The following is a 72,089-nucleotide window of genomic DNA, read 5'->3' as shown; positions in this document are numbered from 1 at the left end:
AACATTTAAACCCTGTATATTATTGAGATTCATAATGCACAAGCTTTCATATACTACCATGATAGTAAATGTAAAGACAAACTCTACATTTATATAATGACTATTAATTAACTAAAAACTCAAAATAAAAAATAACATAAAGCGTATTATATGGTGTCCTGCCTAGCTGCTTGTCTCTGCTAACTGCAGCATATGCTGTGAATGCAGACCTGTCATACTACATCATGCTGACTGACATCCCAAGCACTGTTACCTGCAGTAGGAATGGCGTGGTCTATCATCATGACATAGTGGTATGACTGAAGGAGGTGGACCTATGCTTAATCTGGCCGGCTTCTTCATACAGGCATTCCTGAAACTTTAGCAAAGCCAGCCAACCATTAAGATATGAAGGAATATAATGCTGATGGGGATATAAGTGGCTAGAAGACATGCTCTTTTTGTACATGTACAAAACATATAACATAAATTGTGTGTAGGTGTTGTTAGCCTTTAATGACTTATTAAGTATACACTATATTTTATTTGTAGATGAGTATTTTCTATAACAATTGCAATTACCCTATTTGCTGTTTGTCTTCAAATATTTTATTCACATCTTCATACACCAGGACTTGATACTGTACATAGACAAATACTGCCTAAATGGCATGTCTGCAATAAACCAAATGTTGCACATTTATTCTCAACACTTACATGTGCTGGTCTGGTGAAAGCAATTTCTTTATTTTCAATTATATATTGTGAAATGTTCCCTTGATTTTTAGGTGTCCATAAAACACCAAAAAATTTGAAAAGAAAATAACAGAGACAGGACAGTAATTCTAGAGGCTTGCGTTTATCTAGGTGCAGAGACCGTGTCTAAGCCTTAGCTGCCTGCAGTACTTTTGCTCCATCTACTGGTCACATTAATACATATATTCTGGAAAAACGAGTATTCTGCAGCTGTGAGTGCAGTATCTTTCTAGGTGATGTTGATGTACATAAGGCATACTGCTGATGAAACGATATATATACGTTTTGTGAATACAAGTCTACATAATATAAGCTCAGTCGCCTCTGTATAATAAAGTGTGGACCTAGTTCCTATTATAGTTTAACTCATAAAAGAGCATTTATTTTGTTTATTTTTGTACATCAGCTCCACATATCCCATTTAAAAAATAATGATGCATTTATTGCTCAGTATTATTGTAGTTACTTGCTCATGCTTATAAGGTGAATAATTACCATTCCTCTCTTGTCACTGGTTCTGTATGATAAATATAGTCTACATTCACTTCATCCCTGAAAGGTTTACAACAAGAGATGAATGCTTCTATCAATGTTTAGCTTTGGAGATTTCCTAGGGCATAGACAATCGGTGTGACTACACACTGCAATCTTATCCAATGTGTGATAACACTAGCAAGGGATGGACGTTCAGAGCAGTGCTAGCCAGGCTTTACTTTTTAGTGTGATGGTTACTTACATTAAAGCATTACTTTTATGGGACACAGCAGCTTATTTTACTTTTGTTGTAGAAGGCAAATCTTCTAAGTTACATATGATGCTTATAGGGGTTTGAAGGTTTTAAAATGGTTAGGCAACTTCCCCTCTACCATTGTAAGTCACCATGATTTTTATTCATTCTTTAAAGTAAAACATTGAATTTTACTTGCAATGCAGTAGATGATTCCATATTTCAGCTTACTGTTAATGTTTGTATGTATGTTCCCTGGCCCCTCTGTGCGTACACAGTTATCTGTGGACTTGGCAAAAAAAAAAAAGGACTTGAATGAACTGACGCCTCTGATTTGTCTGACATGAGACAAAGTTAGCATTTTCCAGTTGTATTTCTGCAGAGAGGCACATTTCTCCATATCTAGGCACACTTCTACCAGTGTATTAAATAATTTAAATCGCACAACGTGACACGTGATAAAGACAGTCCAAGAGACCATGCTGTGATAGAGAAGTGTGCATGTGCCTTCTGAAGTTTCCCCTCTTGTAGAAAGCACCACATTCACAATGATACCGGTCCTGGGTGATCTCCTTAGATGTAAACATGCAAAGAAATGAGCAGGAAGCAGTAGACAACTGCAATCCAATGCAAACAGATTTTTATTGCTCGTCAGCTTTAATAAAAAAATCTGTTTACATTGGATCAGAGTTGCCTTGCTCTTTGCTGCTTATTTCGTCTTTTGGATATAATTTTCATTTACGGTTAGTAGAATGGAAAAATTACAAATTACACACCTGTGTTGTTTTCAAAACATTTCCAGGCATTGAGTCTGCCGTTAGCTGCGTTCATATCTCATATGGAGCCAGGGGCCAAAGACTAATGAAATAACAAATAAGAAGGGGATCTCTCTGTACGTTTGTACTGAACCACATGATTTTTGATTAGAGATGTTTACTGACCCCCACATTCTGGTTTTGGATCTTGATTAACTTCGTCTTTTGGTTTTGGCAAAACCGACCTTTGTTATGGTTTTGGATCCCGACTTGTTTGTTTTTTTTTGTGCTTGCTAAAATCACGATTTTTTTTTTTCCTCTCTCTAAAATCACATATTTTTGCTGTTTTTCCCCCCTACATTATTATTAACCTCAATAACACTAATTTCAAGTCATTTTCAGTCAATTTTGACCACCTCAGAGGTCACAATATTATTTTCATACACTTTCAAACAAAGACTGCAGCGACCTGGCTGGATGCTAAGTGACAGACCAATGACTCAAACACACGGCAGTTCCTAGCACATCTAGGAAACATTGCCACACAGCAGTGTCGGTAAAGATAAGTGGTACAATTAGTAATGGAGCTCTCCTAAATATCACTGGAGACTTTGAAGAACACTGTTACCCCTCCTCTTTCTTTTCTACCTATGACGCTGCCCAGCTGCACTAGAGACCGCCAAGAACTGTGCTACCCCTTATTTGTCCCTCTGTGAAATGGCGCTGGTTCGCCGTGGAGGGCGGTACCTATAGAATCTAAAGTTCCCGAGATCCGACGATGTAGCATTGATGTCTTGCCTCATTTTAAATTCCGAGGGTGCACGAAAGTACCGAGCCAGCTCAGCTCGGTACTAGGATCTGGTTCAAGTGTATTCGGTTCTCGGAGAACCGAGCCTGAACGTCTCTACTTTTGATAGCATCCCTGAATATCTCTGCACCTTTGGATGAAAACTGATCACCTATGCGCGTATTCTCAATTCCTAATAAAATGGGGTGACAATACTCTGGAGAATAAGCCCCTTAATTGGTCATTACAATGAATTATTACAACTGAGAAATTATGTACATTTGCTGAGTAAGACATGGGCTCTCTCATGCCTGAGAGTTACTTCTAGGGCCGGTACTACCACTAGGTGAACCTAGGTAGGCGGCACATAAAATATTGGATGAGTGACAAAAAGCCATAGTGCCCTTATTGTCATTGGGGAGCCCCTGCACTGGTCGCTACAGTCAGCAGCTTCTTATCTGTAAAGCTACCGGCTGCTGCTGCCCCTCCATATTTCTAATGGGCTCGGGGTGTGTTGCTGGTCTATGATGTGATAGCCCAATGCCACAATCCCAAGTATATACTGTTCCACCCCCACTCCACAATAGGTAAAAAAAAGGAATGGGGCAATGGCTATCGTTTGGGAATTCCATTCAAATATTCTGCTATTTTTTACATGGCATTTGGACTACATCTCTGTTTATAAATGTCATTCTGTGATCGCTTATAGGTAATGGGCCTAATTCATCAAGGCACACATACTGAGCGCAACCTGCGTTTGGTTTTAAATGCACGTATTTCAGCTTTGCATATGCCTGAATTCATCAAGGCACGCGTCTGAAGATATGTGCGCTGTTGAATTCGGATGTAGGTCTGCTGTGCTCTATTACACAAGACAATGCATGATATGTCCATTACCTATGGGGATTATACATTTGCCAAAGAACACACAGAAAAGAAAAATATTGAATGAATGGCACCTGTTAATAATAGAGGCATTAATTACCAAACCGTTATTAAAAAAAATAAGTTGTTTTTTTTAATTTTTCTCATGAAATCTGTTTATTAGCATGTCTACTAAACATAAAATACATTTTACAGCTGCTTCTGATTGCAAACACATGTTATCTGTATGCACACGAGCCTGTCATCACTACAGATCAGACTAGGCCTGTAGCTGGAGCAAGATACACGGCAGAAAAGCAAGTAGCTTTGAGACGCTCAAAGGTTGATTTGGATCTGGATGAATGTGCTTGAATTTGGCATGATCTTACTGTAAGTTTAATACTGTAAAACGCCCTTTCCCCGCCCCATTCACTCCCTGAAATCCTAGGCTGAAGACGGAGCCTGCTCAGAGTGATTTTGCATATGATATGCTCAAAATCGTCAGATACGTGCCTTGATGAATCAGGCCCCTTGTATCCACATTAGCTGAGAAAGCAATATGCAACTCCAACACTTCCAAAATATAAATCTATGGGAAAATATGATTTACTTAGAGGTCCAATTTGCACAACTGCCCAAAAGGTCCACTTACACCAAATGGAGCAAATGATTTTATTTGTTATTGAAACAGAAATAGTTGTTTAAGAAGATAATTTGTGAATATAAAAAATCTATTTGACATAATGTATCTGTTGCTAATAATATGGATATTAAAGGTTATCAAGGACAGTGACGGAACTACTATTGGTGCAGCAGGTGGGGTGCACTGGAATCCATGGGGATAATGGGGAGCGCTGCACACGGAACTAGCGAGCTGTAGGCCCCGGTTCCCTCTTCCCTGCTTTCCTGCATCGGGGCCCACAGCTCGCTAGTTTCGCCTCTGATCAAGGAGTTCTGTGGGACCATATAAATGCATGATTTATTATGTATACTTAGTTTTATATTTAATTATGTACATTCTTTTTTGATTGGAACAAAGTAAAGATTGATACAGCTATGCTATGAGAAATGTATGTTTATCTGTGATAATTTGATGCTCTGATGTTCTCTGGCTGTTTTGAGCTCAGTACAGAATTAGGAGAAATAGGTCCAATTTTGTAGTTCTTCCCCCAAGTGTTCACGGTATAACTGGAAGGTGCCTGTGGTGAAGAAAACTTTATTTGAAATGGATAAATAAGACGCATGTTTTGTTGTATGAAGAACTGTGAACAATCTGACCTACCCATGTGTAGGTGGGCTTATTCATGTAGCAAAAGTAACTCAAGTGCATTGGCTCAGTGATTTGGCTTAGCAACAAAGGACAAGGTATGACATCAGTTTGAACATATTATAATGCCACTGTGTGTTTGTAAATTCTGAATTTATGACAGAAAGAGGGCATAAAATTCATATACATTTGGCAGATACTAGTTATCTGTGTTTCTAGTCAGAAGATGTTTTTGCTTTCAATAGTGCATACAAGACATTTCACCACTAATTGTTAAGTTACAGACCAATATCAGGCTGTTTACATATGGTGCATCACAAATTGAGCTGTGGCTGACAACTGTCTTTACTGGACCTAAGACTGTGGGCACACAGTTGAATACACAATTGTTTTGAGTTAGATAAAGAGTGCAGCACTAGATTATATGAGGTCTACCTTCATCTTCAATTACTTTGATGAGCATTCTGAATAATAAAAGAGGAATGCTCTCTTGCCTTAATTGCTAGTTTTCTCTGGAGAATTTGCATTGTCACAAGTATATGAAGCAAGTAGAGGTGTCAAATCGTTGTCTTACTTTTCTGTTGTGTCAAAGTGTAGGCATAATTTAATTTGTTCTCTTCTGTAACCAAGTTAATCTTTTCAACTTTGCTTAGTAGGAGATCACATCTGGTGGATACAGTCGTTCCACCTGCAGACATTCTTTAAAAGCATTCAATTCACACAAGAGGCAAAAAAAGGAAGAAGAAAAAAAAGAAAATACAAAATGGCAGGAAAACCTGCAATAGAGCATACAACTGTTTTTCATACAAGGTGGCGTGTATCATATTATGACAACTTTTCAAAATTTTATCTTACAGCATTGAGGAATACTTGTATATAGTGACATTTTCCTTCCTTTTTTAATTACAATCTTTTGGAATGGAAATGCTTGTTGACCTGCAGGCAGGTACCTACAATTTCAAATCTGGGTCCAAAAGTATTTTTATGTAGGCATGGGTGTATATTCTGGGCTCCACAATGTAAATGGTTGGACTGTGGCTCAGTGGTTAGCACTTCTGCCTCACAGCGCTGGGGTCATGAGTTCAATTCCCGACCATGGCCTTATCTGTATGGAGTTTGTATGTTCTCCCTGTGTTTGCGTAGGTTTCCTCCGGGTGCTCCGGTTTCCTCCCACAATCCAAAAACATACTGGTAGGTTAATTAGCAGCTATCAAACTTGACCCTGGTCTCTCTCTCTCTCTCTGTGTATGTATGTTAGGGAATTTAGATATTAAGCTCCAATGGGGCAGGGACTGATGTGAATGAGTTCTCTGTAAAGCGCTGCGGAATCAGTGGCGTAATATAAATAAATGGTTATGATGATGATGTTCATAGGAGTGAGTGCAGGTTCGCAAGTACTGAATGCCCAAATTTGTGAGATGTATTAGAGAACTTTTTCATTGCATTTGATACAGTTCCCTAGTAATCAAGAGTTTTAGAAATAAGTAGGCCTTAAAGCAACATTTTTAAGACGCTTCACACTCCCTTAAGCTCCATGAAAAAGTCCCAACTACCGACCCTCAAAGAGCTGCATTGTACTAAAACCATACTAAACGCTGTAATAATACCTATGACAGAGTTGATTGAACTATATATTTACTCTTCAGTAGCAGCCAATTGAATATAACAATAATCAGCCAGTTTGACCATTTAAGGCACACATTTTCCTGGGCCAAGAACCACTCTCAAGAACCACTCTACTGCTAGACTCCAGTTGCACAGGTTGCAATGACTATAGCTACAACCCTTGTTCTGTTTTCAAAATAATATTTTAATGTTGTAACATGATCCTGAGTGAGGCTTTCCCTCTGTAAAGTGTCTGGTGTCACTACCTGCTCTGCTAAATCTGCTAAATAAAGTGTCTTACTAAGGTGAGACAGGTGGAAAGCTAATATTTCCCTTAACTAGTCACCTTATGGGTGGGAGTAGTAGTAGAATAACTATTTCCTTCTCTTATGACCCTGACAGTGGCACCCACTTACATAGCCGTTCTCTCTGCTAGATGTCACTGAGTTATAGAAGAGAAGAATAAAAACAGTTGCAACTTCTTCTGACCACTGCATAGCTTTACCAGAGTATTAAGTTAATATCTGGTAGTAGAGCACTGGCATAGTCAGACATTTGCATACAGTGTATTAGATGCAATGTAAATTGGGTACTTTAGTAAAGTATATGATAACTATTCATTTGTTTTAAATTATGTGATATAATTTTGAAAGTATTTATTATATGCATTTATTTATATGCTCTATAACAGTGGTACATTTACTTAAGTATATTTAAGTGCTTAACTTTAGCTAAATATGTCCACCGTGCTCTCTGTCATACTCTGCAGGAGGTTGCAATGTTCGAAGAGTGGTTCTTCTCTATATGAGTCAGCAGAGTCTGAGTGACAGGCATGCAGACTTGCAGACAGAAACACTGAGTGGAATGGTGTATTTAAACATAGGCGTAGTGCCAGTGGTGTTGACAGCAGCTTAAATGAGTGCAGTATCAGCCCCACTAGGGCACTGTACTAAAAATGTAGGTGGTGACGTCCATTGTCTATAATGGAGTTGAGAACATAATACTTAATTTTTTAGAAGAGCTGCAGTGTAATATTAAGATATTACTGAGCCATTTAGTTGTGAGGTGTGATGGTCCCTTAAAGGACAAAAATGGCCAAAGTCTGAGATGTAACTAGTACAAAGTTAAATACATAATAGGGAAGAGTGAAGTGAAATCTCATTAAATTTAAGTCCATAGTCCATAATCAGTGAATTTTATGTTAAGAGAAAAATCAGTCCTATTATATAGAAAACACATGTATTCATCTCAATACGAGTAAATGATCTATTTTTGGAGAAGAAAGAACTGTGTCTCATGGGTAGATAATTGGCTCTCATTGTCAAACAGTAAATCACCGCTATCAGGCAGAATATGTATCTGAGATACTGTATGCACATCCATATTAGTTATAACATTACAAGTATCACCGTTAACAGTATTATTAATAGTATCACATAAACAATTGTGGAGACAGAGTTATCTGTTATGTTATGAAATTTGCATTAATAACATCACAGGTAACAAATGGTAGCATTATCTGATGAATCACAGCCATCAACTCTGTTCCTTATTGAGGTCATGGAAGTGACAGTCATCTGAATAAGTGTCACTGTATCTGTACTGGCAATTTTTGTTCTGTGTGTTTAGAGTCTGCAATGTTTCTGGCTTTTACGTCTACCTGCCTCCTCCTGAACATCCAGATATAGAGATAATACGTTATCTCTCAATCTTGATAATGCCACAAAATGTTGCATATGGTGTTTTTTGAATATAATTTTTGTTATATGACCATTGATGATGTTAGAGCTAGTCAATTTATTCATGACATGTATATCATCCTCATAGTATATGTATAAATCCCCACAGAATCAGCAGCACCATAAAATCAACAAAATATAAACACATGAAAATACAGATGAATAAGGGACAATAGCAGAGAAACAATAGCAACAGTAAAAATTTGGGAAAATAAATATGCTTTCTTAGATTATTTAAAACAGTGAATGGTACTTTAATAACAATAGTCATAACCAGCCCATGGGACTGCTAAGGGGCCCAGTAAGATTTAGGCCCCTAAGGCTAATAGCATGGGTTCTATAGATGTGCTAGGTGTATTAGTCTATGGTACTCTGCACATTTATGCTGTGCTTTCCAGCACAAAGCATGCAGCATAAGTGCTAGATTCCTGACACACAAGAATCCTGGTCTGATATCTGTAGTGTTCAAAATCACCTACGTGACCCTGCGGCACTGCAGTGCCCTTACATCGGAGCACTGTTGGACTGGGACACAAGGGTCCACCGGGAGAATGCAATGGTACAGGTCCATGATATAGCACGCTGCCGTTGAAGGTCCATAGCCAGATGCCAGGTGTGTGACCAGCCACTAGAGGGGGGAGAGGGAAACCTGAATAACTGCCCCAGTCACCTGATGGATTCTTTTTTCTTTCTGAAGATGAACACAAATATATAAACAATGCTGCAATCTCACAAATGGCCATAAAGACTTAACAACCCATAAAGCTTAACAAGAGGTTCAACAACACAGATTAAAAATCAAAGATTAAAAAACAGAAATGTGTCTAAGATGTAGAGGCATCTAAACCCATCACCAATACCAAATCCATGCCCTAAGTGGAAAAAAAATCTCAATACACGGAATAGAGTCACCATTAAAGTCGTATTCTTATAAATTGGATAATAGTAGTAGTGATAGATGAATCAATTGTACTTCAAAGCCAAGTGTATTACTAATGCATATCTCTATACCATATATTTTTATAAAACCACAAATCAATTTCTAAAGTAAATCATATAAGTCCTAATTCATTAAGTGTATCAAACTCCCTGATGGGTAAGCTGGGACTGAAATATCCTTAAAACTAGTGATGGATGAAAAGATTAAAATAATAGTCCAAAATCACAAATCAATGTCCAAGCATAGTTTCTGTTAGTAACTTCCCCGGAACATGCCTTTGGTTTGTGCTGCATACCAATATGTGTTGATTTCCAGAGGTGCCCCAGCATACTGTAACACTCAGTCCTTTCTCTGTATCTCTTATAACCTGTTAGTGTTTCATGTGGAATGTACAGATGTCTGGTTTGACCAAAACTCCTTACTTGTTTCGTTATATGGAGACTTCTTCATGGGGATATTGTTACCACTCCTCTGCTTCCTTATAAGGGGGCCTGGAGAGAAACAGAAGGTGATTGAAGGGAAGGTAAAATAAAGGTTAATGAGAGGCATCTTTGCTCAAATCTCCCATTCAAGGAGGGGAAGAGGATCGAAAAGAGGGATGGGCCCTCTGGCAGTGGGGTCCGCAGTGTATATTCCTGGTACCCCGGTGGGCCAATCTGACCCTGCATTGCAGTAACACACAGTAATAGGCAATAAATCACAAGGCTGGCACAATTGTTAAACTACACAAAGCTAAAATGAGTTAGTAAATAAACGCATACATGATAAAATAAAGTGATATATTCTAGGATGCTCTAAATCATCAAACATTGTTCAGTGCTGGTATTCGAGTCTCACTTCTGGAGTTACAAGCAATTTGTATTATTGCTTTAATTAGTTTGAATAAATTATAAAATTGATTTTTCCCCACTCATCAACAATTCATATGATGACTGATATCAGTACTGAAAATCACTCTATTTATTTGGGAAGTTGTTGGGATGTCAACAGTGAACATGTTGACATGAAGAACGTTGACACCATAATGATGACAGTCACAATGTTGACACAGTTAAAAGGTCAATATTCAGAATGTCAACATGTCATTAGCTCGATAGAGATAAAATGTTGACAGGTTGTAAAGTAGGCAGTATCAATGTCGACATAAAGGGTTAGATTGAAAGCGGCAATACTGCCGGCAGTACTGTAAGAAAAAAAAAAAAAGAACGTGTGTGTGTGTGTATGTATATATATATATATATATATATATATATATATATATATATATGTTCCTTTTTCCCCCCTTTAATTAGTGTATGTATGTATGTATACATTAAAAAAGCCCCCTTTAACAGCTTAACCAACTCTAGTGCTTTGCCATATGGGTCAGCTGGATTCCCTAGGGAGAACTGGTTTGCAAAAAACAAAATGCAGCCCCCTCTGGGGAAACCCTAGGGCTCTTACCACAACCCTGGGTGGTGGATGCAGGGTAATAAAGTGGTAAAAAAGACATTTTGGTCCCTGGTGCATTTCCAGGCTGCCATTGTCTGGGCATGCTGGCGCTTGTAGTATTAAAAGCACCAGCATACCCATGGCTGCCAGGGCATGCTGGCACTTGGGGGACCACGATCATGGGTTGCTCTCAGGGTTGTGCTTGGCTCCAGTTATCTGCCCTTCTGGGTCAGTACAAATTTAGGTCAGCCTACTTGCTGTCACACAGTGCATGGCTATGGCTGAGACAGAGATAGAGGGAGCTCTGATTACATTTTATTATAAATTAACATTATAAATACAATTTGAATGGCTGGGGGGTATCCTCTTCCTGAATTCCAGCCACCAGCCACAGCCATGCATTGCGCACTCATACAGTTAATGGGTATGATGTTATACCCAGTAGACTGCATCTAGCAGCTGATTGACAAATGACACTGGCCAGGGTGTTGGGAGGTCCCTACACCCTGATTAGTGAATGTCTGAAACTATTCACCAAACAGAATGCTTAACACTCACTGGGGACTGGGGACTGGGGTCTGGGCAATTTCATTATGCTCTGAAAAGCTTAGCTTTTCGGAGCTTGACCCCAATGACTAATGCCATTTAATGATGACATTAGCCATTGAATCCCGGGGAGAGAATTGCAGGAGCAGCATTGCAGCTTTCCCCTGCACTGTTTTCTGCAAATGACATCTACGCAGTAAAGACTCTGGGTCAGAATCTGGAGTCATCAGTAGTAAAAGCCGTCTGCGGCACAGCCTCTTATCAGATGCGCTGTCCTGAAATGATTTTATTAGTAAATTGCCCAAAGCGTCATCTGCCATTGTTGCGATGACAGATGATACTTTACGGTAAATATTAAATAGACCGCATTGTGTACTGCACAAAGCATACAGTTTTAATGACATTAATGTGTTTCAGTATATTCTTAAACACAAAGTAGAAGAAAATAACATACAGATGGACATGGCGTGGTTGAGCACCTGTCACATTGTGCACCTTACTATTAATAGATTGCAATGCCTGGCTTGATGCCACAAGATTCAATGCTACTCCTTTGGTGGACATAGTATTACGTGTAATGTGCTAGTTATGTGTACATCTGTATTCAAATATGTTTAATTGTTTCTTGGCATTGTAAGAGTAATATGTTTAACAGCTATTACACCACACAGAAATGTCCGTGGAAAAAAAGATTACATTTTTGCTCAGAGAATTAGCAGGATTATTCCACATTTGTAGTGTATGTAATGTTACATGTATATGGGAAATTTTGCATAAAATGTGATTACAATGAGCTGCAGTAAGAGAATGTTCCTAATATCATTGCAGCCACTAAGCTTGTTTACAAATGGGCCTCTCAACCGCACAACACTTGATTGAAGAGCATCCCAATATTTGTAACGGGATTGTGTCAGAGAACATGAGCTGTGAATATGAAAATAGATGTTAAGCTACTTTGAGGGATTTGTGTATTCTGTACTCAACAATAAACATTTTTAAATTCAGTACTCTGAAGCTCCCTGGGGTTTGTAGTGAAAATGATCAGAAAGAACAGAAGACATAAAAAAGGTATGAAAGATTACCTTTCCATTTGCCCCTATGGGCAAGAAAGTAAAGAAACAAATTATAGGAAAAGCTGACAATCAAGACAGCAGCACTTTATGTATTCGGAGATGTACAGAAAACATTTGGCCAGTAGCCTGTGAATTCTAAATTTCAAACTGATTATTCTTCAGTGCCTTTGGCCAGGGATGTGAAGAATCCTTTTGTTGTGTGTGTGTGTCTGCATCTGTGAAAATCTGGCCAAGGGGATTTTAGAGAAACATCAGCAAAAGTTCATAGAACACAGGAAAATACTTGGGGGTCAATTGGCACATTACCAGCACAGACTTAATGTGCATCTTAATCTTTTCAAGGTGTTTAACTTCCTGAGCTGCTTTAGTGATAATTAATATTTTCTTTCTCTTTTCTGATAATGTGCTGAGAAAAAGAGAAAAAGCTGCAACTAACGTCTGCAATGGAGAAACACTGAACAAATAGTTTTCATTTGGTGTCTTTAGCTTTGAAAAGTTTCTAAAACACATCATTAGAGTTACTTGACTTTTCCAGTTAAACAAATGTGCATAACCAGATTACTGTATGCTTCTATTTTATTTCTTCAGCTGCTGTCTCCCTTATATTGCAATACGTCTTTAAAATATGTGCAGAATCATTTTGACTATTATATAAAGAGCACTGGTCCCAGGCCTTCCAGTAACAAGAAGGGACTCTAGGTTCTGTATTCACTAGCTTTGTAGACAGGAGATCTGCAGTTATCCTGCACATAATGTCACATAACGTGCTCCAGCCTTGCTCAGTAGGAGCATCACTTGCTGCAGGCACCTTATACATCTTAAAGGACCAACAGAGCAGTTCTGTGAGGGACTGTATGATGATGGAATTAATAACAGGACAATGGCTTCGTTTGAATCTTTTGACATCCTTTACTTGACATTTTATTTTGCATGATAAATTCTTGATCATTACATATACTCCTACAGTCTGCTTGTCTGTTCATGAAGGCAGCTGCGGTACTTAGATAGGTCATCATACATCAATCAATCCATCTTTTATGCTGCAACAATTTATGTTTTTAATTTTTGGAATAGCAAGTACATGACTTCTCCTGCCACATCTAGCAGGTACCTGTCTTTCAAATATTTATCTGGTTTTCGCATCACCATTTTAGAATCCATGCAGAGCTTATATAATTTTGCTGTAGGACTGACCTTCTAAGAAATGTCTAAAAAAAAATATCATCAGATTCAAACTATTGAGACCTGTCGCAGTGAATCCAAGATTCCAAGCCTTAGTGGTATATTTACTAAACTGCGGGTTTGAAAAAGTGGAGATGTTGCCTATAGCAACCAATCAGATTCTAGTTATTATTTATTTAGTACATTCTGCAAAATGACAGCTAGAATCTGATTGGTTGCTATAGGCAACATCTCCACTTTTTCAAACCCGCAGTTTAGTAAATATAACCATTAGAGTTCTGGAAACTTCCTGTGATCTACACTTAGACCAGGGGTGTCCAACTTTTTAGCTTCCCTGGGCCACATTGGAAGACGACGAGTTGGTTTGGGCCGCATATAAAATACACTAACACTAACGATAGCTGATCATCGAAAAAACCATAGAAAACATAGTTAACATATTAAACTTACTTGGAAATTAAGTTAGTAAGTGTTAAGAAACCTGTTGCAGAATCATGATTAAAGCAGTAGTCCCATTACCAGCTACAATTCAACTTACCTGCATCTGCCCCTTAGTGGGGTTCCAGGAATTAAATGCCAAAAACTTTTTTTTCCCGCTCTTTCTGCACCCATGAATCATTTTTTTTATTGACCAGTTTGAAATGGTCACCGATATAGGTAGCATCAGGAGGACTAATAGAAATCTACAGAGATTTAAAGATAGGGTGGCGGGAAAAATGGCTCATGGAGCAGCCTCCAATAAGGGTAACAGTGGGTGATATTTTCACCCTACTCAGCACTGCACATTTAAAATGGTTTAAAGTATTAAAAATACAATTATCTCTTAATATTTATATTAGATACATACAGAGAACACAACTAGTTCATAATTGCATGGTGCAGAAAGTCCAAATTCAGAGTAACAACAATAAGATACTGGATAATCTTTCACTGCTGCTGATAGTTCGCGCGGGTGACTCCTCTGTGCTGCGCTACGCAATGGATGTCGGGTGTGATGACGTCACCCCCGACATTCACTGCGAGCGCCACAAGGAAGAGGAGACCAGGGAGGGAGCCGGAGCGCCAGCTGACGTGACCGCAAGGTAAGTATTTTCTTTTTTTTGCAGGATTTTTTTTTTCAGCCCTGCCCCCTTGCCACAACCAAAACTCCTGCTGGGCCACATTTACAGGCATGCTGGGCCACGGGTTGGACAACCATGACTTAGACGGTTACCCTTTTGTGTACTGGAACAATTTCTCAGACATCTGCCCTAAAAACATATATCTGCTTGTGATGGGTGGGCTAAAAGTTCAGCTGACCACACTCAATAAATTCTGAATAATGTGAGGTGCATATTGTGCTGGAAATCTATCAACACCACTGCTATGGGTGGACTATATACATTTATTCTTAGGTAGCAGAATGAGTAGGTGTAACCTGCAATAATATTCTGTGCTATGACTAAAATGTTTGCACATAGAAAGGCAACAATACTTCTCTGTATATAGTGTTTTTACAACTGTATTCCAGATTTCTCTTTTTATGGTAGCATGGTTAATATTTATTTCCAATCATCACACCAGTCATTACTCAGGTGTCCACTGTAACCAGAGTAATATCCTTGCATAGGTCTTATAACTAATTAATCAATTCACCAACATGACTAGATACATGTCAATTAAGCTTCTGCAGGCTAATGGCATAAAGCAAGGGGCAGAGCATATATTTGTAGGTGGTACAAGTATAATGGCTTTATGGCTTTCCTGAACAAATCTGGCTCTGTCCATGAACACAGATAAACATCTGAGCCCCCATAAGTATATTAGTGTTGCTGATAGTATTATTGCACACTGAAGCAAACTCTATTTAAGATTGCATTGCATAAAATATGTTTATTAACTGCTTGCTGTGCCTTAGGCACCAATATCACACTTATACTTTTTTTTGTCATTTGTTTTAAGTTGCAAATTAACATTGTAGCGCAAGGCAGTAATGTTGCCATTTATACCATTCACCACCACTGGAATGTATCACACAATTATTATGACAATTGTTAAAAACATTTTCCTAAACATTTCTCACTGAATGGTTGCACAATGATATGAAAGCTTATAATGCATTGGAGTCCTGCTGCTTTACAGCACTTTGATGTTATTTCCATCTGAAAACCATAAAAAGCTGAATAAATCCACATCTATTTCATGCAGTGTAGAATCGATAAATAAGGGACGGTGTGAAGTGGTGAGAGTACTGAATGATGTACAAGCAGAAGCTTTCTATGCTTATCTTCATAGACATGCTGTAGTACATCAATCTAATCAAGAACACAAGCGAATAGGTGCTAGGAGATGATGATTTTGGGAGAAGAGGAAGCTGTTTTTTAAATAGGTCCTTTTAGCTCTAATTCACAGCAGATTCTCACTTCTATGTCTAATAATTACCGAGTTGTCTTTCTGATATCAGTGTGCGGATATCTATACCTAATATTAAACCATGCATAGGAATTCAACTGGGCTTCATAATACCAAAATTCATCACTTTATTCCAAGATACATCCAAGTCCTACATGTAGACTCTGGACACAGGAGACTCTGTCACAACTGATTAACTAGGCCAACTGATTAATATATTTTTGTTCTTTCCATCTTGGTTTGGACTGCATAAGTATAAGTATAAGGCTTCCTATTTTCACTTTGTCAGCGTACCTGACACCTGAATGTTATTTTTCACAATATCAACACAGCTGACACTCTGCTTATTTCTATCATATATTTCTCTTGCTTTTGTCTGGAAGTGTGATTAATGCTGATCTGCATTGTAACGGTAACACTGCTGGAGCTCTAGGAAGTATGCTAATAATAATGCAAGATCCTGAGGAGAATACAACGACTGGAGCTGTGTCAAGCAAGTGGCACCTTTTAAGACTGATTGCTGCAAACTGAATGACATTTTTGTTTAAAAAGAAGCCATTTATTTTCCTGTGGCTTAGACTGAGCAATGTTTGTATCCCAAGAGAACAATGGTGTTTTTTTTCCTCTCTGGAAGTAGTGGTGCAATTATTTATAACCACACAAAACCTCTTTGTTCTTTAACTTTCCAAAATAAAGTAAGTAAGAATTTCAAGTCTAATTGTGTAATATTCTCTATCATGCTGGGTCATGTCAAAATAATTTATATATATTCATTTTTATCTTATTAGGATAGTGTTTCACATATGATTTAGAAAAATGCAAAACAGAATATTGTTTTGTCAAGTAGTAAAGTTTCAATGAAGGTACCGCTTAAGTTTTAAACAAATTATGGATGATGCTTTAGACCAGTGGTTCCCAAACTTTTGCAGTTCACGGCACCCTTAGAGTCTCCAAATTTTTTCAAGGCACCCCTCCAAAATAATTATTGAGCAGTCCTGTTTTAGAAGTAGTTGGGTCAAAAAAATGTAATAAGTATTTAGGTCAGGACAGAAATTCTTATTTAGTTGTATGCAAAAATGCCCCCTCTGCATCCAGACACTCTGCCCTCAGGCACTCTGCCCCCTCTGCATCCAGACACACTGCCCCCTCTGCATCCAGACACACTGCCCCCTCTGCATCCAGACACACTCCCCTCTCTCACACTGCTCCCTCTGCCCTCTGTCACGCTGTCACCCCTCCTCTGCTCTCTGTGACGCTGTCCCCCCTCCTCTGCCCTCTCTCACGATGTCCCCCTCCTCTGCCCTCTCTCACGATGTCCCCCCTCCTCTGTCCTCTCTCACGATGCCCCCCCCTCCTCTGCCCTTTGTCACGCTGTCCCCTCCTCTGCCCTCTGTGTCCCCCTCCACTGCCCCTCTTACCCTGTGTCCCCCTCCACTGCCCCTCTCATGCTGTGTCCCCCTCCACTGCCCCTTTCACGCTGTGTCCCCCTCCACTGCCCCTCTCATGCTGTGTCCCCCTCCACTGCCCCTCTCACGCTGTGTCCCTCTCCACTGCCCCTCTCACGATGTCCCCCCTCCACTGCCCCGCTGTCCCCCTCTGTCTGCCCCTCTCACGCTGTGTCCCCCTCCACTGCCCCTTTCACGCTGTGTCCCCAGGGCCATCTTAACAACATTATGGGCCCCCGGGCAAAGCAGTGCACCGGGGCTCCTAGATATAGATATATAGATGGATACAGATACAGTTATAGATATAGATATATAGAGATAGAGATAGAGAGATGTACTTGCTCAGTGACCCTTGTAGGTTTTTTTTGCAGGTTTTTTTCTTTTGCAGGATTATTTATTCTCATTAAGAGCCGTGCCTATGGGGCCCCCTTGCCTGTGGGGCCCCCGGGCAGCTGCCCATCGTGCCCAATGGAAAAGATGGCCCTGTGTGTCCCCCTCCACTGCCCCTCTTACGCTATGTCCCCCTCCACTGCCCCTCTCACAATGTCCCCCCTCCACTGCCCCTCTCACGATGTCTCCCTCCTCTGCCCCTCTGTCTGCCCCACTGTCTGCCCCTCTTTCACACTTCTCTGCCCCGCTGTCTGCCCCTCTGTCACACTCCTCTGCCCCTCTGTCTGCCCCTCTGTCACACTCCTCTGCCCCTCTGTCTGCCCCGCTGTTTGCCCCTCTGTCTGCCCCGCTGTCACACTTCTCTACCCCACTGTCTGCCCCGCTGTGCCCCTCTGTCTGCCCCGCTGTCACACTTCTCTGCCCCGCTGTCTGCCCCGCTGTTTGCCCCTCTTTCTGCCCGCTGTGCCCCTCTGTCTTCCCCGCTGTGCCCCTCTGTCTGCCCCGCTGTCTGCCCCGTTGTGCCCCTCTGTCTGCCCCGCTGTGCCCCTCTGTCTGCCCGCTGTCTGCCCCGCTGTCACACACCTCTGCCCCTCTGTCTGCCCCGCTGTCACACTTCTCTGCCCTGCTGTCTGCCCCTCTGTCACACTCATCTGCCCCTCTGTCTGCCCCGCTGTCACACTTCTCTGCCCCGCCGTGCCCCTCTGTCTGCCCTGCTGTGCCCCTCTGCCTGCCCGCCCTGCTGTGCCCCTCTGTCTGCCCCCTGTCTGCCCCACTGTGCCTCCAGACACACTGCCCCCTCTGCATCCAGACACACTCCCCTCTCTCACACTGCCACCTCTGCCCTCTGTCACGCTGTCCCCCCTCCTCTGCTCTCTGTGACGCTGTCCCCCCTCCTCTGCCCTCTCTCACGATGTCCCCCTCCTCTGCCCTCTCTCACAATGTCCCCCCTCCTCTGCCCTCTCTCACGATGTCCCCCCCTCCTCTGTCCTTTGTCACGCTGTCCCCTCCTCTGCCCTCTGTGTCCCTCTCCACTGCCCCTCTTACCCTGTGTCCCCCTCCACTGCCCCTCTCATGCTGTGTCCCCCTCCACTGCCCCTTTCATGCTGTGTCCCCCTCCACTGCCCCTCTCACGCTGTGTCCCTCTCCACTGCCCCTCTCACGATGTCTACCCTCCACTGCCCCTCTCACGATGTCCCCCGTCCACTGCCCCGCTGTCCCCCTCTGTCTGCCCCTCTGTCTGCCCTGCTGTCTGCCCCTCTGTCACACTCCTCTGCCCCTCTGTCACACTCCTCTGCCCCTCTGTCTGCCCCTCTGTCTGCCCCGCTGTTTGCCCCTCTGTCACACTTCTCTGCCCGCTGTCTGCCCCTCTGTCACACTCCTCTGCCCCTCTGTCTGCCCCTCTGTCACACTCCTCTGCCCCTCTGTCTGCCCATCTGTCTGCCCCGCTGTCACACTTCTCTGCCCCGCTGTCTGCCCCTCTGTCACACTTCTCTGCCCTGCTGTCTGCCCCTCTGTCACACTCATCTGCCCTTCTGTCTGCCCTGCTGTCACACTTCTCTGCCCCGCTGTCTGCCCCTCTGTCTGCCCGCTGTCTGCCCCTCTGTCTGCCCCGCTGTGCCCCTGTCTGCCCCGCTGTGCCCCTCTGTCACACTCATCTGCCCCTCTGTCTGCCCCGCTGTCACACTTCTCTGTCCCGCTGTCTGCCCCTCTGTCACACTCATCTGCCCCTCTGTCTGCCCCGCTGTCACACTTCTCTGCCCCGCTGTCTGCCCCACTGTGCCCCTCTGTCTGCCCGCCCCGCCCCTCTGTCTGCCCCTCTGTCTGCCCGCTGTCTGCCCGCTGTCTGCCCCGCTGTGCCCCTCTGTCTGCCCGCTGTCTGCCCTGCTGTCTGCCCCGCTGTGCCCCTCTGTCTGCCTGCTGTCTGCCCTGCTGTGCCCCTCTGTCTGCCCCACTGTGCCCCTCTGTCTGCCCCGCTGTACCCCTCTGTCTGCCCCGTTGTGCCCCTCTGTCTGCCCGCTGTCTGCCCCGCTGTGCCCCTCTATCTGCCCCGCTGTGCCCCTCTGTCTGCCCGCTGTCTGCCCGCTGTCTGCCCCGCTGTCACACTCCTCTGCCCCTCTGTCTGCCCCGCTGTCACACTTCTCTGCACCACTTTGCCCCTCTGTCTGCCCCGCTGTGCCCCTCTGTCTGCCTGCCCCGCTGTGCCCCTCTGTCTGCCCCTCTGTCTGCCCGCTGTGCCCCTCTGTCTGCTCCTCTGTCTGCCCCGCTGTGCCCCTCTGTATGCCTGCTGTCTGCCCCGCTGTGCCCCTCTGTCTGCCCCGCTGTGCCCCTCTCTCTGCCCTACTGTCTGCCCTGTTGTGCCCCGCTGTCTGCCCCGCTGTGCCCCTCTGTCTGCCCCGCTGTGCCCCTCTGTCTGCCCGCTGTTTGCCCCGTTGTCACACTGCTCTGCCCCTCTGTCTGCCCCGCTGTCACACTTCTCTGCCCTGCTGTCTGCCCCTCTGTCGCACTCCTCTGCCCCTCTGTCTGCCCCGCTGTCACACTCCCTCTCACTCTGAATAACGACGTCAGTGACAGCTGCGGGAGAGAGGAGGCTGCTGGGTCCCGGTGCCGCGCGGATTGGTAAGTTTATGTGCTCTTTGTTTTTTCCTATGGCTGGCTCGCGGCACCCCAGTGACAGCGCCACGGCACCCCTGGGAGCCGCGGCGCACACTTTGGGAACCGCCGCTTTTGACTCATTTACATTAAATCAGCTCGTCACATCAAGTAAAGGCATTCCCCACATGCAATGGAAAAAGGAAGCATTGGGAGCATGGCATTTTAAACAGGAGCAAGAGTCTGATGTATCAAGGGTGTATCTACGATGTGGAGATAAATAGCCTCTATGAAAAATATTATAAAATATTTCCCTATAGATGCAGGAAGTTATCATATTAATAAAGAGGTAAGGGATTTGAAAATAGTATCTAGAGTTACATGTGGTAAAAGTTCAGCCCAATAGAGAAACCAAAACAGAGAGACCAAAACGTGTTTTACAGAAATCAAATGCCATCTGCAATCATTATTATGGGTTGTTATAGCTTTATATCCCGTGAGAGGTTTATAAACCACTAAGTCCAATTCTGGACCAATCCTTGGGAGAAAGAGATTGGAGAATAATAGACACATAGTGCAGGGCTTGGTGAATTGCAAAAATGTGGGTACAGGGTAAATCAAATTTTACAAGAATCTGAGAGACAGTAAGCAGTTTCTTAATGATCCGATGACAAGGCAGCATCAAAACTGCTCTACAAATAGTCAGAATTAGACAGGTGACCTGAAAAGCATGTCATTTGGGAATATTCAGTCGCCTATAAAACACACTAGTTGGATTATCAAAGAAATGATTTTTATTACTAGCAATTTGAAGTTTTGCAGGACACAAGACAAAGCGAATATGGCTTTCAAAGAGGTACTTGGAGAGAGGAGCAAAATACATTCATATCCATATATATATATATATATATATATATATATATATATATATATATATATATATATATGTGTATATATATATATATATATATATATATATATGCACACATACATACATATATACATATACATATATATCCCACAAAATGAAGACCAAAAGGCAGATACACCAAAAATAAAATACATTTGTAGGCTATATGGTAATACAATTGCAAAAAGAGTAGTCAAGCTCTAAGGTATATGTAGGAGCTTTTCTGAGCAGCCATATAAGGGGAATAATGCAGCATAGTACGATATAGGCTACCATCCAGAGGTTATCAAATGAGATACCATAGAGGATTCCCCGTCCAGATAGCAGCTGGTGAGCCAATGTCAGAGCGACAAACAGTCCAAAGGAGTTCTTGCAGTGTCGTGTAGATCAAACAATGTCTGTCAAGCCTCCAAACAGACGAGGAACATACAATAGGCATCAGGTGTTGCACATATAGGAACCAGGTATTAGAAAACAGTAGGGCCACCAGTCCATGTAGCCAAATAGAGGCTATAAGTGGTATAAATAGCATTCAGGCACATAAGGTATAAATTATCAGAAAGCTTATATGTTGTAGGAATCCCAGATTGTCTGGTGCAAGCAGACAGGGAAAGAAAGTGAAAACTGTCCCACTAACAGGCTGAGAAAATGACAGTAGAAATCTAATAATACTGGGTGGTGGGAAACTGTATAGCAGTTCAAGCTAAATTAAAGCGGCAATGGGTGGACCCAACGCCTGTATAATGTGATCCAGGCATTGGGTCTGCCCATTGCCACTTTAAAAGCAGCATTTTCAGTAGGGCCATACCAGTGCCGTCAGTTTGTACATGTAAGCTCCAACGGGGCAGGAACTGATGTGAATGAGTTCTCTGTACAGCGTTGCGGAATCAGTGGCGCTATATAAATAAATGATGATGATGATGTTTGAAAAAGTCGCATTTTGACTGTGGAGAGAAAAAAAGCTGCCGGAAACAGTGGCTGTCAGTAATATGGTAAGTCCATATTTTCACCTCGTCACTGTGTCACTCATCGCTATTTTTTGGTCGTTGAAAACATTGTCGGCATAGTCAGTGGGGATAATATGACTACCACCGATGGAAATGCTGGGTCGTTTATTAATGAAAATATACTAAACCCAAATGTGCTAAAAGCTGGGGCAGCCAATTGCAGCTATTATTAACCAGTGAGGCATTTTAGGGCAGTGCAATTGTAAAATGTCTATGTCCTAGAGATCAATTGGTTGGACCTGTATTAGAAGCAATTTATTTCGTTCAAATCCTATAAAGCTAGTACATATTATGCCACTTTGCATCTGAAAGCTATGCTAAGAAAGTGCAGTGTATACTGTGCAAAAAATACAAGGGAGTTCTTAGCAAAAGCCTGTCTAACCCAAGCAGTTTATAAATATGAATTAAGCTGCTAAAAGTAAACCATAAGCCATTGATGCCTGAATATGTAAATGAATGTGATTCCCCACGTTAGTCGTTCATAAAAGCAGTCGATTGACCAGCATCAGAGTTATTAGTTACAGCAAATGTTTTGCTCTCTAGCAGGCATCTCATGTGACCAATTTGGCATAAACAAAATGTACCTTCTGTAGTTGTTATATATAAATTGTAGTGTTTCTTCATTATTCATTGTACCATAAAAAGACAGCTTGACATATAAGATGATTTCAAGGTCCCTACTGAAAAGGAATCCTAGTACATTAATGTCTATGTTTCTGGATAGTTACATTTATTTGACGATGGCTGCAGTCACAGAGGAATATATAAAAGAACCAATGTTGGTAAAACACACTTAAATGTAAGACCCACCTCTTACAACTGTATTTGGATATTATGTATCAACATATTTGAATCAACAGCCTCTGGCTTATCTAGGTGCCATTTAAATTAAGTGGACTAAAGAAAATCTGTGTTGACTAATCTTGCTATGTTCTTTCCCTCAAGCAATATCTGTTACATGAATCTACCTTGTTTCAATTTATTTGGAGGGAATCTGGGAGCTGTAATTGCAAGTGTAAATGTTCATTAGAAGATCATTAGCATCAACCAATCACAGGCTGGCGCTTACACATCACACCTCTGGAACTGCCATAAGAGATTAATGAGCTCATATAATCTCTCCGGGGATGTTCCTCCTATGGAGTGAGGAAACACAGTCCTAGTTTTAACAGAGACAAGTTTCTCAGCTTGCCTTCAGGTCCATAATTTGCTGCTTCTCTTTGTCCCCAATGCTGTAGACAGACACGCTCTGTAATAATTGATTGCATGTAAAAGTATCCAACAGTGTGAGTGAAGTACGGGCAAGAGAGAAAATATTCTCCAGCACTGCAAAAGGTCTTATGTGACTGTTAGGAACCCCTCCAACCAGTACAGCAAAACCCGGAGTCTGCTCTGAAAGTCTGGTGTTCACTGTTGCCCCTAGTGGTGGGGACAGACTTGGCCACAGACTAACAGAGTGTCGTGAAATGTGTACCAGCTGGGGAGAACCCAGGAAAACAGAGTGAAGTCCAGGCAAGGGTCGAGGGCCGGCAGCAGACAGCGTATCCAACAAACAAGCCGAGGTCACTGGCATGGTAGCAAGGTCCAAGATACGGGCAAGAAAGGTCAGGGTCACGAGCAAAACAGGCAGGGTCCAAATCCAAGCAAGGGGTCATATACGAGAAATCCGACAGAGTATCCACAGGACAGGAACAAGGAGCAAGCAGGTCAGCAGAACTGTGACAGTAAAGCTATAACCGGCAGTGAGGCTGCAGACCTCACTGCCTTAAATACTGGTGGCCACCAATCAGAGACTAGCTCTGAAAACACCCACAGGAGTTCACCAATCAATGCACCAAGCCCCAATAGCCTGCAGGTCATTACCTGCATTTGCGCACGCGCCCGGCTGTCCTCAGTTGGCGGGACGCGGCGCTACAGAGGGAAGCGTCCGACCATTGCCTTGGCAACGGTTGGGAACTCGGCGGAAATGATGTCCCGGTCGTCAAGGCCGGGATGCCAGAGGGCACCAGAAGCGAGCCACGGAGGCTTTGAGTACTGCCACGGCTTGTAACAGTGACATTAACTACTTTATCACAAACATACTTGGTTTTATGGATAGCAATCAGAGCTCTAGGCCAAAATGGTGTTTGTGGGATGTACAAAAGTTTTCAAAATCCATTAAGAGAAGTTGGGCGGATCGGGGGCATCTGAATAAAGATTAGGCCAGTGGTAGGCAACATCTGGCCCACGGGCTGCCAACGTCCCTTCACCTGTGAACTTCAGCTGACTTATTCTTTTCTACATGTCATAAAACAGGGAATAAGACTGAATGAGAGCAGTCTTCTTCCATATCATGTACATATCTTCCATTTCTGCACAATGCAGGGAGGTCACACACATCAGAGCTGGAGGAGGAAGGAATGCAATGTATTTTGTACCACATGTTCACCCTCCTTCCTATGGGGACTTCGGCTATGAATGAAAGTAGCTTTAGGCTATAGATTAGCCAGTGGGGACATGTAGGGAGAGGTATGAGTGGCATGTGGGCAGGGCCGGTGCTAGGGTCCATGGCGCCCTAGGCATTTTGAAAAAATTGGCACCCCCCCCCACAAAAATCGGCGCCCTCCTCCCCCTCACCCCGTCTTTCCTCACCTTGTCACACCACTTCCGCCTCTCTGCTCCGTCTCCTCCCCTCCACTCACTGACACTAGTGAGTGGAGGGGAGGAGACGGAGCAGAGAGGCGGCGGTGGTGAGCAATAGCCTCTCCCCCCTCCCCGGTGCATCTGAATGCTGTGCGGCGGCCGTGACAGGTATGGTCAGCGGTCGCTGCACAGTTTTAAAGTAATTTACATTCTTGTGGCGCCCTCCAGGCGTCCTCCAGAGCCCGGCGCCCTAGGCAAGTGCCTAACCTTGCCTAATGGGAGCGCCGGGCCTGCATGTGGGAGAGTTTTCGAGTACATGTAGGATCTCAGCATTTTTGGCTGTGTCAACCCAGAGTCTGAGAGCAAGTGTGGGAAATTTGGAGCAAGTTAGGAGCATGTGGTTGCATTTTGGGATCAGTGCATTGGGAATGCTAAGTTCATTTTGGGGCTTTTATCAGTACTGAAGGGGTAATGTGGAGTCCTTTTGAAGTTTGGAGGCCATCATATGCAGCCCTTTAAGTATATCAGATTGCCCATCACTGTATTAGGGACATAAAAGTGTCTATTTTGGATGGAAAAATTACATTTAATAGAAATAGAAATAGAAACTATACATTTACAGGGACATCATCTGCTCTGCAAGAGGTTGCACAGTCTTTTGACATCTTAAAAGGACTTGATTTCTCCATTACCTTATAGGTAGGATTTTCCACCTTCCAGTGGTGGGAAAGCATATTTCTAGGCAGACTTTGAATCAATCCAATGTAAACATATATATATATATATATCTAATATATAAATGCTTAGTGGCTGGCGTCTGTCTGTCTGTGTAACATATAACAGTGTGGAAAAAAAAACAACCAAGTTGCAGCGCCACCTGCTGGGCAGAGTTATACACTGACCTACTAAATTCTTAGTGTGTGTGGGAAAAAAAATTCAAAAAGGGCTGAAATTTGGTAGGGCTCAAACTCATTTTCGTGAGGTAATTTTACCTCATGAACACACATGTGTAGAGGCGTGCGTTAGTGTGTGTGTATGTGTGTGTGTGTGTGTGTGTGTGTGTGTGGAAAAAACTATTTTCTCAGAAAGGGCTCATCCAATTGACCTGAAATTTGGTATACTGACATTATTTGACAAAAAAATTAGAATAGTCAAGTCAGTTAACTTCCATCATCCCCCCTTCCCCCCGTGGGAGGGGTAGAAAAGGCTAAATTTACGAGTTGAGGGGTCAAACTCATTTTCGTAAGGTAATTTTACCTCGAACACACATTAAAAAGGGTGCTTGCGTCGGGGAAGTAACAATCTTCCCCTGAGGAGGCCTGGGCTAGGCCCAAATGCATGACAAGAACCTTTTTAAGACCTTAAGTATCTTGATTTGACTAGAATGCATGAGTATCATGCACGGGTTACCATATATATATATATATATATATATACACACACATATATACATATAATATATATATATATATATATATATATATATATATATATATATTATAATACATCAAATGGGCAGGCACTATGAAATGCTTTTGGTGCGCAAATTGGCACAAAATAAAGTAGCGCAAGTTTGTATTTTATGAATCTTGTAAATGACTATTGATTAGTTATTGCAGGAATTAGAGCAGGTGATTGGTTTTCATTGTTTTTTTTCTAAAGCCAAGTATTGCAGAGGCGGATGATTGGAGCAGAGTACAAGTAATGCCTGAGGTGGCATAAGGTAGAGGAGTGTCACTGGTTTCCAGTAGATGTAGACACCAAGATGTGTTAGGGTCCTCGGTAACATAATCTGACACAGGGCTAAACATCATAGACAAATGTATGGTTATAGGAAACTAGAATTGAAATAATTAATATTTAAAGGTTTTCACCCTTACCTGTGACCAGACTGGTAGATCACAAAAAATTAAAAAATTAGTTTCCCTGGGAATAACGTTTTTTTAATTCCTCAGTCTACACTGGTAAACAAGTTTTTTAAAGACAGATAAGGCTTTAATTTTGGTAACAAAGTAGAACAAATCGACATTTACCTTTAAAGGTATTGGACATATAACAGTCAATGATAGAGGGGAAGATTGAGAACTGACATTATCTAGGAGAAAAACCTTCTGGATACATGAAATTCTCTACCTCCAGGCAGGGCCATCTTTTCCATTTGGCACGATGGGCAGCTGCCAGGGGGCCCCACGGGCAAGGGGGCCCCATAGGCACGGCTCTTAATGAGAATAAATAATCCTGCAAAAGAAAAAAACTTGCAAAAAAACCTACAAGGGTCTCTGAGCAAGTACATCTATCTATCTCTATATATCTATATCTATATCTATATTTATATTTATATCTATATCTGTATCTGTATACTTAGTAACATAGTTGATGAGGTTGAAAAAAGACACCAGTCCCTCAAGTTCAACCTATTTTGGATCTCCTGCGATCCTGCACTTATATTTGAAATTAATCCAGAGTAAGCAACCGCCAATCTGTTTCAATTTTGAAAATCCCCCCAGACTCAATATTGCAATCCAATTTTTACCCTATATCCACTACTATCCTTTATTTTAAATCAGGCCTGTCCAACCTGCGGCCCTCCAGATGTTGTGAAACTACAAGTCCCAGCATGCCCTTCCAGCTATCAACTGGTTGTCTACTGGCAAAGCATGCTGGGGCTTGTAGTTTCACAACATCTGGAGGGCCGCAGGTTGGACAGGCCTGTTTTAAATTAACGGTCGTATCCCTGGATACACCTTTCCGCTAAAAATTTGTCTAACCCTTTCTTAAACATATCTATTGAATCTGCCATCACAACCTTCCCTGGCAATGAATTCCATATCTTGACTGCCCTTACTGTAAAGAACCCCTTCCTTTGCTGGTTGTGAAATTTCCTCCCCTCTAACCTTAGGGGATGACCACGTGTCCTGTGTATGGTCCTTGGGGTAAAAAGTTCCCATGAAAGCTCTCCGTATTGACCCCTAATGTATTTGTACATAGTAATCATATCTCTCCTTAGACGCCTCTTTTCTAATGTAGATATATATCTATATCTATATCTATATCTAGGGGCCCCGATGCACTGCTTTGCCCGCGGCCCATAATGTTGTTAAGATCGCCCTGCCTCCAGGAGGCCTGAATAAGGGAATTGATATAGTATGATGTCTTATCATTTTGAAGAATGACTTCTTTGTTTGTAATCAAACAATTGAGGATTACTATGTATTGATACACATTTGAGCAATGTATTTGCACTCATTAAATATTGATGGAACATGTAAACTGCTCTATGTGAATGAAGTCTAAGTCCTGAAACTGTTTATATCTAAGATTTCTGATATTCATTTTTGGATACTTTCTATCTTTCTGGTGTCCTTTTAGCTCTCTACTTCTATTTTTTGTTTAAAATGCAACATAGGTTTAATTTGTTTAGTCAAATACATATTGTTTTGGCATCTGTATAATCTTAGCATGCAGTTTTGAGTATGTTTTATATTCAAAATTAGGGCAGCATAATCATGTATTTATATGGAAGTTGACAAAGATTTCTAGTTCAGGTTATGTGATCAGACATGTTAATTTTAGAAAATATATATTTATATATATACTATGCTCGCACACAGATATGCATAATTTCTGTGCTTAGAATGGAGTAGAGCCAGGGCTGGGAAGACAAATTTTGGGTGCTGGGATAAATTTGGGGGTTTTGGGGTGGCCACCATTAATTGTAACATTTCTGTGTTTTTGCAAAGGAATATCATTTTTTGCACAGAATGTGTGTCACACAAAACGCATGGCATGGCCTGATCTTGCTTTGGAGGGGGCTTTTTATATGTATATATTTATTTCACTTTGAACACAGTTGCTGATGGTTAAAGGAGCAGTAACTGTATCACTCAGTTCCTACCCCTCCACTGTCAGTCATAGTCAAATTATGGTGGAGATACAGAGCCATCCTGTCTGCCGTAAATCATATATTAGGAAGGTGTAAAATCCTTTTTATCTGACTCACCTTCATGGCAAAATACTATCATTATTATAACAGTGTACTGGCACCAGGGAGCTGAGCAAAAAGTTCAGAAACATTCTTGTTTTAATGCATTTCCTCAATGCTACGTTAATTACCAAAAAATGTTACATTATCTGCAGTATACACTGTAACTGCAATGCACATTACCACTATTAATCATAGATGTTTGGAGCTTTTTTTTACAATTTTTCTCTCATCCAAGCTTGAGGGATGGAAATAATTGGGTAATTTGTCCATGTCTGGTCGGTATTTATGGGGGAACTGGTGGTGAGAATGAAGAGGACATCTCTAGTCTATTCAGCAACACATTTGCAATGCATAGTGAAAGGGGGGCTGTTTACTGTATTTAAGCATATGACAGACCGGCAATGTTTTTGATGGATGGAGGCATATCTATCTGACTAGCAGCTCTAGAAAAAAAATCTTTCAGAGCAAGATGTGCAGAAATTACAGTTGAGTAACATATCTGAATGCATTTAAAAACATTGGCTCCAAGGGAGGGCTGGCAAGTTTTGGCCTAGAATGCAAACACAAGTAAGTGGCCGAGGCTCTTGTAGCGGAATGCCACAACAAAAAATAGGTGTGGTAAAAACAGCATAGCCGTGTTTTGTCTAATGTAGGCAATATAGACAAGCAATGAAATACAAGAACAAAGATGCACTATAATATAAGAATCACTATAATAAAAAAAACACACAAATATTAATGTTGGAGCATATTCTAGTGACAGCATTCTGGTGACCTCATACAATACATAAATCACGCCATTTTGGAGGGCGGGAGGGGGCAGGGCGAGGCCAATCGTGTCATTTTGGCCCCACCCTCCAGTCACGCCCACTCTCCCGGAAACAAGTTTCCGGGAGTTGGCAAGTATGGGTTTTGTCCAGGAGACTGAAATAAGATACCTCTTCATTTAAGATCCTTAATGAATCAGACCCCTGATGTTTTTGCTTCACCCTATATACTAATTGGGTTATTTGTTTTAGGGTTAATCTAAACCAAATAATATTAGGGGTGGTACTGCAAGGAGGAGTAGAGCACTAGGTGTAAATCTGACACCCTGGCCCAGAGCTGGATTAAGATGCTAGGGGGCCTGGGGCACTTTAGACAGGGTAACTCCTATGATGTAACATGGTTATCATTTTAGACAAATACATAGGCAATACTGTGTGCACTACAGTTAGGTGCACGCAGCTCTGCCTTCACAAGTAGTACAGTGTGAAGCAGGACATACCTCCCAACTGTCCTAAACGAGACAGTCGCCCAAATTCGGGACTGTCCCCACCAGATACAGGACAGTTGGTAGACTGTCCTGTTCTTTCCTACCTGTTCTAGTCACTTTTACCACTTGTGAGTGTTGGTTTCTTAACTTATTTGCTGCTTGACTGGCTCCTGGAATGTTGGATGCCCTGTTTGGAAAAAAAAATGGGTAGATAAAGTTTAGAAAACCCCAAACAGTCCCGGTGTTAAATTAATAGCACCCACGTTTTATAATACATCTATTTCCCTCCAACCAACCTTAACATTAAATAGCAAACAAAATTAATATATAAACCTATTTTCCTTGCCCCAAACAGCCTCATCAATAAATTAAATTGCCCCAACCACCCAAAAAGAAAATAGCACCCATTAAATAACTAGCCGCCTCCTGCACACCACCATTAAATAGCCTACCTCGCAAACTAAATTAAGACCGACCTTCCCTCACACATTATATTGACTTGCTCCCCCTTCCCTCACACATTAAAATGAAATGCTACACACACGCTGTGTTGACATCTCACACACACAATGTATTGACATCTCACACACACACACTATATTGACAGCACACACACGCTATATTGACAGCACACACACGCTATATTGACAGCACACACACACGCTATATTGACAGCACACACATGCTGTACGGACAGCCCACACACTATATTGACATCTCACACACACGTACTGACATCTCACATACACGTTGTACTGACATCTCACACACACGTTGTACTGACATTTCACACACACGTTGTACTGACATCTCACACACACGCTATATTGACAGCACACACACGCTATATTGACAGCAAACACACGCTATATTGACAGCACACACACGCTATATTGACAGCACACACACGCTATATTGACAGCACACACACGCTATATTGACAGCACACACACACTATATTGACAGCACACACACTATATTGACAGCACACATGCGCTATATTGACAGCACACACATGCTGTATTGACAGCACACACACGCTGTATGGACAGCCCACACGCTATATTGACAGCACACATGCTATATTGACAGCACACACGCGCTATATTGACAGCACACATGCGCTATATTGACAGCACACACATGCTGTATGGACAGCCCACACGCTATATTGACAGCACACATGCTATATTGACAGCACACACGCGCTATATTGACAGCACACACGCGCTATATTGACAGCACACACATGCTGTATGGACAGCCCACAAATGCTATATTGACAGCACAGACAATATATTGACAGCACACACACACCACTTACCTTGTTCCGTCGGGGCGTGCTGATCTTCACACATGGGATGGCACCTGTCACGTGGTGCGTGTTCCATGTGACAACGGGTCATATGATTGGCCAACCAAGGGGAGGGAGAGGGGAGGGGATGTGGATCCATGGCCAATGATGGAAGGTGGCTGGTACCAGAGGAAGGACCAGTCACAAAGTAATAGACTTGGGCCGGTCCCTGTACCATTCGGTATTTTATGGATTATTTCCTGGTACCAACACCTTTGGGGCAATCCAGGAGGCCTGGCACCTTATGAACTGCTTTAAGGACACTATTTGGCTTGCCAGGAATCGCCTCATTTTGAAAAGGGAGAAGATGACCATCCAGGACTGTCGCAGGCTGATCCACAGCCTGTTAAGAGACTATAACACCATTGACAGTCCTGAGGAAGAGGAAGATGAATAATTTTCTCTCTCCCTCTTCTGCTTCTCCCCCTGTGTGTCTGTTTATTCAATAAAACCTTGGGCTTGTGTATCCCCCTTCCTTATCACCTCAAACCCATTCCCCTATCACTGTTTGAAGTTTTGTTGAATGTCTTGCCTTAATTTATGCTCCCATCCTTATATTTGTGTCTGTCTCAATAAAGCTTTGGTCTTCTGTGTACTGCTGTGAATCCATTTTGATAACACAGTACAATGTGACTGCAGATTTAGACCAAGACTGCTAGCCCTATTATTTCTATTTCAGAAATGACAATTAGCAATGGAGCAATGGAGCCTTCTCTTGTGCGTTACCTATTTAACACCGTACAATTTGACTGCAGATTTAGACTAAGACTGCAGCCCTATTATTTGTATTTCGGCAATGACAGTTAGCAATGCAGCTCTCCTGTTTTTGTGTTACCTACATAACACAGTACAATGTGACTGCAGATTTAGAAGACCAAGACTGCCAGCCCTATTGTTTCTATTTCTGCAATGACAATTAGCAATGGAGCAATGCAGCTCTCCTCTTTGTGTGTTACCTATATAACAGTACAATGTGACTGCAGATTTAGAAGACCAAGCCTGCCAGCCATATTATTTCTATTTAAGCAATGACAATTAGCAATGGAACAATGGAGCTCTCCTGAATGTCACTGGAGACTTTGAAGAGCACTGCTACCCCTCCTCTTTCTTTTCTACCTATGACGCTGCCCAACTGCACTAGAGACTGCCAAGAACCCTGCTACCCCTTCTGTGTCCCTCTGTGAAATGGCGCTGGATTGCCGTGGAGGGCGGTACTTATAGAATCCAAAACTCGTGAAATCCGACGACGTAACAATGACGTTTTGCCTTATTTTCAATTCTGAGGGACCGCAAAAGTACTGAGCTGGCTCTGCTCGGCTCGGTACTCAGATCTGCTAAGTTTGGGTGTGTTCGGTTTTTGGGGAGCCGAGCCTGAGCATCTCAAGTTAATTTCTGAGCATGTGCAAAGCGATTTTACGCAAAACACAGGTTGAGCAGACTTTCATAATTACAGTGGATTACTACTAGAGATATTTTGAAATAAGATAGCTGGAGTAAGTTACATCACATCTCCAAACAATACTGGCAAGGTGTAATATATGTGATCAGTTCAATGACTTAACAATAAAAAAGATGAAACCTGTAGTTCATACTTGTCACAATCAAACAGTCCAGCAGAAATAATGTTAGCATTGTCAAGAAAATTCTCACATAGTGCATAGATCTAGGTCCAGAGCCAACATTTCTGAACTATAGAAACTTACCAATGAAATGTAGGCTTTCACCTACTCAATTGTTAATTGGAAGAACATTAAAATCTTTGACCCCAATGATATAAGAGACTGAGAGTCCCTTGGCAAAATACATGTAAGTGGATAAAAACGTACCAGGAGAGACAGAAAAGTACTTAGATAAAACATCCAGGTCATACACCATTCATACTGCAAGAAAAACCCGGGTTTTTGCCGGGACAAACCCAGACGACCCGTTAGTAAAAAATCCCGGTTCTGAAAACCCGGGATTTAGACCCAGGACTTCTGGTGGGGTAACTCCCGGGTTCAACCTGGGTCGTCTGCATTATGAATGGTGAGACCTGGGTTTTTCAACCTGGGTCTCACCAAACGCAATTATAAAGTTTGAAAAAAAAATAAACACATCACATCACAAGAGGAGCCAATCAGAGCTCCTCTTGTGATGTTGCCATGGAGACCCTGGGCAGTCCCGTGTTCAGTAGGAACAGGGTATACACGGGAATTTCTCTCCGTAGGAGTCTCTGTCCCCCGGCAATATCCCGGGTTCGTATACCCGAGATATTGCCAGGGCAGCAGTATGAAAGTGGTATACGTGGCTCACACAGGTAGTCATAAGAGCTGACATTCGCTCCACATCAGGATTGTCACTACCTCTAACCTCTATACTGCTGACCTCTGTATGCTCAATAAACACCAAGGGGTAGATTTACAAAAAATCATGTTAGGTGGAGGTTTTAAACAGCCACATATCGCCGGTGGTGTAGTACTCCAAATTGTAATATTTACTATAGGGTGATATGAGTCTGGGATGTCAAATGTCTTGCGATGTGTGTTGGATGAAAAACTGCTAAATCACTGGTTTAGTCAAAACCGCTATGAAAACCGCCAGAAAAAAGTTTTTTTAAAACCTGCTTCTGATTGGGTAGCTTGCTCAAGCATGTAGTTTGAGCTATCTTGCCATTCAAAACATAAGAGAAGGCATCATTGACTTATAATTATAGGGCAGTCACAATTTATTGACTAAGGGGCAAAATTAATTTACAATTAGCTTATGGAGGCAAATTTTATATTTCGTTACATTCAGGGGGCAATATTATTGCATCCGTAAGGTAATGAAAAAATAAATCCCCCCCCCCCCATAAATTAATTAGAAATTAAATTTGCCCCTTAATCAATAAACAATAATGGCCCCTAATTTATATATCACTGGTGCCTTCTCTTATGTTCTGAATGGCAATATAACTCAAACAGCAAACAATTTGAGTAGTCTCGCCTCTCACAACCACCTCTTTTTTCTGCCTGTTTTCTGCCTGTTTTTCTGGTGGCTTTCCCGGCAGCTTAGTAGATCTGGCTATTTCTATTTCTATCATGTTAAAAATCGGGATAGCAATTTGTAAAATTTGTTTTATACTCAGATGAGGTCCCTGCAATCTCTCTGTACCCGTGGGTATTCCAGGTCATGACTAGCTCTAGGGGACATGAACTTGGACTCTAACGAATGATATCCTTGCACTACCATGCACACATATTCAACATATTAAATCCCACACATTTAAATTCAAGTACATATATAGCGCAAAACAAATGGAGGGAATGGGAAGTGACAATAAGGAAAATGGGGGGACATGTATGGAGAAAAGAGGGGAGATCGAGGTTGGCTTAGCCTGCTTTAGGATTTCAGTTGAGGTGAGTGTCAGAAGTTTGAATTGAATTCTGGGGGAAAACAGATTTATAGTGATACAGAGTAATAATAGTCAAGGTAGGAATAGAGGACATGAACTAATAATTTATTTATAGTTTATTTCAGTTTATTTCACATATATTCTTTTATCCTTGGGAAAGTATATAGGGTCATGGTCATCTATTTAAAATAGCAATGTATTTCAGATCTGCTGCATGACAATCGTGTAAGCATAATCCTCAGCAAGAAATGGTAATGTAAACCGATCCACTTCTAGAAATGGTAATGCACACCGATTCACTTCTCGAAATGGTAATATAAACGGATTCACTTCTAGAAATTGTAATATAAATGGATTCACTTCTAGAAATGGTGATATAAACTGATCCACTTCTAGAAATAGTAATGTAAACCGATCCACTTCTAGAAATGGTAATGCACACCGATTCACTTCTCAAAATGGTAATATAAACGGATTCACTTCTAGAAATTGTAATATAAATGGATTCACTTCTAGAAATGGTGATATAAACTGATTCACTTCTAGAAATAGTAATGTAAACCGATCCACTTCTAGAAATGGTAATGCACACCGATTCACTTCTCAAAATGGTAATATAAACGGATTCACTTCTAGAAATTGTAATATAAACTGATCCAATGTTAGAAAGTGTTAGAAAGTGAAATGAAAACAGGCTCAGTTGCATAAAATTGTTTTGTGAAGTAGATGTGTTATAAGAAATATTAGTTAACTGCAAGAAATTAATCTGTAAAGTGGATCCACTGCTGGAAATGGTAACATAATCTGGATCCACTGCGACAAAAGTTTATGAAAGGTAAATATTCCTTAAGAAATTGCAATATAGTCAAATCTGTTCATGGAAATGCTAATAAAACAATTAGTCCACAGCTAGAAACATGACATGGAAAAATGGAGTTTGGTCTTAAAAATTGCACTGGATCAGTTTACATCACCATTTCTAGCCATCTTTTTCCACATTCTATTCTCTCTCTGTACATGTCAGTAGGACTCTTTACCTAATTGCTGTGGAGCAGTGCTGGGCAAGACAGCATGCAAAATCCTGGGAACTAAATCATCCAGCGCCAATGAATGTATTTGTACTTACTCTGTCATTTAAAAATAAACAATGATGGACTACTGCTTTAGGTAACTTCTACATGTTGTCCTAAAGTCTATTAAATTAAGATAAAGGCAAAGGCAAACAGATTAGTTTTACATATCAAAAAAAGAAACTAAAAGGAAAACTGGATTCCTGCACTTGACAGACTGTTATGTTGTGATTTATCTGGAACAGAGAGCCTGAGCTTAGCCTACCCCCAAAGGACGGTATAACAGTAGTCATTGAATCATCGTCAGCCTCAGCTTATTAATCAAGCATGAGTTTGGGAAACCACAGGGGTGTTTAGGAAGTATACTGGACTGTTGAGATTAAATGAGCATATCAAAACCAAGCATTTGGATAGTGATGCCAGCTGATATTTTACTGGATGTGACCCCCACCAACCACAGCTGCAAACTTGTCATGTTCCGTCAATAACATGCCTCTACCTCATGCAATTTCTCACATTTTAAAAACAGTCTGCAATGACAGAAAGGGGCTGTGTAGTAACACATTGTTACACTTTGCATGTCTTGCTACATATTTGTGATGTTCAACTGACAGGTGCATGTCCTAATAAGATCTACCAGGGAAGAAATTAGTCCACAAGAGAGCCTCAAGCAATTGAAGCATCTGGCAGGAGGAAAAAACAACTTCTTGTACTTCATATTCTGTCAAATGTAATTAGACTTGCCAAAAGTCATTGCTATCAGCATTTAGTTAAATAAGTTTCTCTGATCCTCTCTATCTTTGGTAAGTCAAAACTAATACAGTGAATCATAAGAAACATCATTACTAAACATATTAAAATTTTGATAAACTGCTTGCTGCCCAGTTTGTTAATATGCAATTTTAGATATGTCACAATCAATTAATACTCTATTGGCTCTTAGCAACATGGTAAAAAATGACACATTTTGCATTGTAAATTCATACATGCTTCAGCTAAACCACTGTTATATGTATTTGTATCACAACTATGGGAGGTCACTAGATTCTGTGGGGTGGAATTTTCTATTAAATTAATTAGAGATATTGGTTTCGAGCAGAGTTTTCAGTTGTTTTTTGATCACTTCAGACTGTTAAATTGATGGGTGCTGGATAGAAGCACTCAATGGGCCCGAGTCATTAAGAAGAGCAAAGCAAAAAAAAGGAGTACGTTTGTTCCTGAATAAACCATGTTACAATGTAAGGGGTGCAACTTAGTTTATTATTTTTCATATGAGTTAAATACTGGCTGTTTTTTCATGTAGCACACAAATACTTGATAGCTTTATTTTTAAACTGAAATTTAAAGTTGATCTAGGACATGCCCTACCCAACTTTAAATCTTCCGAACATTTAAAATTTATGTCCTGCTCCAATGCAACATGGTTTTTCCCAGGTGCAAAGATACTCCTTTTTTATGCTTTACTCTCCTTAATGACTCAGGCCCAATATGTGCACTATGCCACATTTCTATATGAAAGAGTTTGGCTCTTTATGTTATTGTGTGTCTTTTTGGTCTCTTTTAGTCTTTCAGCATACAGTCAATACAAAGTGGAACAGGAACCAAGCTGTCACAGACATCATTAATCCTTGTGCAGGCCTCATGTGGTATGTTCCTACAGGAGTGACTATGTACCAGGATCAAGCATGCTTTGTCATTCATATTGGGCATTGTCAGGAGGAGGGCATAAATATGATAGGATGAAATAGAATATTAAATGTCAGGGTCCAAATAAAATATTACATTGAGACATAGAAGTGAGCCTGATTTTCCTCTCAGATAAATGTTTGTTTCCTTTTTAAAACATTTGGTCAATTAGCCCAGTAGGAGCTAATTAAGATGAGCAGACCCTTTGTGAGGAGACTAGCTTAAGATATGCAGATCCTAGGCATCCATTGCTTTGATCATGTGTTCCACTTCCTAACTGACTTTCTTTCAACAGGTAGTGTAAACACAAAAGAACCACTAGGTGTAAAATAGAAAGAGCCATATGCCTAGGTGAGAATCTTACAGACAAAGACAGCATTTGAAGGCTGCATATACAGGCATATAGAAATATGGACTTTAAAGAAGATGTCTTCAAATTTCATGTTTTGGGAAATCTGTGTGGCACTCCATACTGAGGAGTAAAAATCAGACCAGGGTTGTGAATTACAGGTCCTAGAGGTGTCAGGGAAAAGCTATAACAACATGTTTTTGGGAAAGGTATGTCACATTGGTATAATTCCATCACGTTTGGTATTTAAATGTGCGGGAGATTATGACCTATTTATTGAAGGGAGAGTTATGTCTCTGGGATATATCTATGGAGAGATACCAAAGGTCAAAACTTTTGGAATATTTGTGAGCAAACTATAGTGACACCCAAGGGACATCCATGCCCCCTTATTCGCATTAACACTGCCCCTGTGTAGGCCATCCTATTTCATTTTGCTTAAATCACCTGTGTTGGGAAGGGGCAAATTGTCAGTTTCTTGGGGATCAATCTAATTGAAGGACTGTCCATCTTGTCTGCCTACCCCCAGGCATACAGATTATTATACGCGTGATGCTCTGTACTTTCATCCCATTTGTTTTATAACTGTTTGCAATTTTTTATTTCTATGTCAAATCTTTATCTACTTGTTTTTTATTCTCTGTAAGCATTGCACCCTTTGTATATTAAATCTAACAATTTAATAGTTCTGTCCTTATTGCTATAAGGAAATCCATTGCCTGTGTAGAAGAGATAAGATTGCTTGACCATGCTAATACCTTTCATTGCTGAAGTGTGAATTGCAAATGCATTTGTATACCAAGTCTAGTGTGTGCCTGCATGTACATTTGTGTTATAGTACATTGAGGGGTTAAGGGTTAACCCTTTGATTGCTGGTGCCTTGCTAACTGTGTGTAACAAGGAGTGCTCCTTGCGTGCCAGTGTGGGACAGGATATTGGGGTCCTATTGCCCGTACTTAATAGGTGGTAGCAAGACCAAAGTGGGTATGGTTGTGTGAGCACTGTTTGGCGCGATTCAGCAAATCTGTAGCCTTAGGGAAAGAGGTGAATGTGAGGTTTGGGCTGGAATCCAGTGTGCTCCCTTACAGTAAGCTTCCAAGTCACGAGTGCACAGGAGGCGGTTTGTGACAGATAAAGGGGTTCAGGAGTGGTTTCCAGACAAAATAGAGGTGATATACAGTCTGACTGTGTGACTATATGGTAAGATATCAAATCAGGGAGTCGCTAGAGATGGCTTATCCTTGACAGGCATCATGGCAGCACAGTGGTAAACACTGTGCCTCAGCATGCATAGGTAAGATTCCAACCTCGGCATCTGTGAGTTTATATGTTCTCTAATTGTGAGGATCTCCCCTGGGTGATCTAGTTTCCTCACACACAAAGGGCTAGATTTACTAAGATTTGAGTTTGATGACAGTTGGAAAGCGCCACACATCGCCAGCGGTTTATTAGTCTAAACTGCCAAATTTACTATAGGGCGGTTTGAGGCTGCAATTTAAAATGGTTGGTGGATTGAAAACAGTTAAACCGCCATCACAATCGCCGTCCAAAAGACAGGACAGGACAGTTTTAATACCTGCATCTGAATGACTTGATAGCACAAACATGCTGTTTGAGCTATTTTGCCATTCAGAACATAAGAGGAAGCACCGCTGACATTTAAACTATTGGGGCAATCAATATTTATTGATTAAGTGGCAAACTTAATTTATAATTAACTTATAGGGGCAAATGTTAATTTTCATAATACTAAGGGGACACAATTATTGAATTACTATATTATTCAGACACCATGTAATGCCAAATTGTGCAACATAAATAATTATATACATTGTCATTGACTATTCTTTGTTAAGCCAGGAAACTCTAAATCCTGAAATAGAAAATTGCACATCTTCTAGAATATCTCTCAAGCTACAGTGGCCAAAAGAAGGGACTGTAGACCAATGATCATCATTCTGAGAGAAAACAACATATTCTATCACTGTAGTTTCCACTTCCACATCCTGCCATGCCATCAGGATCAACAGCTCTTGACCAGACAACCAGCAGAAGCCAAGAACCTTCTCAATAAACTAGGCCTAGCTACGAAAAATTCAACAGAAAGATCTCAGACATATAATAAAAAGCCTAGCTCCTTCAATTAGGAATACAAAGACCACGAGCACAAAAATTTAAACTAAAGCACAAAAAATAAATACACTGTTTGATTTAGGTGGATTCTCTTTAGACTTTTTAAAACGTTTTTAACACACAGATACAATGGAGTGAGATGACTTACCTATCAAAAATGAGATACTGCTTATGTCCTGTTAACTTTAAGTCATTTTACAAGTAAATTATAACACTTTTTTACAGCGACTTAATCTGATTGCATTGCTCCACATGTATTTGTACTGGATTTTTTGTAATGTGACATGGTTGTTTCTTTAACCAAATCCCTTTAATTAAGGTATAAATGTTTTACACTTTCAGGCATATTTAATCTATTTTATTTAATGCTATCTACATGTTATCTATGTTGTTATTACAAAATCATTCTCTAGGACTAGTTGCCTAATAGAAGATGACTATAATGTCTTTATACTTAGAAGTTTAGTTAAATATATTACAATTTCTTTCTCCAGTCCACCCAGGAGAACATAATAAGGAATCAACTCTAAATGCACAGTTGCTGCTCACTATGTTCCCCCCAGAGACTTGGGCTGACTGCTTGTCCCCTGATGTACTTAGCATCACACTCTTTTTACCACCAGAAAAATAGGCTGGTGTTATCCACTTCACCTAGCTGTTTACCTTCCTCCCCCTACCCACACATACCCTGCAACCCTTTCCTTTTAAGTTGCTCTCCAAATATTTGGCTGGGACTTGCTGTCATTATATGCCTTTATCCACTCTGCTCAAAGCTTCTTAGAGAACCTGAACCATAACATCCCTAAACCAATTCTATGACTTTACGTATAATATCGTACAATGAAAAAGTATTGAATTGAGTTCAGAAATATACAAAGCTTTTCTCATTACTTTGACAAATGAAGCCATAAGCCTGTCAGGTTAGTATATAATAATTGAGTGAGATCCTGCTGTCTCAATGAGTATTGACAAAAACTTCCCTGGAGGCGAGGAGTATAACAAAATGGAAGGTGTTCACCAGGGATTCCCGCAACGGAATATGGGCTTCTGCGGTTTCTACCTTGCAGGTCGCGGCCCTCCAGGAAAGCTCCCAGTGACAGTTAGAGAACAGGTTACATAACAGAATAATGATCCAATTCGAACATCAAATGGTGGTAATGAAGATTACCATTTATTATAAAACATTAATACAATAGTTCAATGAAGACTTGAGTAATTTGCAAATGATGATCACGAAGACATGTAAGAGTAGTAATTGTCAGCAACATCCATTAATACAGGCTACACATTCAATAATCAAAGTCTCCACTAATAATAGAATTGAGGCACAGGAATCAGCAAAGTCCAGACATACTCAGTCACGATAAAACACAGCTTGTCACGAATTGTGGAACCAGTTAACAATAGTCAGTAGTGAAGACAAAATAGGTGCAGGAGTTGATCATGGAATTTACCACCGGCAGTGGAATAGGTAGACAGAGATCCATAAAGTCCAGCCATACATAACGATGAGCACACAGCAGCGATGAGTAGCAGCTTACTACGAATTGTGGAACTGGTAACAGTAGTCAGCAATGCAGGCCAAGTAGGTAACAGATGTAAATCATAGTGTTTACCACGAGCAGTGGAACAGGTATACAGAAATCAAGGAAGCCCAACATACAGCAGCGATGAACACACAGCAGCGATAAATAGCAACTTACCACGGATTGTGGAATAGGTAACAATAATCAGCAATGCAGTCCGAGTAGGTAACAGGTGTTGATCATAATGTTTACCATGAGCAGTGGAACAGGTATGCAGAGTTTGAGGAAGTCCAATATACAGCAGCGATGAACACACAGCAGCGATGAACAGCAGCTTACCACAAATTGTTGAACAGGTAACAATTATCAGTAATGCAGGGCGAGTAGATAACAGGTGTAGATCATAGCGTTTACCACGAGCAGTGGAACAGGTATGCAGAGATCGCAGAAGTCCAACATATAGCAGCGATGAACACACAGCAGCTATGAATAGCAGCTTACCACGGATTGTGAAACAGGTAACAATAATCAGCGATGCAGGCCAAGTAGGTAACAAGTGTAGATCATAGCGTTTACCACGAGCAGTGAAACGGGTAACAGTAACCAGCAATGCAGGCCGAGCAGGTAACAGGTTCAGCGGGTATGCATCCCAGCAGAGGCATCAGAATTAACAGGTATGACTTGAAGAACCAACAATGTAAGAATTAAAGGAGGGACCTTATAAAGGGAGACTGACCAATGGCAAAACCTGACCAGCACACAGGTGTAGCAATCACAGGTGCAGACCATGACTAATAGTCTGCACTAAGAACAGAAATTAAAGTGGCAGTGTTTAGAGGCTCGGGTAGAGGTACCCGGAGAGCGGAGTGTGACAAAGCCGATATACACTATTAGGGGTTAAGTTCTCTTGTATATTAGCTAATAGTATCCAGAGTGGATCCACTAGCCCCTAGGACTTGACAAGCCTAAGGAACCTCAGTAATCTTGGTCGATGAAGTATGAACAGCACAGCATGTCTACAACACATACATGTATCCCACTACTGTAAAGCACAAGCAAGGATTCATCAGATAATGATAGAGGCCCACGCAAGCTTATGAAGGTTCTACATGCACACTTTGGTGGTAATAAGGTCCCTCGGGTTGCTGCATCTGTGGTTGCCCAGCAGCCAGAGCCTAGTGGTGAAGTAGTTAGGTGTTCCAACATTGCGCTGCTGAGCGGCATTTGGGGCAGCATTAGGGACAAAATTAGGAAGGGCGTGTATGTGGGCATGTTCTCCCCTATGGACATGGCCAGAGAGACCTGTTAGCCACTGGGGTAGAGGAGGTATTGGGGAGGATGCGTACCGGCCATTCCCATTGATTGGGTTCTACATTGTTGCATACGCCTACCTTGAGACTAGCACAGATGACATCATTGACATATGGTATTACCTCCAGTTGAACAACGGGATGCATATTAGTGACAAGGCCTCGACATGGCACATGTATGATGAGCTCTTTAGGTGTAAGGTCATCATCATCATCATCATCATCATCATCAGCTATTTATATAGCACCACTAATTTTTCAGCGCTGTACAGAGAACTCACTCACATCAGTCCCTGCCCCAATGGAGCTTACTGTCTAAATTCCCTAACATACACACACAAAGACTATGGTCAATTTGATAGAACATACAAATTCCACACAGATAAGACCATGGTCAGGAATCAAACTCATGACCCCAGTGCTGTGAGGCAGAAGTGCTAACCACTAAGCCATCGTGCTGCCCCAGTGGGTCAGTAGGTCATTGGCACAAGATACCATACAATTCAGAGTCCAAGATATAGAGATCTGAATGGACATGGTATGACATGGTATGACCCGCTGGGAACCCGGTGCAGGTTACCGGGAGCATGAGTTTTCCAGTTCAGGGGAGGCATAGCACTACCCTACCAACTAACAACTGGTGTTTCACATTTAATGACAGGATGTGCGCTCGAGTAGTATCAGCATGCCTGCACTCATTATCACGGTCCACACCCCATACGGAATTACCACAGGGGCCCAGGGGCTTCCAGCAGAGGTCGTGGTGCTTCCAGAGGCCTTATTTAAGGCCCATTCCCCTATCATTCATCAGGAGCTGGCTAAATGGCTTCAGCTATTTTCTGATGTTGCTTGGGCCTCTTTCTTGGAGCAGGGCTTTCAGTTCTTTTTTCACCTACCTATTTGCAGTACCGTATGGTCGGTGGTCTGGAGGATTTTGCTTTCCGTGCAACATTTTCCTGATCTGCTGGTGGAGAAGGTTCACAAACAAGTTTGTTTAGGGCTCATGGAAGACCCTTTTCCCTCCCCTCCCATTCCAGATTAAGTTATTTCCCCAGTTGGCTTTGTTCCGAAGAAAACCACTGGGAAGTTTAGAATGATTCAGCACTTGTTTCATACACCTGGGGCATTGTTTAACGACACCATAGCCCCGATACACAGTTCAGTTAGTTACCAGTCCTTCAAGTCTGCTTTACAGTTAGTTTAGGATTTCCTGTTTGGCTAAGCTGGACATTGAGTCCGGTTTCTGCATTCTGCCTTTACATCCGGATTCCTTCCACTATATGGGCTTCCGGCTGCCAGACTGTTTTGATGTAGATAGGTGCTTTGCTATGGGTTGTTCCGTTTCTTGTGCGTACTTTGAAAAGTTTAGCTCTTTCCTCCATTGGTGTGTACAGGCAGGAAAAGGTTACGTGGGTATCGCCCACTATCTGGACAATTTTTTGCTCATAGGCCCTGCAGGCTCCTCAGTATACGTGGATACGATTTTCGTGGCCCAAGCCCTGTTTGCAGTACTCGGAGTTACGGTGGCGCATGATAAAACAGAAAGCCCTTCTACTTGCTTGTCTTTCGGGGGCTGTCAGGATTTGAACCCAGGGCTTCTGCCTCTGTGGACTGCTGCTCTACTGACTGAGCTATTCTGGCTGCTGGACAGTTCCTTGCCTGTATTATGTGTTCTAGATCAGTCCCAGTGATCTCCTCCTGATGTTCCAGCATGCCTTAGCTCCACCCATTGACTTCCTATAAAAGCCTTGCCAGTTCCTGTCTCCAGTGTCTGATTATTGTGCTCTGTGCCTGTGATCTAGCTCCTGCTCCTGCTGCTGTTCCTGATTACCAGCATTTACTACTCGTATACTGACCTCGGCTTGCCCTCCACTTCGCTTCTGCCTCAACTTTTGGACCTCTCCGCATCTCTGTGTACTGAACCCAGCTTGTTTGACCTTTCTTACCATCTCACCTCCTATTAGCCAGCCTTCCTCTCTGCCACTGGGCTTTTATCCTGTCTCCGGACCGTGACAGAGGCATTGAGATCGACCCCATTGCCAGATGCTGTTGTCTGCTTGGGGATGAAGTGGCCAAGCTGGAATCACTGATTCTGTTCACGCAGGATTCCTGCAAGATCATGCTGCAGTGCATGCAGTTTCTTCTTAGCTCTTTCAATTTCGCCTGCCGCATCATCCCTGTGGGGAAGGTCTATTTCTGGAAGCTTCAGAAAGTGACCACCAGTTTCACGTGACCCCACACTCGGCTCCTGTTGTCGGATGAGATAAAAGGGGATCTTCGAGTTTGGCTGACATTCTTGAGGAACTTCAATGGTGTCCGCATTTGGAGCAGCCCTTCAGTTTACACGCGTTGGTTAGACTTGTATACAGATGCCTCAGGGTCCAAGGGTTTTGGGGCTTACTTTAATGGGGAATGGTGTTCCCCATCTTGGCCAAACGCATAGCGAAATGGAGGTTTAGTGCATAACCTGTTAGCATTGAAATTATTTCCAATTATAGTCACAGGGGTACTATGGTTGTCACATTTCAAAGGAAGTAACATAGTATTTTGGTGTGACAATCTAGGCGTGGTCCAAGCCATTAAAAGACAAAGCACTTAGTCTCTGTCAGCGGTTAATCTCTTGCATCACTTAGTGCTGCGCTGCTTGGAGAACAACATAATCTTTACTGCAAGGTATGTTCCCAGCGTGGACAATGATATAGCAGATGTGCTTTCTCGTTTTCAGTGGTCCCGTTTTAGAGATTTGGCCTCACAAGCGAAACTCATTTGGTCCCCTTATCCTTCTTCTCTTTGGCAAATTGTCGAGCAGGCATAGAAGGCCTTTTGATGTCAGCTCTGGTCCCTTCCACCAAAAGAGCTTATCAGGTAAGAATGACGACATGCTAAAATTCATGTTTGCTAAATATCAGGAAGGTGCCACAAAAGCTTCCATAGCTGCCTTAGTGGGTATGTCCTTCAATTCGTGGCTTCACAGGTAGGCTGATTGCAGTGCAACATTTTCCTGAGCTGCCTGAACCAGCCATTTTAGTGCCCTGGGCGAGACAGGGAACTGGCGCCCCTCATCTAAGTGGGAGTGTCAATAGTCGAGTGGGCATGGTGAACCTACTGTGGGGACGTGGCTAGCGCTTTACAAGTTCTAGACCGCACTGAAACACCCTCCCTCCCCATTCTTCTCGGTCTGGCTTTGTAAGGATCTTTATGTAATAAGCCTCCATAGAATCAAAGTACTTTAAATGCAGCTATCACATGCTAGCTATATAAAAAAATGAATTGGTTATTGAAATAAAACTCACTGAAACAAATTAAAACCTAAATGTAACGGTACCATCTGTATCATACTGCCCCTTCATCCCACTGTGCTCTCCATAACAGTTTCTCCTTTATCACACCGTGCCATGGAGCCATTTTTATCACACTGTGCCCCCTTATCCCCATCACACGAAATTAATAATTATATATTTTATATATATATATATATATATATATATATATATATACACATACAATATAAAGAGCCTCCTAGTGTCCGCCATACAATAAAGAGAGCATTCCTGTGACCGCCATACTATACAGAGAGCATTCCTGTGACCGCCATACTATACAGAGAGCATTCCTGTGACCGCCATACTATACAGAGAGCATTCCTGTGACCTCCATACTATACAGAGAGCATTCCTCTGACCTTCATACTATACAGAGAGTGTTCCTGTGACCTCCATACTATACAGAGAGCATTCCTGTGACCTCCATACTATACAGAGAGCATTCCTGTGACCTCCATACTATAGAGAGAGCATTCCTGTGACCTCCATATTATACAGAGAGCATTCCTGTGACCTCCATACTATACAGAGAGCATGCCTATGACCGCCACACAATACAGAGAGCATTCTTGTGACTGCGATACAGATAAATACCTCACCTGAAATTAATAGACCACACCATTAAATTAAAAAGCCCCATTAATAAATTAAATTTACCCACCAGCACCCCACAAATAAAATAGTAAAATAGTACCCATAGTACCCATTAAATAATTAGCCCCCACCTAAACGTCACCATTAAATTAATAGCCTACCTCCCACCCATGTACTAAGACACCCAACCTCGCTACCCTCATATCACACATTATATTAATACATCCCCCCTTCCCTTACACATTATGGCAGCATACCCCCCTTCCCTCATAAAGCATAGCAGCATTCCCCCTCCATAATAGCAGCTTACATCCCCCCCTACCTCCTTCCATAATGGCAGCTTACATCCCCCCCTCCATCCTTCCATAAGGGCAGCTTACATCCCCTGCTACCTCCTTCCATAATGGCAGCTTACATCCTCTCTCCCTCCATAATAACAACACACACCCCCCTTCCCCTGCTTTGAAGCTTACCTTCTTTATTCCTGACCAGCCGTCGCTGCCTGGCTCCTCTCTGCTTCTCTGCTCCTCTGCTGCCTAGCAACGTCATGACATCAGACGCTGAGGCAGAGGGCAGAGTTCAGAAGGGGGTGGAGCCGGGTGCCGGCCGCCATTTTGGATGCGCCGGGCGGCCGGCAGTCTGAATCTGAGGTCTGTTTAATGTTTTTTTTTTTCCACTCCTCACACAGAGGCTCTGGCTGATTGAATGGGTTTTTAAACTGAAAGGCTCTAAAAAGGTGGGTTAGACTGTGACCCGCGTTGGAGGATGGCAGGAAGCCGATAATGTGTCGATAAATTAATGCCCTTTCATCTGTCACAGCCAATGCTTATATTGTTTAGCATGGCCTTTTAAATATCTTTCTTCAGTGCTGTCCGGGTCAGCGAGTTGGTTGTGCACTCCAAACATGCGGCAGGGGCTGCTCAACTGTCTAGGCACATGCTTATACACGATAACCTGATCTCTTGTACGCTTCTCAGGTCAAAGGCGGACCAATGTGGACGTGGTCAATGAAGTAACATACAGGCCCAAGGTGATTTTTACTGTTTTTTCCCTGAGTCCAGGCCTGATTAGCTATGTGCCTCTGGGGGTTTTATATTTTTTTATACCTTCATATGGATCACTGCTCCCCTTACCCTTTCCAGGTGTTATTTCCCCCATCCTGGTGCAGAGGCTGGTACTGATGGATACGGCTTTGGCCGATACTTGATGTGAGCCTTCTATTGTTTTTATTTTAGGAACGCTCAGCAGGAAGATTCAGATATGGGAGGATGTGTACTGGGCATCCAGGCACAATCTAGCTTAGGATTGGTCCGCCTTTTCCCCAGCTGGTGGAAGTGAGATGGTTGGGTAGAAGAGGTTTGGTTTGTGTAGCCCTGCTCACATTTTTGTCTGCCAAAGTAAACAATGGAGGTCCCCCCTGACATACTGGCCATTCACTTGGGGGGTAATAACCTGGGTAAGGGCAAGTCTTTGGATTTGTTGATCTCAATTATTGAGGATCTGCATGCCATACAGTCCAAATGACCAGTGGTAAGACTGTGTTGGTCCGATGTGATACCCAGGCTCTCCTGGGGTCCACTATCCCTGCCCCTATAATGAAGACCCTGCTTTAAAAAAGGTCATCTGGTCTTCGGCCCTTGCAGTTAGGTCCCTCGGGAGGGATAGTGATTCACTACCCCTTAATTATGGTGGAGCAAGGTCAGCTATTCCAAGCTGATAGGATGCATCTTACTGATGAGGGCCTTTGGATGTTTATAGAATAGCATCTGAATGCCTGTTAACTCAATCATGGGGGTGACGGGAAATGCCTCCTCTTTCTTCTCTCAAGCCTTTGATATGGTTTCTTGCTCACATGGAAATGATCATCTACCACATCCACAATAAATAAATTGTTTTCATTCTAGTTTGGGCCTATGGTTATTTATGAAAAAACAGTCATCAAGCACAAACTTACAAAACAGTTATGATCGTCTAAAAATACTTAGCCTTAGAATCAACCTCTGGATATATATGAGCTATACTGCTGAGCAGGAAATTGTATATTGATCATTTTAAATCCTACTAAGGACAATCGATGGGAAAAGCAGCCCCCTACCCCTTTCACATTCCATTTCCTCCTGGTTTACTACTTCCTCCCTATTTTTTTTCTTTCTTATTTTACCTTTTAAGTTTTTTCTCTCATTGTGTTAAATATAAAATGGATGCTTACTGTTAACTTATTGAATCAATACTGTTACTTATGTTCGTATATTAAAATTGCAAATATTATCCTTTTGCTGCTGTATTTTGTATCTTTATTGTCTAATGTTGTATTTTTTTCAACACAATAAAAATGATAAAAAAAAATTCAACAACTTCAACTAAATGGCCTTCTATATTGCCCTCAGTCTTCACATTTATTTTTATGATCTAACTTTTATTTATCACTATATTTTAACACAGAAGTGTCATGAAAATTTTAATTTACAAGTCTGGTATGTCACAACGTGAAAAAATGTTTTGCTGTCAACAAAATTTCTCTGTAACAAATTTGTCAGAGAGCTGTTTTTCACTTATCGCGAAAGAAATTCAGTACATAGACTTTTATATAATTAGTAAAAACACATTGACAAAACACATACATGGAGCCGTTTCTGACCTTGATTTTCTACAACTTTTTTATTTTGTATTGCTTATTATTCATATCAAAATATTTGGTATTTTTAAAATAATTTCATTATTATGCCAAGATAAAAAAAAGATCAAATATTGGATCTAAAACACTTTAGCAAATGTATTAATTGCTTTCTTCCAGTGCTAGAAAACAAACAAAAAAACAAAAAAAACATACTTACACTTCTGGCTTTTATATCAAATGTGTTAAATGTGTATTTATGTCCTGATGAAATGTCTGTGCTAAAAAATAAGAGCATTGGTATGGCACAAGCCAAATGAATGCAGTGATCCTGTTAAGATATATAAACAAATGACTCTTGGTGCAAAAGCCCACAGGGAACACAGCTTGCTACAACTTTACCACACTTATGAAGACCTTACAGACATAACTTCCTGACCCTACAAGCTCTAATAACCAAAACTGTCAGACATAACATAGAATATTATGACAGTATGAAGCAAATAAAGATATATGTTTCTTCTAGTCATATAACCAAGCCAATTACAATGACAAAACAAAACAATCTGTTAACACAATTGAACTGTACATGGTACAGATTTAAGTGAAAAATTGAGCAAAATTTATTTCCCTTAAAATAGGGTCTTAATATAAACAAAGTCCATGAGCTGTGATACCGAATTAACACAAATGTGTAAAAGATCTGTACAGTTCCACTTATGTTGGTTAAAACTATTAATTTTATTATACTGTTACTTTGATTTTTTCTATAAATATAGGGAAATTTAATGTACATTGTCAAGATGAAGCTGTCATTATTATTATTACTATTATTAGTATTTAGTCAACTAATTCAATGGTCATAATTATTTTCATACTTTTGTGCTGATTTATAAATCTTTATCTTTACAACTAGATGTTTTAATATTAGCAGTTAATCCGTACTGGTCAACTCAGATTTAAGCATAAAATAAATAGAGAACCACAGACAAAAAAATCTAACAGTAAACCACATATTTAATTACAAAGATATTTATTTCGGTCATGTCAATTACTATGTTCTATGGGAAACAATATATGGTTAATATAAAATAGCTTTTAGTTTACGCAAAAACTCCACAAAACTTACGTATTTCTGCAATAAACTTCCCTCGCTCCAGCTAACAAAACCATGGAAGCCCTACGCCCGACACCCACATGGTTCAGGAGAAATTGACCCACTGTTTATGCCTTAAGTTTTATAAATACTCAGATCTTGTTGACAACCTTCATCTGCAATAATCAAAAGTGAGTCATATGAATATCTGCCTTACAGCCACAAAGAAGTGTTCAACGGTCTAATAGTGATTGTAAAAGAAATGGAGCTTATGCGATCATATAAATTGGAGGACGTCAAACACTGTTGTCTCTTCTAAATACATTAACTAGCCCCACACTGGCATGTTCATATAAATTGGAGGACGTCAAACACTGTTGTCTCTTCTAAATACATTAACCAGCCCCACACTGGCATGTTCAGAAGCTCTTTTGGGGCCCACTAGACTGTAGAAGATTGGAAAGAGATAGGGAACCTAGAGTAGCACCCTGTATAAGGCATGATAAGTCAATAATGCCCACTTGACCTATATAGCTGACCTTCTCATCTGGTAGCTTTTGTATAGCAGGTTTTTCCACCTGGTGGCTAAATAAATAGCAGAACTTCAAACCTGGTGGCTTGTGTATCGCAGGATTTTCTACCTGGTGGTTTGTGTATCACAGGATTTCCCACCTGGTGATTTCTGTATCGCAGGATTTCCCACCTGGTGGCTAATATATAGCAGCACTTTCCACCTTGTGGGTTGTGTATAGCAGGATTTCCCACCTAGTGGTTAAAATATAGCAGAACTTCCTACAGGATGGCTACAATATAGCAGAATATCCCACCTGGTGGCTAATATATAGCAGAACACCCCACCTTATTGTTATTAATTAGCAGAACTTCAATCATTTGTTTTACCCCTCCTGGTGTGTCTATCCTGTTGCATCTCTTTGTGTCATCTGCAAAACGGCATACTTTCCCTTCAATTCCATTTGCTATGTCAGCAATAAAGAGATTAAAAAGCACTGGTCCAAGTACAGATCTTTGGGGCACTCCACTGATAACTTTTCCCTCCTGTGAATGCACTCCATTTACTATAACTGTTTTCTATCCTGCAACCAAGATCTTATCCATTAAACCATTTTGCAATCCAATCCCAAGCTTTCAAGTTTATTTAATAGTTGCAATGTGGGGCAGTTTCAAAAGCCTAACTGAGATCCAGATAAGCTACATCTACGCCCCCCATTCTATTATTTTAGTCACCCAGTTAAAAAGTCAATAAGATTTGTTTAGCATGATCTCCCCCAGTAAATCCATGCTGTTTGGGATCTTGTAAGCTACTCAATTTGAGATATTCTACAACGTTAAGAGTGTTTCCATGAATTTCCCTACTACTGATGTAAGGCTCACTGGTTGATAGTTGCTCGCCTCTTCCTAGCTTCCACTTTTGTGCAGTGGGACTGCATTTGCTCTTCTTCAGTCCTCTGGAATTACTCCTGTCGCTAGTGACTGGTTAAACAATTATGTTAATGGTGTTTCCAGCACCCCTTTAAGCTCTTTTAGTATCTTTCAATGAATCCCATCTGTCCCCATTGATTTAGACCAGTTTCAGTTCTGTTAGGACCTTCTCCCCTGTAAATGTACTGACATCTACCTCATTTTTATGAGTGTACTTTCAACTTTACTGTAGCCCCTTCCCCATTATTTCTGTAGTGAACACTGAGCAAAAATAATGATGATCTGCTTTTTCCTTGTCTCCCTCAACAAGACTTTCACTCTCTGTCTTTAGTCTTATTATTCCTTCTTTTGTTTTCCTCCTTTCACTTATATATCTAAAAAAAGTTTTATCCCCTCTACCTACTGCCTTTGCACATCTGATTACCTTCTTATGTCTAGCAAGATACACCTCTTTGTCTTCATTATTCTGACTGGCTTCCTTTCCCTAATGTTTTTGATACAAAAGTCTGTTGCTTTAAGTATTGCACTTTTAATTTTTTCCCACCTCTTCTGCACTCCTTTCAATTTCTTCCACTCTTCCAAAGAGTCACTTACACATTTTCCCATCTCTACAAAGTCAGCCTTCTTAAAATCTAACACCTTTGTTTTTTGTGCTGTATGAGTCTGTCTCTGTCTTTATACTAAACCATACTGCTTGATGATCCTTGGATACTAGGTTCTCACCCACATTTAAACTACCTGGTGGTTTATGTACAGTAGGTTTTCCCACCTGGTGGCTTGTGTACAGCTCATCTGGTGGCTAATGTATAGCAGAATTTCTTACCTAGTAGCTAATACATAGCAGAACTTTCCACCTGTTAGCTAATATAAAGCACATCTTCCTACCTTGTGACTAATAGTTAAACATCAGCTTGGTAAATAAAATATAGCAGAACTTCTCGCCCCATGGCTAACATATACCAGTACATCCCACATGGTGGCTTATGTATTGCAGGATTTCCCACTTGGTGACTAATATATAGTAGAACTTTACAACTAATAGCAAAGCAATAGCAGAACATCCCATATGGTGACTTGTGTATAACAGGAGTTTACATATACTGGCTAATATATAGCAGAGCTTTCCTCTGGTAGATAAAATATAGCAGAATTCCCACCTGATGGCTAATATATAACAGAACATGCCACAAAATAATATACTTATAATGTCCATGGTCTGCTTAGGTCCCTGTACTGCCACTTGATTGTGGCTATGTGTAAGAGTCACCAAAAGCTGTCAATAGCATCTGACAGCTCTCTGCACTGATTTGTTAATGCTATCAGGAAAGAACCTCTTAGCATAGTTTCCTTTTTAACACTATAAATGGATCAGAATGTTTAGGGCTGTCAGCTGCATCTAAATAACAGAATCTAGCATCTCTCTTTAATTTATTGAAATCTGGAGACAGGGCTGATTTTCTATGCCTCCCTTCATGGCAATAGAAAATTACATATCGCTATAATTTATCATTAACATCATTAATATGTTACCGCTTCGTTTTGCCAGAGTCAGGGGATAAGCACATGTGTAACCCGGCTAGCTGGTTTACACATGCACAGTGGAATTCAAAGCCCACACTTTAAGTTCCCCTTCTTGCAAAAAAAAAAAAGTTAATTATAGATGTAAAATTTAAAACATATAAAGATATTTGAACATAATTCATAATTGAAAAAATGGTTTATTTAAATAATAGAGATTTTTTTCATTGATTTTTTTTGTGTTGTCGCCACCCTTAGGTGACCACTTGATGTACAGGGAAAAGCTCTTTCTCCAGCAACAACACCCATTTAGGGAAAGGGGTATTCACCCATTAATAAATGCACCATACGTGCCCACTCTCCTGGAATGTCTGTGAGTCTCCTGATTTCCGGGTAGATCTCCCAGACTCTTGGGAGAGCAGGCCATTCTACTGCATCCTGCTCATCCATGATGCGATTATCCATGAATCGTGTTATTTAGGCCCCGCCCAAGCCTACTGGTAGCTATAGCAATATTCCCCTTGAAATTGGTTTTATACATATGCAGTATAGTCACATATTATTTTTTTGAGATATTGAATAAAAGTCTTCCTGAAATTATTTGATATTTCTTTAAAACTACTGGCAATATGTTCTGCATAAAATACAGCAATTAGATATTTGATAAGTTTCCTATTTTTCAGAGACAAAAACATTGTTACACTACATGTACTTTATTTGTAATGTTAATGAAGCTCTAATAGACTAGGAACAGCCTTGTCTGTTCAGAACAATATAGCATTAAATTGTCCTGTATTAGTAGATGTGTTTGGCATTTAGGAAGAGGCACACTGACCTGATTGAAGAGCATTCACACTATAAGCATCAATTTCACATATTAATGCAAATTTCAGTAAAAATATCCTTGCCAAAAGAGTGCTGAGTATAGTCATATTAAAATGTACTGTCTTTTTGTCCAGGATTTAGAACATTAAATCTAAATACCCTAAAATAGGTCAAAATTTAAAAACTGTTAAAAGTTTGAGAATAACTTACAAGTATAAAGAAAGTTATTACCCTGCATCACAAGAAAATACATAACCCAGAACTGTACAATTTACAGCCTGTTGTTAGTACCACTTTTTCACAGATTTTCTTATTATTTAAAACATATAAAGAAATGATGCCACCAGCCACTAGCTGGAATCTCTGTGATCACTGCCATACCTGAAGTGAAGTTTGAAGCTTGTGATTACATGTACTTCTTTTTCTAAATGTCATTAGTTTATACATTGCTCACATTAGCTTATATGTTACCGAATTGTACTGGCATGTTTAATACAAAGCCGATACAACATCACTAGGCTTTATTTTGCTAATCTTGTTGAAGGGTTGTAATTATAATTGGGAGAATGGGTTAAGTTACACTGTTCTATCATATTAAATGCAATGTAAATGATTTTAAATGGGACCCAGACCTTGCAGTATGACATCTCTATTGTTCATTTATCTACATATTCCTATACAGGTAGATATAGTCCCTAGGGTAGAAATAGTCCCCAGCTTACATTCTAAAGTATATTGCTTGATCTCATAAAATGCCTCAACTATGTGTAAAAGACAGGTGCACTTGAAAATGCCCCGTGCTGTAAGGCTTATAGCAACCAATCCGAGAGTTGCTTTCATTAGTCTAACTTGCTCTAGACTAATGACAGCCATAGATTGCAGCACATTTGGGCCCTTTGCACTAAGGTCTTGATGGAAGGATCACTGTACTCATTGGACGAGTCCATTAAATACAGGCAAAATATTCACCTATATGCTGGCTCAATTGATTGTTTCTAACTGTATATAATTACAGTACTTTTGGTTGTTCACTACTGTTTACTGAACATATGCAACCAACCATTTCCGTGTGACATTCCACATAGAAAGACATGTAGCCAATTTTTCATTGTCGGTAGAACCTTTAATACAAGAGAATCTTGCAATGGGAAGCTATGGCAATCACAGCAGTGTTCCATACAAGACATACATTCATAATAATATATGTAACCATAAAGTACATGGTAAAACTACTTGAATATGGTTTTGTGCAAACTGTGGAATTGAGTGCAAATTGTGTTGTATAGAACATGTAATGTTAATTAGAGTACACATGTGACATACTGTTTTATACAGGGTGTGTAAAAATAATTTGAAAGCATTGTGTACTGAGCACGAAAGATTGAATTTAGAGCATGGTGGGCCTCATTTAGGACTGGGCACATTTTTGTCACAAAGAAAAGCATGTGAGTCACTCGCATTTCATGATGTGTCTCACTCAAAAATAGTACTGTGAATACTTATGATAGTACTTATGAATACTAATGAATACTAATGACATAGAGATGCATCTTCCCATTATTAGTAGAAAATACAGAAGACAAATTATCATATTTGTGCGCCACACAATAATGTAATGAATTGGCATATGCACAAGAGAATAGTGTCATGACAGTTATTAATACATGTAAAAGTCCAATTTTCCATAAACAATGTAAAGAAATTAAACACTTTTTACAATAGTTTCTACCATGTTAAATATTGAATGAGAACCTTCTTTCCTGCAGTAGTCCAAATGAAAATGACAAATAAGTAATGCATATTGACAGCATAGATTTACTGGGATGCAAATGAATGAGGTACTAGTGGAAGAGGGCAATTCGCACACAGTCAATCAGAAGCAGATATATAGTCACCATCATTATCTTCATCATCATCATCATCATCACATATCTTTGCTACAGCCCACTTGTACCCGGAAGATTTAGGCCTCTTAAGAGGTGTATCTGGGGAGCCGTCCATGCCTAATTATGTCATATCTCCAGGGAGTGTGCTGCATTTAAGTGGATACTTCCCCATACATGCCCAGGGGCGCACACAGGATTTTAAAAGGGGGGGTTTCACCCCCAGAAAAAAAAAGAGAGAGAGCTGCATTTCGGCGGCACTGTATTGCACAGCAGCCGCGGAGCTGTCATAGAAGCGTCCGCGGCGGTGCTGTATTTTAGTACAATACAGCACCGCCGTGGACGCTTCTTTCACAGCGCCGCGACTGCTGTACAGTATTATGTAGGAGCACTGTCTAGCCCCCGATCTTCCCGGAGGGGAGGGGTTTCTGGAGAACCAGAAACCCCCCCTGAGTGCATGACATGGGGCAGGAGGAGGGCATGGTGACATTTCACGTCACCATAGCCCCGCCCCCACTCTAAAAAGCCGAAATTCACGGCATTGTATGGAGGGACGGAGCTTAATGAAATGATTAAGCCATGTCCCCTCCATTGCCTGCCAATAATTTTGCCAAATTTCGGGAGTTTTGCCTACTCTTTCGGGAGTCCGTGAGGACTCCCTGAAATTCGGGGGCCTCCCGGGAATTCCGAGAGAGTAGGCAGGTATGTACTTCTCCACTGTATTCAACTAACTCTTGCCAGCCCATGTTTAGCCTCTCCAGGCCTAATGGGTCGCAAGTCTATGATATGCACAAACCTAGATACAGACGTATTTTGGTGAGCATGTGTAGTACAGAAATGAATATTCATTTTGCAAAAATATCTCTAAATGAAACCCAGTATGTTGACTACACAGTACAGAATATAGGGGGCTTTTACACCTGAACTGATAAAACAATGTACATTATGCAGTTACTGGAGTCTGATTATTGGAAAACAAGTTTGACATAGGAAATTTGTAAGTGCGTTGTTGCTTTTTTCTTTACTTACTGCTTGGCTCCTTGCCCACATTACCTCATTAAGCTTTTGTTAAGCAGCCTCCCTTTAGTCATTACATTTCCTGAAACAACATAATAAGGTTTATGTTATGGGATATTGTTTGCTCCAGTTGGAAGCAGAAGATATCATTATTGTAAGCTGTGCTCCACATTACAATTTACTGGCTTAGGCTATAGATTGCTCAGGTGTTTTGAGCATTACACACTGTTCTAAACTCCTAAACAGATTAACTCTACGCGTAATGAATTTAGGACATCTGATTTGTTCCCTTGGTTTGGATAGAAAATATCTCATCATTATTACAATATTGCAAAGAACTGTAATGTAATATTAGTAAGCTGCCCAGGCAGTACAAAATACTAATTAAAGAGGAAGACAGTATTAAATGTAAACTACCAAGAAGGATAATTATGGAAAAAGAACATTGTTTTTCATTAATGGAACTATGGTTATAACACAAGTAACTTTCTGTAATAAGCTACTGTAGTCTCCACTATATATGTGTAAAGTTTTCTGAACTAAAGATATATAAAATACAATTTACATGAAAGAAATATTTCTAAATTTAGAAATTAAAAGTATGTTTTGGACACAACTTAAATCCAATGAGTGGATTAATTTAGAGGTACAAAAAAAACAGATATTCTCTGCTAGTTTACCAGGGTACAATCAGTCTTTTCGAAATGTGTAGCTTTTATCAGAGACTCAATGGGGCGGCCTGTGCTGTTAGACCAATGATGCATGGTGGGTACAGCCCTAGGTGCCTCTATGTGATTTGCTTAGGCACTTGTTTGTAAGTGCAATATTTTGCTTATTCACTATTATAAAAACTTTTGATCAATTGAAGGCATCCTGTCTATGTTTCCCTGTTCGCCCAGAACACTATGGTACCCTGGTAATGCCGAGTTATCAAAGTTTGACTTTTCACATTCAGGGATTACATACAGCGTGTAGGTGCTTCACAGAGTGCTCATCGTGTAAATCAGAGCTGAAGAACATAGCAATATATTTAGTTAGTATCAACAAGAGATAACATCATTTTTTGAATATAGTTATCTCCCTACAGGGAATGCTGGCTGACATTATTGTGGATTTTCTGTCTGCTACATACCCAAGTGGCCATTTACTTAGATTGAGGTAACAAAACCTTATCTACTCTTATCACTCTAGCCACATACAGTCAGTGACTCTAGCCACATAGAGAATCAAGATTTTTGGAGATACTTATTCTCTGGGTACTTCTACACTGAACAGCCTAGAGTTTAATCCAATTCTGTATTAGGCATTTTGGAGGGCAAGCAGAAAGAACTGAGCCTGGACCAGTTGAGTAACTTGATCCAGTCTCAATGAAATATCTGTATGTAATCCACACTATTATGGTGAGACATATTTTGGCCTGGGTTCTAAACACAAGTGTCTTAGACCAGGATGAAGAGAAGGAGGGAGCACCCAGAAATAGGGTAAGCCAGCCAGAGATCAGAGATAGCTTTGGAATTGGAGCACCAGCTGCAACAGCAGCCAGAGGTCCGCTGGGGAGGCTGCAACTCTGCCAGGGAGAAGGAACCTATTGCCCTTTACCAGACACAGGAGGAGACTGATATTTGTGACTGTGAGAAAATCAATCAGGAAAACTGCAGTACAATGAGAATGTGGGGGGTGTTTTTCCTGTGACCAGACCTGTAGGGTCCCCAGATGAGCCTTGTCAATTCTTGCAGCAGTGGTGCTTTCAAGAGAGTCACTGGTCAGAAAGAGAAACCCCTGACCTCTCTGAATTGTGAGTGACTAAGGAGGACTACAAGCAAGAGGAGGCATGGTCAAAGTCAGTAAACGCTGAGTCCTGTATATTCCAGAGACACCGGTGAAAGATTGGTGTACCAATTTATAACATAAAGTGATATACTGCATTTAATATACAGTGCCAAAGAGGAGCCAGGAGCTGCCATGTATATGCCTACATGCAGCTCCGCAGTAGTCTAATTATTGTCTATTTGGGAAAATTGCCAGAGACTTTAACTTACCATATCTATAAATTTCAAGTGCACGTTACGTGGGTTACTAACTAATGTACACCAACATTACCCAACATTAATACTGCCAAGCTACACGGTTTGCATTTATTAATAAGTGAGATAGGGTATCTGGGGTAAATGTAAGGGCAGCGTGGACTGTAGGTTTAGACATTTATAGAGTTCCTTAGAAGGGGAGGCTTATACCCAGTGAGTACTGAGTGAGCTGTGGCATTGCCCAGTCCTATCTGCTAACCTTAGTGGGAGAGATTGTGTGTCTATTGTTTGGGCAGCAGATCAGTGCAGTAGGGTTGTAGGAATCTGATTCTGGTTGATCAACCTGTTTGATACAGGTCAATTTCCTTATATATTGCTCACGCTATTCTTTTGTTGGTCATTTAATCATATAGCCTTTTCAACATATATTCTTGTGAAATCATTAGTGCTGGTTATTTCATTACGTCCATTGTTTACTGCTTTTACACATCTCTTTTTATTCCCTGCTTACCCCTCAACCTTGTAACATACCAAGCTGTTGTTTTACACATCTTTAAGGGTCCTTGTGTCTGTGCCCATGGTGTTGCTTGTGTCAGGACGAATCCACACATACCCAGCAGCACCCCTGAGAGTGTCGGCTTAAGGGGGTGTTACACATGATGGAGCTTTGCTTCACCACATTATGCAGTTTTAAAATCCTACTCAGCACTCAATAAACAGTGTCATGTCTGGTGTCAAGTATAATTTCTAGAGCTATAGGTGTTGAGACATACCCAGTGTGATATGTGCATTCTTATATAGTGTTCAGCCTAAACTCCTGAGCCTTATGTGGTGCCCAGCCTAATGTGAACAGTGATACGGGATGCTCAATTAAATATACAGAGCCTTTTCTGGTGCTCAGTCTAATATGCACAGCCGTATCTGGTTTCCAATCTAATATGCACTCTCATATCTATGAAGCAGTGTGTCGCAGAGGTACTGTTTTACTCTGCACTATTGGATCATCTCAAATATATATAACATGAATGCTTAAGCACAAATTAGACACTAAACAAATACTAAAAACAAATATTTGTGTATTAGACAATATAATACCTGAAATAAACATGAGGTTCTTAGTGCACATTTTGATCAAACTGTAAAAGCCCATCTACTGTGTTAAGGTGATCTCATTTAGATGGGTATCTACACTGACAATTCATTTCTATGACATGGGTGCATACCCCTCTCTGCTGCATCTGCATACAGGTTATAAATAATGGTGCAAGCTACACTAATTAAAAACATTTATGAATAAATGGGTGGAGTGTTGCACGAAAATGAAGGTAGTCATAGTCCTCAGATTGCTAAGCAGAAAAAATTAATTGGGGATTTTGTCCGCACACCCAAATTTGTCAAATATTACATGTACATTACATAGGAGGTACGTTTTAGGCACTCTTAAGCAGTGACTGTTACTGAAGGGGCAGATAGCAAATGGTGAAGGCAGGGCCTGATTATCCAATTTCCTGATTAGGCTGCAGACTAGGGTACAAGGGTTTTTGGGGGGGAAGGTGGCTCAACATTTTTTTGGGATGCAAACTTGTGACAGGGAAAGGTGTAAAGTGAAATTCATTCATGCCTCCGTTCTGCTATACAGAAATGAGTGGCAAAGATTGCCAGGACCTTTTTAAAAAAGCAAGTGGAGCTGAGTTTAAAAAGCAAGGGAACATATATATTGGTGGAGGGTGAAGGATGAGTTTGTTTTTACCTACCGTGAAATAGTCTTGTGTGGAAGACGAGGGGCTGCTAGAAGCATATTAGCCTAGGGTGGCCTGAACCCTTAATCAGCCACTGGCTAAAGTGGTAGAGGGCTACTTCTGGACTAAATCCCGGCCGCATGCTGTGAAGTGAGAACCAGCTGAAGGAATGTCTAAGTCATTAGCTGGTCTTTCTCAAGATAGAGACAGCAGCCCTGAGGGAAAATGCAAAATATCTCTATATGGTTTCTGCAAGGTTAAAATATACTTTAAACACTCATGTTTCATTGTCCAGTGATGCAAATTTGTTCAACTTGTTTAGCTATAACTTGTTTTACTGTTTACTACTGTGAAAAATTAAAAAGTTCTTTAATATGGCAGGCATAATTATTGGTCTGAAAAAGTTTTTATTTTACAATAAATACTTGCCATTTTCTATGTTATTTTTTATCTTAAATAAACTAATGCTAGAGTGCTTACAGCATAAGTCACAGACATGCAATCTGTCTTTTTTCTATATCAATTCTTGCCCACCATGCATCCCCAATCAATGTACAAGTGGCAGGTTGCGCGCTGGGCAAGTCAAACATAGAGTGCACATGGAGTTAGATTACAAAAAGGAAGATTGGGAAATATGGGCCCATGGGGAGCGTAAATAGGATTTTACTCAATATAATTCCGCATTCTGCAACAGTTGTAGCACAACACAGAATAGAAACATTTGGGAGGAAAGAAAAGGAAAGCTGTGTCAGGCAAAATACTTACAGAGAATGGCAATTCATGCTGAAACAATCTGAATGATGCTAGAGATCTTTGCAATTAACTACAATTATAGCATCATTCTTCCATCTCAATTAAATGTTATCAACAATAATGATTATTCTGATGGAACATACATTCACAAACAAACTGTTGCTGATGGCAAGGAAGAAGCATTGTTGGTATATACAGTAAGACAATTTTATGCAGTTCATAACACACAGACATTTCTGACACTTCAATAAGAATAAAAGTTAACTTGGTGAAAAGCTTTGCTAACTGTGCAATAATCATGTACAATATATACCAGAAAGTAAAGGGCAACATTCTTAAAGAGTTATGCTTCATTTAATTCCATAATTTCTGCTCTTCACAGGCTGGAATTATTCTACTCTTTAGGAAACCAGGCATTTTATAAATTGACTGATATTATCGATGTGACTATTGTGATTTGTTTTTTGCTTAACCGTGACAAAATATGCAATGCATTTAAAACAACAGACAGTAATTTTTGCGACAAACATATGTTTAATTTGCTGATATTACATTAGTGACATTTGTATGCAGAGGTCCTATATGAACTAAGGTTTAAAACATCAGAAAAGGATACACCTGGTGATGTTGGAATTGATACAAAACAAAGTAACTGCATGTCCGAAAATGTGTGTTTGTAGGTGCATTTGTTACATCATAGACACCCTGACATCCAAAATGTATTCCAATCAGGGCTTGCTCTGTATCACGGGTGCACAACCTCTTTTGGTCAGGGACTGCTTTGGGAAATCATACTCTTTGCTGTTATGCTATACCCCAGATTATGCCATACCACTCAACGTTGTTAAAAAGACCCCATGAGGACAGAAGTATGTGGTCCTGTAGTCAGTGTGGTCACATCACATAGGGAGTAAGCCATTACCCTCCTGCTTAACACATTCTCCCCTCCCTTGTAGCAGTACATTACACACCTCCCCTGTAGAAACACATTACCCTCGCTCCCCTGTAGCAGTACATTACCCCCCTCCCCTGTAGCAGCACATTACCCCCTCCCCTGTAGCAGCACATTACCCCATCTACCTATAGCAGCACATTACCCCCTCCTCTGTAGCAGTACATTACCCCCCTCCAATGTCGCAGCACATTACCCCCTCCATCTATAGCAGCACATTACCCCCCTCCCATGTAGCAGCACATTACCCCCCTCCTCTGTAGCAGCACATTACCCCCTCCCCTGTAGCAGCACATTACCCCCTCCCCTCTAGCAGCACATTACTCCCTCCCCTGTAGCAGCACATTACCCCCTCCCCTGTAGCACCACAATACCCTCCTCCCCTGTAGTTGCACATTACCACCCTCCACATATAGCGGCACATTACCTCCCTCCCATGTAGCAATACATTACCCCCCTATCCTGTAGCAGCACATTACCCCCTCCCCTGTAGCAGCACATTACCCCTTTGCCATGTAGCGGCACATTACCACCCCCCCCCGTAGCAACACATTACCCCCTCCCCTGTAGCAGTACACTACCCCCTCCCCTGTAGCAGCACTACCCCCTACCCTGTAGCAGCACATTACCCCCCTCCCTGTAGCAGCACATTACCCGCCTCTACCTATAGCAACACATTACCCGCCACCCCTGTAGCAGTACATTACCCCCCTCCCCTGTCACAGCACATTACCCCCTCTACCTATAGCAGCACATTACCCCCCTCCTCTGTAGCAGTACATTACCCCCCCTCCAATGTCGCAACACATTACCCCCCTTCATCTATAGCCGCACATTACCCCCCTCCCATGTAGCAGCACATTACCCCCCTCCTCTGTAGCAGCACATTACCCCCTCCCCTGTAGCAGCACATTACCCCCTCCCCTGTAGCAGCACATTACCCCCTCCCCTCTAGCAGCACATTACTCCCTCCCCTGTAGCAGCACATTACCCCCTCCCCTGTAGCAGCACATTACCCCCTCCCCTGTAGCAGCACATTACCCCCTCCCCTCTAGCAGCACATTACTCCCTCCCCTGTAGCAGCACATTACCCCCTCCCCTGTAGCACCACATTACCCTCCTCCCCTGTAGTTGCACATTACCACCCTCCACATATAGCGGCACATTACCTCCCTCCCATGTAACAGTACATTACCCCCCTCCCCTGTAGCAGCACATTACCCCCTCCCCTGTAGCAGCACATTACCCCTTTCCCATGTAGCGGCACTTTACCAACCCCCCCCCCCGTAGCAGCACATTACCCCCCTCCCCTGTAGCAGTACACTACCCCCCTCCCCTGTAGCAGCACATTACCCCCTCCCTGTAGCAGCACATTACCCGCCTCTACCTATAGCAACACATTACCCCCTCCCCTGTAGCAGCACATTACCGTCCTCCCCTGTAGCATTACATTACCCCCCTCCCCTGTCACAGCACATTACCCCCCTCCATCTATAGCAGCGCATTATCCCCCTCACCTGTCACAGCACATTACCCCCTCTACCTGTGGAGGGACAGAAGATGCCAGAGCCGGTGCCCGTGAAGAGGGCGAAGATGTCCGGCAGCGCTGTGCCCCTGGAGGGGCTGAAGAGGTCCCCGATGGTGCCCAGCAGGAAGAAGGAAGAGAAGAAGTACTTACCCGTCCATCGATCCAGCGGCGGTGAGTATAACTTCTTTCTTGCAGGTCCTGTGCGCGGGGGAAGGATGAGCCAATCAGGGCTCATCTTTCCCCGCTGGCCAATCAGCGGCCGGATGCGCGAGCCAATCGCGGCTCGCGCCCGGCCATTCAAAAGATTGGCGCCGACGCGAGCCAATCAGCGCTCGCGCCGGCGGATGACGTCACGCCGGCGACTATATAAGTCGCCGGGTGGCGCCATTTTGGCAGAAGTCCGTCGGCGGAGAAGAGAGAGGACGTCTCTGCAAGACGTCCAGCAAGAAGACCAGCGGCGGCAGGGGGCCCTTGTAAGGGCCGTGAGCTACCCTGCCGCCAGAAGACTTCCAGCAAGCCGCCGGAGCGGAGATCGTCGGCGGGGAGCCCTTGTAAGGGCTGAGAGCGCCCCCGCCAAGCACCCCTCAACAGCGCCGAAGAGGAGAAGAGGCGCCGCCGGCTGGAGGGTCTGGAAGACCCGGAGAAAGAAACAGAAGACGGCGTGTCAAGTTGAGTATCCTGCGCAGAGCAGGTAAGTAGACTCAACAATAACGTCGGGCACTAGGCCCGTGGGCACAGTCGGGCACAAGGCCCGTTGGCACTGTAAAGTAGGGGCACAAGGCCCAGGGACCTGGGCACTAGGCCCCAACGAAGTAGTGGGCCAGTAGGCCATTAGTATCTATATAAAGGGGACAAGCCCCTGTTAGTTAGAGAGGGGGACTCAGAGCCCCAGTTGTACAAGGGCACAAGGCCCTTAGGTAGTTAGTGGCCTAGAGGCCATAGGAAGGCCAGAGGGCCTGGTTAGAGGCTGGTAGCCTGTAGGCTATTAAGGGCACAAGGCCCTCAGTTAGTTAGGGAGGCCACAGGCCTCGGTAGGCAGGGGCTAGGACCCCTAAGTAGTAGGGCACAAGGCCCTAGTGAGTGGGCTCAGAGCCCTGAGGTAGAGAGGGGGCTGAGGCCCAGGAAACAGAGCAGAAGGCTCTGTGTGTAGCTGGGCAGAGACCCATGGTGTGTAGGGCATAAGGCCCTGGTGGTGTGTGGTAGAGGCGTGAGAGCCTCGTGAGAGTAGGCGCGGTCCTGTGTGAGGTGAGCACACGTGGTTAGGAGGTACGGTCGAGCGTAGGCTCCTGTGGTGCTGTAGCAACCTGCTGGTTGGCTAGCAGCGGTGTGTTCGGGTAAGTAGCGGGCAAAGTACTGTAGACTGTATTTATTCTGTCTGTGTGGCGAGTGTAGTTTACATTACAGTATTTTGGTGTGCTATATAACTGTGTCCAGGGGCAAGACGTCAGGCCCCCATTAAAGGTAGGCTCTTGTTTCCTGTGGTTTTCCTGTGCTAACCCGTGCTGTGGGGGACAAGTGTAAGTACCAGCATACACATAGTCAGGGGAGAACACACGTAGTTTTCCTGTCCCTTAGGTCCCCGGGGTCACACTGGTACCCAGAGGGGGGTGGCTGAGTGAGTTGGTGGCAGTACAGCACACCTTGAGGCAGTTCCAGGGGCGGCCATGGTTCTGATCAAGGGTCCTCAAGGCCGGTTCCGTGCAGGTGGACCTGTGGTTCCGGACGTAGGGACACGTGTGAGATACCCGAGTACAGGCAGTCGGGCGGTTCAGTTCGATCGGCTGTTCCGTGCGGCAGTCGGCCCGCGGGTTAGTGTGCTGTTCTACTGAGCCTCAGCCGGGCTTAAAGAACCCGTACTTAGGGCCTGTGTGTGACTCCATAGCAAGAAGGCAGCTTCTTGGTACGACCTGGGTGAGGGGGTTAGGAACCGCCCTCCGGTTTAGGCCGTGAACACCGGCTGGTGTTCCCCGTAGCGTGTAAGTGAGTAGTTCCGTTAGTGCACCACATTTAGTTAGTTATAGTAGTTTGACGTAGTTGCGTTGCCGACCATTAGAACGTTGTTAGGGTCGGGTCGCTGTTGTAGTCAGTCCAGTTTTGTGGGTGCCATCTTAGTCTCACGGAGAGCGTAGAGGGAGGCTGTGTGTTCTTGTCATCCGCAGGAGTCGGGAAGGTGCAGGAGAACCGGATCGGAAGTGGGAGTGTCCCGGTGAGTATCACGCTCGATTCCCCCTTTCGGTTAGGCCCTCACCGGCAGGTGTGTGAGGTACTTGAGGCGGGATTAGTCCTCGGATTAGTCTTGGCCTTCAGTGCCTGTAGTCCCCCGCGTCTTGGCAAGAACAAAGTGAGGAGGCGGCAAGGAGCTTGGACTGACTGTGCCCTTGTTCTTTGCCGTAGTCTCGGACAGCCCTTACCTGGTAGGCACGGCCGTAATCTCTGCCTCTATCTTAGAGGGACGTGATTGGAGGTGACTGCGGCTGCGGATCTGCTGGGATTAGATCGCAGCTGGGAAATCGGAAGCGGACTGGAGGTGACCATCGTTTACAAGGTGAGTTCTTTTCTGTTGCGTCTGTCCCTGTCTTTCCCCGCAGGGGGCGTTACATTTTGGCGTAGTCGGCAGGATCAACGATGGCTCATCGGGGGATCATTCCGCTGTACGAGGGATACAGCTGTGTCATCTCTCGTGACGAAGTGGCAGCGTTCACGAAGCAAATCCTGGAACGTTGTGAGACAAGGAAGAAGAAGAACAAAGGTACTAAACGGCAACCGGTGGAAGAAATGCTGTGCTGGAAGTGTGGGTTGCCTGGACACTTCGCATACCAGTGCCCAGTTGCCGAGGAGCTCTTTGATGAATGGGAGGACGAAGAAGTCTCCGATGAATGGGAAGACGTAGAAGTCTTCGAGTGGAAGGACGAGGGAGCCTTCGATCCATGGTCTCAAGAGAAGTCGGAATCTGGAGGGAAGGATCGGCAGAGCCTGCTGACTGTTGGATCGCAGGTGATCGTCCCGTCCAAGCAAGATTCGCGACAGGAATACCCACGACAGCCGGATGCTGGAGCTGGGGTATTGGAGACGTCGGATACGTCAGACGACGTGTCCGTGGCTGTGGAAGAGTTGGTCCCTGAAGACGAAGGGAGAACTGAGCAGACCCTCCACGGGGCAACGTTGTGTCCGGAGACATGTAAAGATGTCTGCCCGGTGGTACCTGAGAGGATGGAAGCCATCAGTACCCCGGAAGAGAGAGCTGCTGAAGAAGTACTGCCTGAAGAAGACTGTACTTTAGAGAGCGCAGCTGGAGAGTGGTGGATGTTGTCACCTTCTGAAGAAGCTTCCCGCACAACCGAGGAGGTATCGGACGGATGGGAGGTTCCGGCAGGTGCCGAGGAAGAGACTCCCTGGATACCGACTTCGGGCGAGGAGGTTGCCAGGATGGTGTGGATCCTGCGCGAGAGGACCTTACCGCAGAGGATCCGATGGACGCAAGTCAGGGATGCCGGTAAGCGACCCTTGGAGGTGGACGTAGAGGAGAAGACGTTGATTGTGGGGACCACAATGGAAAAAGGCGGCGGAAATGTGGAGGGACAGAAGATGCCAGAGCCGGTGCCCGTGAAGAGGGCGAAGATGTCCGGCAGTGCTGTGCCCCTGGAGGGGCTGAAGAGGTCCCCGATGGTGCCCAGCAGGAAGAAGGAAGAGAAGAAGTACTTACCCGTCCATCGATCCAGCGGCGGTGAGTATAACTTCTTTCTTGCAGGTCCTGTGCGCGGGGGAAGGATGAGCCAATCAGGGCTCATCTTTCCCCGCTGGCCAATCAGCGGCCGGATGCGCGAGCCAATCGCGGCTCGCGCCCGGCCATTCAAAAGATTGGCGCCGACGCGAGCCAATCAGCGCTCGCGCCGGCGGATGACGTCACGCCGGCGACTATATAAGTCGCCGGGTGGCGCCATTTTGGCAGAAGTCCGTCGGCGGAGAAGAGAGAGGACGTCTCTGCAAGACGTCCAGCAAGAAGACCAGCGGCGGCAGGGGGCCCTTGTAAGGGCCGTGAGCTACCCTGCCGCCAGAAGACTTCCAGCAAGCCGCCGGAGCGGAGATCGTCGGCGGGGAGCCCTTGTAAGGGCTGAGAGCGCCCCCGCCAAGCACCCCTCAACAGCGCCGAAGAGGAGAAGAGGCGCCGCCGGCTGGAGGGTCTGGAAGACCCGGAGAAAGAAACAGAAGACGGCGTGTCAAGTTGAGTATCCTGCGCAGAGCAGGTAAGTAGACTCAACAATAACGTCGGGCACTAGGCCCGTGGGCACAGTCGGGCACAAGGCCCGTTGGCACTGTAAAGTAGGGGCACAAGGCCCAGGGACCTGGGCACTAGGCCCCAACGAAGTAGTGGGCCAGTAGGCCATTAGTATCTATATAAAGGGGACAAGCCCCTGTTAGTTAGAGAGGGGGACTCAGAGCCCCAGTTGTACAAGGGCACAAGGCCCTTAGGTAGTTAGTGGCCTAGAGGCCATAGGAAGGCCAGAGGGCCTGGTTAGAGGCTGGTAGCCTGTAGGCTATTAAGGGCACAAGGCCCTCAGTTAGTTAGGGAGGCCACAGGCCTCGGTAGGCAGGGGCTAGGACCCCTAAGTAGTAGGGCACAAGGCCCTAGTGAGTGGGCTCAGAGCCCTGAGGTAGAGAGGGGGCTGAGGCCCAGGAAACAGAGCAGAAGGCTCTGTGTGTAGCTGGGCAGAGACCCATGGTGTGTAGGGCATAAGGCCCTGGTGGTGTGTGGTAGAGGCGTGAGAGCCTCGTGAGAGTAGGCGCGGTCCTGTGTGAGGTGAGCACACGTGGTTAGGAGGTACGGTCGAGCGTAGGCTCCTGTGGTGCTGTAGCAACCTGCTGGTTGGCTAGCAGCGGTGTGTTCGGGTAAGTAGCGGGCAAAGTACTGTAGACTGTATTTATTCTGTCTGTGTGGCGAGTGTAGTTTACATTACAGTATTTTGGTGTGCTATATAACTGTGTCCAGGGGCAAGACGTCAGGCCCCCATTAAAGGTAGGCTCTTGTTTCCTGTGGTTTTCCTGTGCTAACCCGTGCTGTGGGGGACAAGTGTAAGTACCAGCATACACATAGTCAGGGGAGAACACACGTAGTTTTCCTGTCCCTTAGGTCCCCGGGGTCACACTGGTACCCAGAGGGGGGTGGCTGAGTGAGTTGGTGGCAGTACAGCACACCTTGAGGCAGTTCCAGGGGCGGCCGTGGTTCTGATCAAGGGTCCTCAAGGCCGGTTCCGTGCAGGTGGACCTGTGGTTCCGGACGTAGGGACACGTGTGAGATACCCGAGTACAGGCAGTCGGGCGGTTCAGTTCGATCGGCTGTTCCGTGCGGCAGTCGGCCCGCGGGTTAGTGTGCTGTTCTACTGAGCCTCAGCCGGGCTTAAAGAACCCGTACTTAGGGCCTGTGTGTGACTCCATAGCAAGAAGGCAGCTTCTTGGTACGACCTGGGTGAGGGGGTTAGGAACCGCCCTCCGGTTTAGGCTGTGAACACCGGCTGGTGTTCCCCGTAGCGTGTAAGTGAGTAGTTCCGTTAGTGCACCACATTTAGTTAGTTATAGTAGTTTGACGTAGTTGCGTTGCCGACCATTAGAACGTTGTTAGGGTCGGGTCGCTGTTGTAGTCAGTCCAGTTTTGTGGGTGCCATCTTAGTCTCACGGAGAGCGTAGAGGGAGGCTGTGTGTTCTTGTCATCCGCAGGAGTCGGGAAGGTGCAGGAGAACCGGATCGGAAGTGGGAGTGTCCCGGTGAGTATCACGCTCGATTCCCCCTTTCGGTTAGGCCCTCACCGGCAGGTGTGTGAGGTACTTGAGGCGGGATTAGTCCTCGGATTAGTCTTGGCCTTCAGTGCCTGTAGTCCCCCGCGTCTTGGCAAGAACAAAGTGAGGAGGCGGCAAGGAGCTTGGACTGACTGTGCCCTTGTTCTTTGCCGTAGTCTCGGACAGCCCTTACCTGGTAGGCACGGCCGTAATCTCTGCCTCTATCTTAGAGGGACGTGATTGGAGGTGACTGCGGCTGCGGATCTGCTGGGATTAGATCGCAGCTGGGAAATCGGAAGCGGACTGGAGGTGACCATCGTTTACAAGGTGAGTTCTTTTCTGTTGCGTCTGTCCCTGTCTTTCCCCGCAGGGGGCGTTACATACCTATGGCAGCACATTACCCCCCTCCAATGTAGCAGCACATTACCCCCCTCCCCTGTAGCAGCACATTACCCCTCTCCCATGTAGTAGCACATTACCCCTCTCCCCTGTAGCAGCATATTACCCCCTCCCCTGTCGCAGCACATTGCCCCCTCCCCTGTAGCAGCCTATTACCCCCCTCCCATGTAGCAGCACATTACCCCCCCTCCCCTGTGGCAGCACATTACCCCCCTCCCCTGTAGCAGCACATTACCCCCTCCCATGTAGCAGCACATTACCTGTAGATGTAGTTCATGTTAAAGCACCCCAAATACATGTTGGCAAGCTTGATAAAGTTTACAAAGTGATCCGATTTGCTGTGTAACTACAAAACACACCACTGTTATATGTTTTCTGATATAGGATGGCTGACCCTGAATTCTAAATGTAGAGTACACTTTGCTTATTTTTCATTTGAAAGCTTTCTGGACAAATCCAAAAAAACATAAAAAGATGTCTTGCCCCTACAGTGTATAACACTAAGATTTATTCTTCGTTATGGGCCATATACATCAAGGGTGTAACACACAGGGAAGCCTATTTAACTAGCATTGTGATGGTACATATATTGCTGCAATACTTTTGCAATTGCCATCTATGGATAAATATATTTTTCATATATTTTTATATTTTCTTTATCTATTATAACTATCATTGTATTTATTTTTTCCATCAAGTCTGGGCTTTCAGTTCTACTCCATGGGGTATATTTACTAAATTGCAGGTTTGAAAAAGTGGAGATGCAAAATGACAGCTAGAATCTGATTGGCTGCTACAGGCAACATCTCCACTTTTTCAAACCTGCAGTTTAGTAAATATACTCCTATATGCGTGATCTAGATAGCTGGGTCACGCATGCAATTATCCCCTGAGACTCAGCTGCCTCAGCAAGATTTTATATATAAATTGCGACAATAGGTGAGTTTTTTTATTGATTTGATAAAAAAAAATCGGGCTTATTGCTACATATTAATATATAATTACTAAATAAGTTGCTACCATGTTTACTCTTTTGTAAGCTTGCTTCCTTGCAGTTGTTCATTGTTTTCACCTACCTGTCAATTTCTATAAATTAATAGATTTTAAAAAAAACGAAACACCTAAAATATAAAAATCACTGAAGGAGAATATTTATGAGATATCTTCCAATTTTAGACTAAACCACATTGCCAAATATTTACTGTTGGGATCACATACAAAGAGGCCATTCACCATCTCAGCAAAAAACAAGTGCCCCGCAGTATCAACAGTGAATAATTAGCATTCACATTTAATAAATAGTACTCCTTCTCCCAAACTCGGTCTCACCTTCAATTAATAGCCCCCAAATCACCCCAGCAGTAACTTATTAGTCCAATCAACCCACCTAAAATATTAGGCACCACTAAAACCCCACTATTAAATTAAATTAAATAGCCCCATCATTAAATAAGTAGCACCACCAATAAAACAATATTTCCAAATTCCACCTATCATTAAATTATTAGTCCAGAACCCACCTATATAACATTAAGATCCCTTGAAGTCCCTCTACACTTATGTTCTT

The sequence above is a fragment of the Mixophyes fleayi genome, chromosome 4, assembly GCF_038048845.1.
Source record: "Mixophyes fleayi isolate aMixFle1 chromosome 4, aMixFle1.hap1, whole genome shotgun sequence".
NCBI lineage: Eukaryota > Metazoa > Chordata > Amphibia > Anura > Limnodynastidae > Mixophyes > Mixophyes fleayi.
The sequence above is the reverse complement of the archived record's forward strand: the minus strand, read 5'-3'. Positions refer to the sequence as shown.